The 70740-nt window shown below is 42.3% G+C and overlaps 4 protein-coding genes across 4 annotated transcripts; 2 read left to right on the top strand and 2 right to left on the bottom strand.

The window, feature by feature from the left end:
* Positions 1-450: 450 nt before the first annotated feature.
* lmo4la (LIM domain only 4-like a) lies at positions 451-18017 on the bottom strand. The gene is made up of 5 exons (XM_085359605.1): positions 17809-18017; positions 8051-8297; positions 2652-2748; positions 2393-2551; positions 451-1945 (listed from the first exon to the last, which is right to left on the bottom strand). The coding sequence occupies exons 2-5, from the start codon at positions 8290-8292 to the stop codon at positions 1937-1939; spliced, it is 507 nt and encodes a 168-aa protein (XP_085215731.1). The 5' UTR covers positions 8293-8297; positions 17809-18017; the 3' UTR covers positions 451-1936.
* Positions 18018-20184: 2167 nt separating this feature from the next.
* Positions 20185-34638, top strand: lrsam1 (leucine rich repeat and sterile alpha motif containing 1). Its single transcript, XM_085357913.1, has 25 exons — positions 20185-20441; positions 22324-22502; positions 22583-22639; positions 23336-23380; positions 23606-23683; positions 23910-23978; positions 24063-24147; positions 24228-24349; positions 24432-24522; positions 26388-26497; positions 26618-26647; positions 27385-27507; positions 27651-27790; positions 27884-27928; positions 28468-28538; positions 28819-28918; positions 29009-29096; positions 29191-29265; positions 29585-29665; positions 30557-30652; positions 31573-31671; positions 31751-31882; positions 32501-32567; positions 32709-32923; positions 33758-34638. Exons 2-25 carry the CDS (start codon positions 22431-22433, stop codon positions 33878-33880), a joined length of 2214 nt encoding a protein of 737 aa, XP_085214039.1. The 5' UTR covers positions 20185-20441; positions 22324-22430; the 3' UTR covers positions 33881-34638.
* Positions 34639-35730: 1092 nt separating this feature from the next.
* Positions 35731-43102, top strand: ndor1 (NADPH dependent diflavin oxidoreductase 1). Its single transcript, XM_085357914.1, has 15 exons — positions 35731-35800; positions 38104-38240; positions 38430-38507; positions 39091-39188; positions 39283-39381; positions 39459-39560; positions 39640-39843; positions 40020-40147; positions 40360-40571; positions 40702-40809; positions 40895-41009; positions 41331-41477; positions 41568-41686; positions 41818-41912; positions 42098-43102. Exons 2-15 carry the CDS (start codon positions 38106-38108, stop codon positions 42240-42242), a joined length of 1785 nt encoding a protein of 594 aa, XP_085214040.1. The 5' UTR covers positions 35731-35800; positions 38104-38105; the 3' UTR covers positions 42243-43102.
* An 873-nt stretch (positions 43103-43975) lies between these two features.
* Positions 43976-47663, bottom strand: ntmt1 (N-terminal Xaa-Pro-Lys N-methyltransferase 1). The gene is made up of 4 exons (XM_085357915.1): positions 47566-47663; positions 45923-46082; positions 45266-45518; positions 43976-44899 (listed from the first exon to the last, which is right to left on the bottom strand). The coding sequence occupies exons 2-4, from the start codon at positions 46079-46081 to the stop codon at positions 44643-44645; spliced, it is 669 nt and encodes a 222-aa protein (XP_085214041.1). The 5' UTR covers position 46082; positions 47566-47663; the 3' UTR covers positions 43976-44642.
* Between the last annotated feature and the right edge of the window lie 23077 nt (positions 47664-70740).

Genomic DNA, 70740 nt, shown 5'->3' on the forward strand with positions numbered 1-70740 from the left:
TTATTTTGGTCCATAGTGCAGCATCGCTCAAACAAGTCCACCCTTTCAACTTTTTTCTGATTGGCTGGACCATGTAAAGAGAAGTGGGCAGGGCTCATTCCATCATCATGACATCACACAGAGCCAGAAATAGAAAAACAAAACAGTGAAACACTGTATTTTTACCCCCCCTTCCCATTTCCTTTTGATTGGCTGAGCCACATAACGAAAATTAGGCAGGGTTCATCTACTCTGTATGACATGAACATCGAGGGCAAACATGATAGGAGATAAATATCAAAGCCTGCTTTAATATTTCTTTAAATACAGTTTCCTAAATCAATAAAGAATGTTAGCATTTTTACTTTGTTGTTATCATGTTTACTGGAGATGAGGCAACAAAATTAAAAAATGAAACTGTGGCACAGATTGTGGTTAACTCAGACTGTCAGATGAGTCTTTATTCAAATAATCAGTCTTAGCTGTTTTATTAATCGCCATCAGCACACGGAGACAGGTGGAATCAACTTTAGCGCACTATAACTTTATCCTACAATGGTTCACATGGTAAAGCTTCCACAGCACTAATGCCATCAGTACAACAACAACAACATAAACATTGTTTTGCTAAAAGAGTATTACCTTCACACTCTTAATTCTTCTTAGTAGAAGGAAAAGTTGGACTTGGCCACTGCCATGTCACCCACTGTTGTAACTTTAACTTTATCATTCTTTGGCCTCCGCCATGTTGGTTTTCTGGAGCTGGAAGTGACCATATTTGGAGGAGAAGGTGCTGTGCCACGTTGTCAGCTAAAAGTGAGCAAGCCAGTTATTTTAAGCCTCAATAAAATCCAAACAGCTATAAACAAATGAACCCCACCGTACACCTGTTATTTAGGAGAAAACTGCTTCAAAGTTGGACATTATAACATGGGAGTGTATAGGGACTGACTCACCTTGGGAGCCAGGAACTGCACATATGCATAAGCTGATGTTTTATTCCACAACAGAAACTCAGTGATAGTAGCTTCTTCCTGAGAACAGGAAGAATTAAAAATCAAAGCCAGTCTTTAATAAAGTAAGTTAAATAAAGGGTCCGTCCTTGTTTTTGACACTACAGTCAAAAGACGACTGTTCTTGGTTTCCATTTGTAGTCATTTATATATATATGGCAGTACATCTCCCTTCACATATAGAACAGAGCAGGTATCAATGTCAGCAGATATGACACTGAAAAAGTCAGAAACGGCATTAAAAAGAGAAGCTCAGGTGGAGGTGGGTTGCAAAGCAGCTTGCACAGACTAAAACAGGTCATACAGAGTCACTGATATGAGACATGTGGAGGAGAACGAGCTGATTTAACTGGGAAAAGACAGTCTTAAAATTCATGGAGAAATCAATCCCATTGTCTGTGACATTCACACTGCCACTAGGGAGCAATTTCTCTTCACTAACTCGCTAAAATGTGAATATTTCACAGAGAAGTACACGTCTTTAAGTCAGTACAGATGTTATGGTGTCCAGGTGTCTCTCAGCGTGTCGAAGGAAACGTCGAGTAGCTAAAATGACGACACAACAGACCCAAACGAGTTTTACTCAAATATGTGGTCAAATATAGTTCACCTCCTGCAGGAGTCACATTGCTTTCATTGTCTTCTCCTCATTCAATGTCCACAGTAACTGGCTGGCTGGGAAAATTAAAATCACACAAATGGGACAGTTCCACTTTTCCTCTTTCAGCCAGGCCACAGCTAATCAGTGAAATCCCAACAGACCTCTTTCAGATTTTACTCCTCGTCATCTTCAGAGTCTGTTGGGAAGTTAAAATCTGAACCAGCGGCAAGGGTCCACGAGATCAGAGGGAGGTTGACCAGCGGTGGGATTTACAGCGAGGGGGAGAAGGTGAAGAGGAAAAAGGTGGGGGAGAAGGCACACATTTGGTTTTCCATCCTCTTCCTCAGCAGACCTGTAGATGGTAAAGAGAAGAGGTTATAAACCAAACCAATCACCAGCTTGGATAAACATCCATGAGTCTGCATTAAAGTTAAACTGACTGGAAAACAACAAAACAAAATTCCAATCCACTGGATTGGTCTGTTTCATTTTCATTAAGAACTCTTTTTTTATCTGCATGCTGTTAGTCCACATAAACTACTTCCAGGTGCAAACACCACATTTTGAATCTTCTCCAGATCTTCTCCCCAACACGGAGAAAATTACTCTCAGCTGCTGATGAAGCAACTTTTGACTGAACTATCAACCTCTATTTAAGCCTCTGAAAAAAGGGGGATGGAGCAAAAAATACTCGCCAATTCATCAGCAGTTAAGCTCACATTTTTGCTTCATGAAAATCTTCCTGAATGAAAATGATGTCACTGTTCAAAAAAGTCTTAGTCCAGAAACTGCCTCTCACCTTCTGGTCAGACATGATGTTGTTGCCCTGCAGTGGAGTTGAGTGTCCGCCGAGCAGGCCTCCTCCCGGCCGGTCGTGCTCACAGAAGATTGTCCCGTTGACATAGTGGAAGCGATCGCCGGGAACCAGGCGGTTCCTGCATGTTGCACACGTGAAACACTAAAGAAAAACAAATAAATTGGATTAAAAGTTTCACCGGTCTGAAAAGATGAAAACATGTAAGGTTGACAACGCTGGACTGGTAGAAGATCACGCTCACCTTCAGGTGGTAAACGCTGCCTTGTGCTCGCATCACCATCTCGCTGGCAGGTATAGACTGTCCACAAGCGCTGCAGGCTCCACTGTGTCCAAACAGCCTGCACATGAAACCAAACAGTCATGCATCAACACAACAGCCATAAAGCAGATGTCGTGGGTTCTCAAATCCCATCTCTACTATTTCAGGTACCTGTGAAATGTTGAAATGTTAAGACATAAGTTCAATGCCACCAAATACGTCAAGATATCTTAATGCCAGAAAAAAAGTTGCCATCACAGCAGTAAATGTCAGTTTTTCTACATGTTGATGTAGTAAAGGAAAGAAATCTGTCAGATGAGTCTTTGGGCTTCAAGTGTAAGAAATAATGTATAAAATTACAGAAAAGACTCCTATAGTTATTATAAAACTGAAGGTTTTACTGTAGAATAACCTATGACCTCCTTCATATTTTCAAAAGCAGTCCAGCAGGCCGGATTAGAGTCTTTGTGAGGCAGATTCTGGCTTCCAGCCCTTATGTTTGACACCCCTGCCTTATATAAACACAGCATGTTGGCACCACTGAAGCTTGGGCAGAAGGGTAATAACAAAAGTTTGTGATTAAAGCTGTAAATGGTTTTAAGTCTTCATGCATCAGTTATATATAGTCTGTATTTAGCACCCATAAAAGGTCCAATGAGAGGGTATCGGCTCCGGGTCGTTTCAGTGTGGCGGCACACAGCAGCCGGTCCTCATCAGTCTGAACCTGGAGGAAGGTCAGTGCCTGTGTTGAACCTTTAAAGGAAGCTGCTGTCATCATTAAAGCTACACGTGAAACCCCGCGATACTCACTTGACCACTTTGGCGTCTCTCTCTTTCTCCCTCTTTCTTTGTCTTCCCCTTTCAATGACTCCACAGAGTAATGAATTTTTTATCTTAATCCAAACAGTCATTTAATGAGTGTGCCTGAGAGGATCCCTGTCCTCCTTAATTAACCCTCAGACACACACACACACACTCCTCCCGAGTCTCAGTTAAGGCTCATCTTTCTTTAGCAGCATGACGAATCTAAGGACTCGACCCCAAACCAGACCTTAGGTAAGTCCACCTCAGCTCAAGGTTTGGATAATTTAGCCATGGCTTTCCTGTCTGTTGGTCAGTGTCTGTAGCTTTGAGTTCATGGGATGGATGGCGGTTGGAGGTCCTCCCCACTCAAACACAAATTAGCCGAATTCCACTGTAGGACTATTTATACATATTTTGAGCTCTTTATTTGCACTCCTGCCACAGAACGGAACAAACAGCTGCCAAGCGAGAAATCTGAGGCGGCTGTAATTCTGGAGTGGCACTGGAAGTCCAGAGTGGATTTAAATCAGATGTTTCTTCAGCTCGTTTGCGGCTGGAAACACACGCAGGGTTTTTTTTGTTTGTTTTTTTGTGAAAATTAGGTCTGGTGTCAGGTGCCAAAAAGCTAGCACTTGAACATCAGTACAAAACGGCCACATGATGCTGTGAACATTTGGCTTTCAAGCCAATCAAAATGTACGCTGGTTCTCAAAAGCCATCAAAGCAGGAGAGCTTTCACACTGACTGGACTGCTTCTCAAGTGCTCCATCACTGCTGATTGGGCCAAAAATAAGAGGTATTGGTGGAGTTAAAAGCACACATGACTTCAATTTCCACAAGAGTAACAAAAGCCATGAGCTGAATTTAAAAAAAAAAAAAATCTATTCAAAAGCATTCAGCCAATCAAAAAAGGCAAAATAGGAAGTGACTAGACCAGGGCGATATGACAAAAAATATTTATCACGACATACATTTGAAAATTTGCAATAACGATATAACTGACGTAGAGCTGGGCGATATAAGATTTTTTCATATCACGATATGTTTTTTCATTTCAGGCGATAACGATATCTATCACGATATAAGCCAAATAACTATATTTGTAAGATTTAAATGTGCCGTTGCTCACAAGTTAAATGTGAAATAATCAGCAGCTTGTTTTGATTTAAATATTTATTTCCCATAATAAGTTCAACAGGGTAGATGTACTTAAGAAACATGAGACTTTTTCAGATAAATAAAGGCAAATATTTCAAACTACACAAAAGGCAGCCGCTAAAGCGTTTAAGTTTCAAAATAGAACAAATGAAACAGACTAAATTGTCAATTCAACTTAGAAACAAAATATTAATTCTAAAAATAAATCTTAGTTTGTTTTACAGAATAACAGACAAAATTGACTAACTTTTGTCAATATCAAATAAACTGAGAACTAAAAGGAAATTCTCAATCTCTCCTTGTTGTATAGCTGAGCTTTTCAAACAGTTTTAACAGTTACTTTAGTCTGACAAAAGCCGAATGACGAATTAGCGCTTCCAGTCAGAGACTGAGGCTACGTCCACACGTCCACGGGTATTTTTGAAAACGGAGATTTTCCGTGTTCGTTTTAAAAAATAATCCCGTCCACACATAAAGGCAGAAATGAAGGAAAACGCTGCTATGAACATGCCAAAGCAGCAGGTGGCGCTAGATTCCTAACCGTGCAGAAATGTTGGCCAATCAGAAGTCTAGAAGCCTCGGTGGGAAAAAGTAAACAAAGCTGGGGCATAGAAGCAGAACCGAGTCGTATGTGTGGAGGGACAGTAACTGTGTGTATATGTAAGCATTTAAACACTGCAGAGAGTAGAATTAACAGTAACAGTATTGTAGAAATTCATTTCACCGAAACAATAACGTGGTGCACAGTGTGACGTCAAAAAATGCGCACACCTTTGACGCTGCGTTTTCTCCGTTTTTCTAGTCCACACGTAAATGCAAAAACTGAGTTTTCGAAAATATCCACCCTGGCCGGAGTTTTTAAAAATCTTCGCTTTCAGTGACCAAAAACGCCGTTTACGTGTGGACGAAAGGTGCAAACGCATAGAAAAATCTGCGTTTTCAAAAATACCCGGGTACGTGTGGACGTAGCGCATGCACCAGTTTATTGTATGTCCAGACTTGCTTTCGGCACAATTTACAGTGAACGCTACTGTTTTTTGTCAGACTTGAAATAGCCGAAATACCTTCACACTACGGAACTTCTATGGCTCTTCCGTTCGACAATCTCTCCGGCATTGGAACCATCATCTGTTTTCTCTTCGGTCACGCTCGGTTGATTTCTCTAGTCGGCACACTCATTTCCTCCATTACCCGGGCGGTACGGTGGCTGGCTGCTTCCCAAACAAATACACATGTGCGGCTTGGCACTTGTGCTGTACGTAACAAGTCACGTGACGTGACGCTGCGGCTGTGATTGGTTGATTGGTTCGGCTCTGCGCTACTTAATTTGGATTGGCTGACCTTTTTTTTTTTTTTTTTTTTTTTAAAAGAGGACAAGAGCGGCGAGGTCTATCGCGATAGTTTAATTTTTCTATCGAGAAAAAGTTATATCGCGATACATATCGTTATTGTTCTATCGCCCAGCTCTAAACTGACGATATAATTGACACTAGACAAAATGCTTTACAACTCCACAACTTTATTAGTGCAAAAAACCCCAAAAACATCAATGTATTTTCACTTAAACAAGCAGCTGTTTTTTATGTGCATTAAAGTTATATAAAAAATTAACAGTGCAAATGCAAAATCCTTGCTGACAGTTTAACCAAAAGGCATTTCCAGTGGAAACTGGCTGACAGATCCTCAGCATAACCATGTATAATATCCACAAAACTTAAAAAGTGGTTATACACACACAATACGGTAATATTATGTTGAAGCACAGTACGTATCACTCTGCGAGGCTCCTGCCTACGATAGCCGCAATGCTCCGACAGTCCATCAAGCGGTGCGGGTTCATAGCTTAGCAAAGTCGTACTGAAACATTTGACAGATTTTCGAGTGCCGTGTACGACATAAAATCGTTTCGAGGTCAGTAAACACAACCAGAATTCATACATAAGGCACACAGGATTATAAGGGGCACTGTCGATTTTCAGAAAAATCAAAGGATTGATTTTAAGTGTGCCGTCTTTTCCAAACAACACATAATAACGACGGCCCGCTAGCATGCTCTACCAAAAATAGTGCTTTGTTGTGTATCTGACGGGCGAAAGCTAAACCAGTTCCACACCACTGAAGTTGTAGCATTTTTACAAACCAATTTTGGTTCATCTGTTTCATTTAACGATCCGCTTTCGCCCTTCTCATTCTCTGTCGCCGTCATGCTTTTTCCGCCATGTGCATATGAAAACAAAGGCACTGCACATGTGTGTTTTACCCATATTATATCACAATATTTCATTTTCTTATCGTTTGCCCGACATTATACCGGTATTACTGTGAACAGTATGATATGGCCCAGCCCTAGAAGTGACATCACAAAGCAGCATTCATAAAACAAAACGTAGCTCATGGGATCACTAATCTTATTTTGGACGAACCACAGTAAAGTCTTGACCACTAGAGGGTGCTACAATGACCAGGAATCATAGACTGTATATAAAAAATGGACACTGCCAACATGCTAGCTTGCACTGCTTTGAGGTTTTGTATTTTGAAGCTTGAACGGGCACATTCCAAAAACATGTATAGTTACTAACAACGAGAGAATAGTGATAGAAACCAAAGGTATTTTTGTAGAAGGCTGTAAACATGTTTATTTCTGCTCTAAAGTTAGACACATTGACACAGGAGTCTATGGGGCTGATTCAGTGCCTGAGCCAGCCTCAAGTGGTCACTAGAGGAACTGCAGGTTCTAACATGAGAAGCCATCACATCTCAGCACCTGAGCTTCCTGAGACCAAACTGGTGTATCGACTTGGCACACGTTCCCAAAGCTGTCAAAAAAAAAAAAAAAAAAAAAAGCAGCATTCAACAACTGAAGAGCTCCCTGTTAGTTTAGAATCATAGTTTGATTGTGACTCGACTGACCAGTCTGTTTTATAAAAGGCAGATTTTTGCCTTCAGTGAAGCCTTTTTCAGTTTGGATGAGTTTAAATGAGCTTAATCATGAGCCAGTCATGAATGCATAGGAACCTGTGAGAGTCCAGCTTCTAATTTGGAGTCACACCAGTGCAAAAACCGCATGAATACTAATCAGGGACATTTATATGCACCTGCATAAACATCCCATTTTACGGCTGGATCGAATGTGGAATTTCCTCCAACACACTGCAGACCTCTCATGATTATTCAGTGTATCTTATTGCAGATTGTGGCGTAATCCGACCGTACAGTCAGAGCTTTATTTATTTCATGAGAGGCTGCTGTATTATTACTGGCCTGATGCACAAAGTCTGCTGTGTCTCAGGGTCCTCCTCAGCAGCTTTCCAGATCCAGCCCTCAGTTTTTCCTAGAGATGCCCACAAAACCCCTGCCTGCACCTCCCTCACACACACTAACACACACACACGTTTCACGTTTCTGAAAAGCCTCACCTGATGTAGTCGTTCTTGCAGAGGATCATGCCGCCTTTGCTGTAGCAGGTACTACTGTACTCGCCCAGCTGAGCGTGGCAGCAGGAGCACTTGAGGCAGCGCGTGTGCCAGTACCGCTCCATCGAGAAGAGCAGGAAGCGGTCCGCGATACGACCCCCACATCCTGCACACGACCTGCCCGCTGTCCCGCCGCCGCTGCCCATCACCGCTACTGTGGGTGCCTCCACCCTGCTGTTCACCATCGCCACTGGAGGGTAAAAGGAAAGAGGAACCATTGGAGGTTAGATATAAAAAAGGTGTCAAAGATGAGACCAAATAAAAGCGTGTCAGTGATGTTAACTCCAAACCTGAGGCTGCGACTCACTTTCTAATATTAATAATTACTTTCAGATTTTGAAGTTGTTGCCACCTAACTGATGATCAGTGTGGGACAGCATGGCAGGGTGAGAAAACCAGGATTGGACTGGACCATGATATTTTTCTAAACTAGCTGTAAATGCTTCTTTTCTACTCGAGCACTTAGAGCACATTATACAACATGTCTCATTCACCCACACACGCAAGCACTTTTCTCTACACACAAGTGCTTTCCATCCAGCATTCACACGCATTCACACTCCAATGAGCGAATCAGGACCAACTCTGGGTTTGGTTTCTTTCCCAAGGATACTTGATCGAAATACCGACCTTCTGATTGGTAGATGACCTGCTCTACCTCCTGTGCCACAGCTGCCTCTTGTTGTATAACCATCAGAAGCCCTCTGACACACCAACTGTCAACTAATGACATATTTCTTCTCCTCCAAACAACGCTAAGTTGAATATTTTTCTGTAGCCACAGTTTTTAGTGTTTGTACTTAGTTTGGAGACTAAGTTGGGTATCTGGTATCTATCTATTGGATATCTATTAGAGAGGAGGGTGGGAGCTCAGAGTACAGACGCTGCTCCTCAAGACCAAAAAGAAATGCATGGAAGGAGATGCTGGGGTAGACCCAGGGTCTACCCTCAGTTTGAGAGGAGCTTGACAGGTTGAAGGGAGGTCTGGGCCCACTTATGGAGTGAGACTTTTACCTGAATAATTAAAGGCTCATAAAACAGTGCATGAGGCAGGAGCATATCCTTGAATATGAATGTAATACACAAACATAAGAACGATCCCCAAACAAGCTCAAAGATGGTAAAACAAAACCACACACACTCTTCTGAACCTGATAAACGAGCCCCGTGAGCAGGGAATCTGTGCAGGATCTGGGCCTTGATTTAATTCTTTCCTTCATCATCTCTTTTTAAACATTACGGAAACACATGTACTGTCGGGCAGCATTCAGCATATTCCTCCTCACTCTCGTTTTTCCATTACAGAACTGAGCTGATTTCATGCACAGCTGGGAATAATATTGCTTTTGAGTACAACCACAGCAGTGTGTGTGCCGCTCAGCAATGAGTCAGCAACACTGCCTCTTCAGCCGCTTCCATGATTTATAATTAGGGCCAACAACAACATAAAATAATTGCAGGGCTAGATTTCATTTTCCAAATGAGCAACAGCAGCACAATTTGTCCTCCAGAGCGTCTAATTTCAGCAAGGGCATGTTTAGCTTTACGACTAGCCTTCCCACAAGATCATTTGAGATTGCAGCAAGCAGCAGCTGGTCCTCTGCGGCGAGGCGGGCTGCCCTCAATACCCTCATTTTCTAGAGTAGACACCTGGCTCTAATCAACCACAGGAACACCATGTTAAGAAGCCCAAGGCTACGTTCAAACCACAAACAGCCACACGCGCTGGGACCAAACCTTCTTATTAGTGACGGCTCAGTCATGAATGAGTCAATCCTCTGAATGAGAAGTGAGGCCATTTATTTAATCCACAAATGAAACCTTTACATTTGAAATGGGTGAAAACTCGAGCTCATCGTTTTAGCCTTAAATTCTCCTCGAGGTGTTTAAACAGCTTGTAGTGCACAGCAGGACAAACCACAGACACAAAGCGTGACTAAATCCGACAACTTTCTCTACCAGAAAGACATAAAACTAAACAGTGCACAGTCGGGGGTTTGCATTCAAATCTGTGGACCTGGGCTCTGTGCTTCCCTCTCTACTTCCTGCCATGAATCTCCTGTTCCAAAGCTGGATTTTCACATTAAACACGTCCAAAATTTCAAATAATGAGCTCAGTGTTTCTACAAGTAATCCCTGTGAGCGGAACACTAATTTGTCACTGTTTTTTCTACTCTTGGCTCTGTTTGATGTCAGACCTTACACATATGGGTTTATGAGGGGCAGCCAATCAGAAGAAAGCTTGCTTAAAGGGGGAGGATGCAGAATAGCTTGTTTTAGACAAGATGAACTGAAGGCCCAGTATAAGATAGGGTTATTTTGAACTGTGAATCATGCAAAGCTGCTTTATTAGAGTCCAAAAATAGAATTAAAGAAGCTGGAAATGAACCGACGGGTCCTTCTTCATGTGTCTGCTGACAATGAAAGACAAGAATGATTACATAAACCTGCATCACTGGTATACTTTAAATTCACTTTGTATATAATCAGTACATTGCCCTGATATTTGGGGCTACATGGGCTGCAGTTCTTCAAATGCCCACTTGAGGTTCCTGTGAGTCAATCCCCATAGACTCCCATGTTCAAATTCAACAGCAGAAATAAACTGCTTTGGTCTCCATCCATCCATTCGCTTCCGCTTATCCTTTTCAGGGTTGCGGGGGGCGCTGGAGCCTATCCCAGCTGTCGTAGGGCGAGAGGCGGGGTACACCCTGGACAGGTCGCCAGTCTGTCGCAGGGCCAACACACAGGGACAGACAACCATTCGCGCTCACATTCACTCCTAGTGGCAATTTGGATTATCCAATTAACCTATCCCCACAAGCTGCATGTCTTTGGACGGTGGGAGGAAGCCGGAGTACCCGGAGGGAACCCACGCAAACACGGGGAGAACATGCAAACTCCACACAGAAAGACCCCGGCCTGATGATGGAATTGAACTCAGGACCTTCTTGCTGTGCGGCAACAGTGCTAACCACCGCGCCACCGTGCTGCCCTGCTTTGGTCTCGATAGCTATTTTTCTCCTTCTTAGCCAGTTATCAGGGGTGTAAAAGCAAAAGACAGGGACGTGCCTGATGTGGTCATCTCAGAGAGACAGAAGCTACACCCACATGTGTTTACAAGTGGCACCCAATCAGAAGAAAGTAAAAGTAATCTCAACTTGGAGGCAATTAAAGTGACGTCCAATAAGTGTGAAGTATACTGATCATTGTCATAATGTAGCGCCAACTGTTATTAGCTACAAACTGATGGAAACTGAGCCATTTCCGCCTCAGTGGGCTTTTTCATCCAACCAGGATCAAAAGCATTTATAGCTGACCAACTCATTACTAAACCTATCCTGAAGTTCAACCTCTGACCTCACTCTCCCGTTAGCATAAATCCAAAAGGTCATCACAAGGTCAATAATTCTGGATCTGTTCCCACTTGGTGTTTTTAATGTGACCGTGTGCCTAAACATCTCTTTCTCCTCCTTCTGTCTCCTGTCTTTGGTGCCAGATTCCTCTGGGTGGCACATCACCAGCCGTGAAATCAATTAGCGGCCCGAGTCTGCAAAGCATAACAGCTCCCCTCCCACCCCTGTGAAATAAAGTGAAAACCTGTACATCGTCACGAGTTTGTCTCTACAGTGGCATCCAAAACACAACCCTGTCCTCTGGATATCATTCAGGTGGTGAATCAGACCTGACCGGCTCATATGCAGACTAAAAAGGATAAGAAACCTCAGTTAATGAGTCTGAAACCTTTAAAAGAACACACACACACACACACACACACACACACACACACACACCTGAAAAATGTCCAAACGTTCCCAAAACAAAACTGTGGAGCAGCGGCCAATGCAATCATCACACTAACACCTGTGTTAATTCGAGAAGATTCGAGACAGCTGCCAAAAACCTCTATGATACAATTCTTATCCAATTAAAATGCAAATCCTGCTTTTAATCATCTCCTGCAGCACACAAAGCCTCAGCGTGTCTCACTGCTGAGACGGGGACGTTTCAGGCTACAGATACTCAGATTTATACCCAGCAGGTCGTACGATATATTTGCAGAAAGTAAATATCTTTGTCTAAACAAAAGCTGCTTCTGTGTAAAAGTGTAATTATGTTGCCATATTTACCAGGACGTTTGTCACATTTTGGGTTCAGTCATTGTGTTTTCATGAATGTTTTATCATCTTCTGGAATGTTACCAGAAGCTTTATTTTATAATTTCTGGATGCTTTATGGAAAATCTGCTTTGTTGTGTAATCTGGGCGTGATGTTTTTTTGTTTGCAAGTTATCTGAAAGGTTTTCTGGAAACATTGCAGTTCTGAAACATTTGTCATGCTTTGCTGTTGTGTTTTTGTATTCTCATAAAAGTTCTGGAATGTCGTGTTTCCTGAACAATTCTCTCGTTAGGTTTCTGTGTTGTTGTTATTTTCATATTTTCCTAATATTAATTACTTTTTTTAATGTTCCTTTTTGCAGAAATGTGATTTCTGAAACATATTTCTGGTTTTGCTGCTGTGTAACATGTACAGGACATGTGGTTTCCTGAATGTGTTTCCTGAAGTGGAACTTCTTCTGGAATGGCATTGTGATTTCGTAAAGAAGAAGGAGTGTTTTACAGATTTTTGCCTTGGTGCAGTCAGGTGGTTTTTATTTTCCCATTTTGTTTGCCGGAAATGTCATTTTGTCGTTTCCTGCTGAAAGCTTTCCCGTCTACTTCTTAGTTTCCTCTAAAGCCTGATAAAACGCTGCACAGACTTCCGATTCTTCCTTCCTGCACACGCAGGTCTGACCATGTCATTTCCAGCTCCACACTCACCTGTGTGGGCTTTACTTTCTGAGCTTCCCCTCGGGGTGTCAGCAGCAAACACTACGTGCTTTCAAACCGCTGCCGGTGAGCTCTGCTGCATGGCTGCTGAACCATCACAACACTCGCTGAAGCTTGGCTCTTCGAGTCTTCATCTTCGAGTCTTTTTGGTCGGATGTTTGGCTCTGGTGTCAGACTGTAGTTAGTGGAATCTGACTGAAAGCTGGCCAGAACATTCAGGCTGTGAGTATCTGTGTGACTTCTCGGTGAAGCTGAGCGTCACACAAACATTATGATCACATCCAGCAAACTGAACTGTTCCCACCTTTGCTTTTTCTTTCTTTATTAGCAGCTCTTTAATCCTAAAGAATCGCCGGTAAAGGAATAGCTGCGTGTGATGGAGCAGTGAATAAACACAGGGGCTAATGAAGAGACACAAACTGGTGAATCAGATCCAGTTTCAGGCTGATTGGGTTGACAACAGCTCTTTTTTTTTTTCCTGGCAGTTGACGGATGTTCCTCATATTAAGAAAAATCTTCGTTCTGTGCAGATTGGAGGACCTCAATTAGTCTAAAAGGAAAGGGTTTAAGAGTATAATGTGTCACAGGGCGTATCAGGTTATGGCTGATATGTCATCTAGTAATTCATCACAGTCCACAGGACTCCCAGTTTGAGTGGCTTATATTCCCTTTTAATCAATCTTTTTAATCATTTCTTTCACTCAGTGTTTCTTATTCCATTTAAATTGTGTTTGCCTGATTTTTGATTTTTTATTTAAGCACTTAATAGTTATTTGCCATTTAAGCTTGTGACCATCAGGACTGTATTTCAGCTTTTTACTGGTTCCAGCATCACCCCAGTCCTGACATCTCACCACTGGCTTCTTATTTGGTTTAGAGAAGACAGTGGTGAGATGTAAGGAAAGATTTGGGGGGGAGAAAGGAGCAAAGAAAGGAAATTCCAGTAGAAGAAAGGAGAGAACCTAAAGAAAGAAGAAAGGGGAAAACAAGGACACAAGCTAAGAAAAAAGGATAGATAACAAGGATAGAGGCAAGTAAGTAAGACAATAAGGGCAAAGTGAGGAAGGGATAGGTAAGGAAGAAAGGTAAAAATGCAGGATGGGGAAAAATAAGGACAGGGAAGCAAGGAACAAAGAAACAAATGAATGAAGAGAAAGGAAGGAAAATGGGGTATTCAAAAAGAAAGGAAAACAAGGAAGGAAGGATAGAAGAAAGAAAGGGGAAATAAAGGCGAGAATGAAGGCTTGATAAATGGAAGAAAAGCAAAACAACTAAGCAAAGAGGGAGGAGTGAATGGAAATGCAAGGAAGATAGGTAAGGAAGCACAATAGAGAAGAAAATAATGATTGACAGAAAGGACAAAAAAGGAATGAAGTGAAAGAGAAGAAAGTAAAGAAAGAAGAAAACAGGAAGGTAAAGTAAAGAAAGTAAGAAGAAAAGCTAGGGGAATAAGAGTAGAAGATGAAAAGGAAGGAAGAAAGAAGGAGGGTAAAAGGAAGGGTAAGAGTAAAAGACAGGATAGGAGGAAGAAATGAAAGAAAGAAACGGAACGAAGGACGGATGCCCTGAATGGTTTGCAGCCATTTTAGCGGCTGCTGGATGCTGACAGGACGAACTGTGCACGAGTTGTTTTATTCTGAAATTATGAAGTGCTTCCTTCCTTCTTTTTTCAAAGCAGCTCAGTGAAGCCTCCTCCACACTCTTCAGAGGTGTAATTAACAAATAAGCTGCTTTCAGTCTGAGGGGGTAAAAGTGACTAAACGAGCCCGAGCGAGGGCGCGCCGGTCACACAGATCCAGTTTCTTCTCCTGAGACTCTCACAGAGAGACGTGCCGTTTCATTAAAACAGGCCTCTTTTTAATTAACACCGAGGGCACGGGTTCGTGTGGCAGCAGCGATCCTGCTCACAGTTTCAGTCAAATTAAAAAGACGCAGCTCTGCCGCAGAAGCAAGAGCTGATAGAAATATCCTTTTTAATAAAAATTTGGTCAAATTTATTCAGTCAGTCGCTCGTTTAGGAAAACAGTTTCAGAGACAACCTGCAGATTCTCCCACAGAGACTTTCCTGTGGTGCTGAGAGCTGAACGAGTACAGCTCAGATCACTTAAACACACCGACACACACACGCCTGTAACGACGTGATGAAAGTTCACTGCATGCAGCAGGTTTACTGTATATGAAAGAGGGACATGGCCACTGTGATGTCCCTCGTTAGTGAAGTCCTGTTCTGAGTATTTTCCCGCCTTTTTTGGCTCTTAATGGGACCTATAATTAACAACACGGTTTTTAATATGACCTAAAACCAAGATCATAAGTTCATCATGAGGATCTTGAGAGACACTGCGTCATTTTCGCACAGACTGTTTAATCAGAGCAGTCGCCCCCTGCTGGTCATTAGAAAAAACAGGTTTAAGCGGCTTCACTTTTCAATAATGTCTTTTTTATAAAGAGCATCGTTGACACCAACAGTGATGGATGAAGCATACATGCCAATAGTTTTTTACATTTATTGCAACTCTTGATTTTTAGTTATTTATTTTTAGGAGCTTTTCTGATCATTTGATTTTGATTCTTATTCATAAGCTTGTGTTTGTTATTTTTGTGAAGTCAGAATAAAAATATTTAGCTATAATAACTGAATTAAAGCATAAGTTTGAATGAACAAGTCAGCGGATATTTTACTTGAGCGTAATTTTCCTCTCTGAATGATTCATTACACAGAATTAAAAGTCATTCACTTACAGCAGAGGTCGTGAAACAGCTTTTTGAAAATGTGCTTTTGGGTATTCTCTGTTTAAACTCATTTATAAAACAGTATAATCATCAGGCAGTTAGCGCTGTTGGATATAACGATATATATCAGATGACGATATAAAAACGTCTGTCGTTTCATTTTACGCTATCGTTTGTTTCGTGGTGTCGCAAAATAAACTGTTTACGGAAATATTTTTCATTATTTTGATGGTCACTGTAGTGGCTATATTAATTTCTTAAAGTTCTCTCTTTCTCTTATATTTTATATAACCACACTACGGACGGACAAGCGCCTGTTTTTATGCGTTGTCGTTAGCAACAACGATGGTAACACCATCGCGTGTCCGCTTGTTTATGTTCCACATAAACCTTTCACAATTAAGCTCAAGATCCTGTTGAGACTTTTCAAAATAAACTGAATCACGTGAAAGAGCAGATTATTTACAGATGAGAAGTAAAAAAGAGCCGCCGGGTGCTAAAAAATAAACCTTAGACTCAAACGTTAGAACAGCCTTTTCCCCGCAGCACGCCGTGTAATAAATACTCACAAAGAAAACGGCGGCCGTTACAACTTATGTCTAAAAATGTATCGCTTCATGCGTCGGTTAAAACACTCGACTCCAGCTACATGACGTGGAAACGCTGGAAACACTTCCCACAAGTCGAGCTGCCCGAGATTCACAGAATTTACAGAAAATGTTACATTTTTGTGATTTAAGAGCTCTAAATAGAGTGTGTGTAGTGCTGAGTTAGAGTACACTCGCCCACATCTGCTAACACATTTTTCTACAAGTTTTCCAATTTCTTTTGAAAAAAACAACAACAAACAAAAAACAAAACAAAACACAAAACATTTTTTAAACTACATTTACAAAACTGAGTGTTTGCTCAAAGTCACAAAATGTTTCATACCAGACACATAAACAAAGCCAGCCAAAATATTACCAGTGCCGAGCATTTATTACACGCTGCGGCATGAAAATGAAAAACACAGACTTCAGGACATGACGCCCAAGTCGTTCCAACCTACTCGGGCTGTTTTGTTCCATAAAAGTCACAATGTGAAGCAGAAACTCCAGAAACAAACCACAGGCCGGGTAAAACATCTGAAACCTGAAGTTATGAACCTTAAACCTGCACTCTTTATAATGACCAGCAGGGGGCGACCTGCTTCTCCTGCGATCTCCGACCCAACAACACTTTGTCCAAATTATTAAATCAATCAATAAATAAATTTACCAAAAATGATAAATAAATGATTTTTAATAAATTATGATGCAATTAAAGAAAAAAGGACGATAAAACAGAGGATGCTCATAGGCTAACGACTTGATTTCACCAAAATGATTATAGCAACTAACCCATGAGTGATGTCACAGTGGCTACTGCCATCTTTTATATACAGTCTATCATATCAACTATCTCTTGGCCTCTCAGGATGAACATTTTTTATTTGTTTTTAGTTTGAATCTGCAGTTGTGTTTAACAAAAAAGGTTAAATGAGATCTGAGATTGGTTTTAAAAGTGGGTGAATATATTAAGTTAGTGAGGACAGCAGTGTTATAGCATCTAAACTTAAATCCATGTGCACAGTCCTTTTTAAATAACCAAAAATGAACGTGTGTTCCTACAAGTCTGATGAGATATGATGTAAACACTTCTTATATCAAAGAGTAAGGTAGGACAAAGCAGATTCTCTGGTTCCACTTCATCACTTTGTGAACATAAATGAAGCAGCACATTCCTGTTTTCACTTCATATTTTTGTCATTTCATAGAATAAAAACGGGCGGATGAGCTTGGAAAGACTTTGGCTTCATGTCCTGGACCCTGCCTGTTGTAAATGTCATGCTGCAGTGTGAAATAAAGACTCGGTGTTGATGCTTTTCTGAGAATATCATGCGGTTTGGAGCAAAGATAAAACTGTGTTTGTGCGTTTGCTTGTTTCTGAAGAGTCAGAAGTTTTAAAAATGCTGTCTGAAAAGAAATGTGTCTGAGAAAGTGTAAATATTAAAGACAAAAACATCAAATCTGAGGCTTAAATCGCGGTAAATATTTCAGTCTGGTTTAATTTCATTCCGCTGACAGTAAAATAGTCCTTTCAGGTTCGTGAACTCACCTCCGCGCTTTGAACTTGAATCTCTCTGTTCGTCCACCTAATGTTTGTGCCAAAGGTCAAACAGCTGGGAACTTTTCGGCTCAGTATTCCTGTGAAGGAGCTCCTCTCCGCTCTTCTTCCATGCAGTCTTCTGCTTTTTTCTTGCAGATGTTTGAGCGCTCTCTCGCTCTCTCTTTCTTTTTCTCTCTCCTGCACCTACTGCGCTTTGTTCGCGCACTGAGCTGTTCACGGAGGAGCGCTCCTCCCCAATTTAAACCAGCCAGGCCACGCCTCCTCTGCGTCACGAAATGGGCGTAGTTCCTGCCTGTGGTCAGGAAGATGGATGACTGCTGATCTAAAATCTAAATATGCCATAATTATCTCCTGACTGTGACTGCAAACAGTCGTTTATTCACATGACGCTTTGCTTCAAGAGAGAAATTATTCTTCTTACAACAACAGGGATTTATTACTAAATAAAAACAGAATCAATAAATAACTCAAATCAGTTTAACTTAAAGAGTTAGGCTTTCTGCTCCAGATTTATTTATAATATTTATTTAAATCTAATTTTATTTATGTATTTATGTAGTTTAATGGGCGTGTTTCTAATTTATTGTTCGAATGTGAAGAGCCAATCCTGAAATAAAAGGAGTCCAAGAGGACCAAGAAACAAAGAAGGACGGAAAGTATAAGAAGGAATGGAGAAGGATGCTAAGGGGAAGAAAGGAAGGCATTTAGGAAGAAGGGATAAAAGGATGTTAAAAATTAAGGAAATTACAGTTCAAATGGAAAGGACCAGGGGAGGAAAAAATTAAAGAGCAACAGGTAATGAATGAATGAAGGAAGGAAATTAGGAACATGGAAAATAAGGAAGAAAGAGAAAAGAAGGAAGGAAGAAAGGGTGACAGACGGACTCAAAAAGTAAGGAATATGGAAGGAAGGAAGGAAGGAAGGAAGGAAGGAAGGAAGGAAGTTGGGAACAAGGTAAGAAAGGAAAGTTTGAAGGGGGAATGAGAAAAAGGAGAAAAAGTAGAAAAGTATGAAGGACGGTATAGGAGCAAGAGAAATAAGGATTTAAGGATGAAAGTGAAAAGAAGGAAGGTAGGAAGGAAAAGAAGAAGTGAAATAAATTAGTAAGGAAGTAAACTGCATGTCTATTATATTTATAATTATTATTATTATTTTAAGTTCGTTTCACCTGTCTTTTATATACAGTCTATGGATGAGGGTAATTATGAACCTTTGGAATTAATTTCTGACTTTAAGTTTATTAAAAGTCTCCCCTCCTTCACTGAAGATTCATTAGTATATGCACAATAAGACCATGACAAGCCTCACATGTAACACCTCCTCTGGTAATAAGCCCACACATGATCCTGTTCTGAGGACGCTGGTGTTGTTGGAGGGGGGGATCTGTAGTGTGTGTGAAGCTTTTTAAACTAAAGGGGGGCTCCGGGGAGAGCAGCTCTAACCACAGTGTCAGTTCCCTGTCAACACCTTTAATTATGTGGTTATTTATAGCTGCGCGGGCGCCTCTTGTGGGTTCAGAGTCATACATCACACCTGCAGAGGGCTGTGATAAACACTGCTCGGGTTCAGGTCTGCAGGTTATCTGGTTATGTTAATATTTTTATTAAACCGACCAGGTGTGTTTAGTCAGTGGAGTTATAAAGCATGCAGAGAGGGTGAGGCTTAAAACCACAATCAAAAACATCATGCTTTAAGAGCACACCTCTGAGATTATAATTACTGCCACATGCAAACAGCCGGGCTTCGTTCGGTGTGGCATAAACGTGCCTAGCGCGACCCCTGCTGGACAAAGTGCTCACGTGCGGGGTAAGTGCAAAGAAGCTGCACTACCTTAAAGGAGCGTGTTTTCTAAATTATCGGGCCAAAAAACAGAGGTAACAAATATTCAGACGCAGCATTTTCAGCCTTCGGGCTGTTTAAAAACGTTTTTAGATCTGAATGCCCTTTTGCCAAATTTAGCCTGAATCTTCGGCGCAGACTAATTTTTTTGTGGGAGCTTTAAATAGGAAAGGACCTGGGCTTGTTTAAGTTAGTAAAGATATTTCACATCTCCTCCAAGAGGAGTCTTCATTTTTAAGACAAAAGGTGGAGGGTCCCAGGTATGCAATTCATAGGAGTCATAAGACCGCCCTAAACTGGATGACTGAAAATCTACATAATCAAACACCATTTTCAGTTATTATAATTAAGTAAGTAAGATGGGAGCAAAGCAAAAATAAGAAGTCTACACCACTCTTTGAAATATCAGCGGCAGTGCGACCTGATATGACTTATGTGCACATGCGCAGTGTGAACTATAGGGGGCGACAGGCTCCTGCTATCACGCTGGAGCCGGTAACAGGGCGGAGAAGAAGAAAAATGCAGTTAACTGTTTGTTTTGATTGCATTAATCAGCTCGTGTAGGTTAGCAGCAGTCAGCCTCATTCGATCTGAGTGGAAATATTACCGTATGGCTTCATTTTTATGAGCTACGAGGGTAAAGTGGGGAGGAGTTCAGATTTAAATAGTTAAAATCGACTAACTGGACCAGCTACTTCACATGTTAGCGAACATCGGAGCTTCCTTTAAACATTTTTATCCTGAGAACAGCGAAGAATAGGAGAGACTGTAATAATCACACGGTGAGTTTGAAACCTGACATGACTCTGACTCCACTTCCTGCTGTTGACACACTCCAACAGGCTACAGTTTAATGTTATCTTTTAGCATGTTAGCTTATCCGTCAGCACAGTTTAGTGTAGCTGAACTTGTCGGCTGTCAAAAGGTGAGCACAGGTGGGTTAAAGGTGGTTGTCATCAGGTTTAAAGTCTACTGAGGTTTATTATCTTTTTCTAATTCTACTGATTAACGTCATGTCAGTTTACGGTAATCCTCCGTTCCCCTCCCCAAAGCCACACCCACAAGGGCCTTCAGCTGTGGGAAAATCCATACACCAAGCTCCCCGTGACTGCGATCATACAGATCACATATGTCATTGTGAAACATCTAGGAATGAACTGAGCAACCAAGTCTTTAAAGTCTATTCATAAACAAATAAGTCAATAAATAAACCAAATAATGCCATTATATACAATGTAAATCAGTGTAGCTGTTTATGAATTTAAAAAGTAAAACATAATTTTGTAATTTTAGTTTGAATTTGTATTCATTTGCTTCAATGTGTAAGTGTAAGCCCAAGGGGCCGTGCTGTTTACTGCAGCTGCATTCGCATTCACATTGAACTGTCTGTGAAAACACTGAGGCATTTTACTTTTCATAGAATCTATATATATATGGTGGTCTCAGAATCTCATCTCTGCTTTTTGCGGATGATGTGGTTCTGTTGGCTTCATCGGGCAGGGACCTCCAGCTCGCACTGGAACGGTTCGCAGCCGAGTGTGAAGCAGCGGGAATGAGGATCAGCACCTCCAAATCTGAGGGATGAGTTCCTGCCCCAAGTGGAGGAGTTCAAGTATCTCGGGGTCTTGTTCGCGAGTGATGGGAGAAGGGAGCCGGAGATCGACAGACGGATTGGGGCTGCGGCTGCAGTGATGCGGCCGCTGCACTGGTCCGTCATGGTGAAGAGGGAGCTGAGTGTAAAAGCGAAGCTCTCAATTTACCGGTCGATCCCTACCCTCACCTATGGCCATGAGCTGTGGGTAGTGACCGAAAGAACGAGATCGCGGATACAAGCGGCGGAAATGAGCTTCCTCTGAAGGGTGGCTGGCCTCTCCCTTAGAGATAGGGTGAGAAGTTCGGCCATCCGGGAGGGGCCCAGAGTAGAGCCGCTGCTGCTCCACATCGAAAGGAGCCAGCTGAGGTGGTTTGGGCATCTGACAAGGATGCCCCCTGGGTGGGGTGTTCCAGGCATGTCCCACCGGGAGGAGGCCCCGGGGCAGACCCATGACACGCTGGAGAGATTATATCTTTTGGCTGGCCTGGGAACGCCTTGGTGTCCCCCCCAGCTGGGTGTCCCCCCCCCCCAGCCACCTCCTTCACTAGCTGAAGGAGGTGGCTGGGGAGAGGGAGGTCTGGGCTTCTCTGCTTAGGCTGCTGCCCCCGCGACCCGGCCTCGGATAAAGCGGATGAAGATCGATGGATGGATGGATGGATGGATGGGTGATTTAAGTGTTCTAATTTCTCTGAGCATTGTAATAGACATATTAATAACGTTACTTGTGTGAATACATTGGAAATCTGCGATTGTTCACCTCTGAACACTGGTGGGATGAGGAGGAGTGTAATCCATAGTTACAGAAACACCTTTAACACCTACACAGAGCTTTGTGAAGGCTTTAGGGGTAAAACAGCTTGTCTCAGACAGAGAGTGAGCTGAAAGGCTTCATATACCTCCTAAACTAAACCATAAATAGTATAGTCCCGGGATAAAAATGTAGTGCTGTAAATGAGCGGAATCGTTCCCTTTAAATCATTCAGTAATCACACTACAGCTTATTGTGTTTCTGTGATACAAGTTAAATTCATATTTATCTGATTAGTCTTTCATGTCTCTGCTTCTCCTAGAGTGCAGGTGGTGTGGTCAGGGTTGTCCAACCTGTCCGTCAGACCTCCGTGTGACTCTTGTTTGAGTGGAGGGGGAGGGAACAGGAAGGAAAACACCCGGGGTCAGGATGCCTCTATTCTTCAGGAAGAGGAAGCCCAGCGAGGACTGCCAGAAGAGACTCGAGTATCAGCTGTGCCGGGTAAGAAGAAGAAGCTGCTGGTGCTAGTGTTAACGTATCTATCACAAATCCACCCGCTTACTCTTAGTTATCCTCCTCAGTCTAAGGAAGCTGGTGCTGATGACATCCTGGACATCTCAGCCTGTGGGCTGTCAGAGGTGAGAGGAAAGCTGCACTGATCCCTGACAGCCATCGTGTTGTGGTTTACACATTAACCTGATGAGTAACAGTAGCCTTTATTTCTCTTTTTCTGTTATGTTAGCAAACTACTAATACTTCTAAACTACTAGTATTTTTGCTCTCTGTATAGCTATATGAACATCTGTTTACTTAACCTATTTGTGGATAATCTGTTCATCAATATTCCCACCTTTTATACTACCCATATCTGTATATAATCTGCTCTTATTGCACTTACTGCTCTTGCACTTCTGATTAGAAGCAAATTGTATTTCGTTACCCTGCATATATATTTTATATATTTATACATGTGTTATGACAAAAAAGTCCTAATCTATCCTAAACAAAGGAAAAACTCTGCAAACAGAAGAGAAATGGAAGAGAGCAGGGAGTCATTAGTGGGAGCACTAATGAGTCACAATGTGAATCGATTAGTTAGCAGTTTTCGACTTCTATTAAAAAAATAAAAAAAAAGCCAAGTTGGAGCTAAACTGTGTTTTTATTATTGCTATTTTTGCTGAGAGATTACTTCCAGCTGTGCCACCATCAACAGAACAGCATTTTTCTTTCATTCTTTTCTTTGAGTCTTTTATCCCATTTTTTTTCCTGAGATTGACTAAGATGTGATTAAATTGTGCTGGCTACAGCTAATGTTTTCGTGTGTTACATCACAGGCCCCCTCGAGTGCCTTTTCCATCAGCAAAGTGCTTCATAAGAAGGTGAGACAGAGTTGCAGAGCTTTTAAGTGGTTTGATATTTATTTACTCAGTGAAGAGTTTCTGCAAAAAATCTCACACACAATATTCCTCAGACTCCAGAACTTAGAGCTTCAACTAGTGCTTTAGCTCCTCCTCTTTTTAGCTATCTCTCTTCTGACTGGCCAACCCTCACAGACTAACAGCAGATAGAGCAATGAAAATGTTACCTCTGTTTCTTTCATTCAGGTACTTATCCTCCACAACAACGAGCTGCGGCATCTGTTGCCCAAAGGCATTGACATCAGCACCCTCATTACATTAAAGGTAAGCCCTGGGACCCTGTGACATCATCATATCCTCTTCATAGGTGATGGTGTTTCTCTCGTTTTTTGTTTTTAAACGTACTGCATTTCGAATGTGTACCTCAGCTTGAGGCTCATAGCTCATCATCGTTTTTAACTCTGTGTTACCTTAGAGTTTGTTAGAGTTAGCATGCAGATGTTAGTGCTGGATTTATTTTCTGAGAAAACCCTCCTGTGACCCTCCGAAGGTTTTAGACCTGCATGAGAACAAACTCACCTCTCTGCCAGAGGACATCGGGAAACTGACGGCGCTGCAGGTAAAGCCTGCTCTCCAGTTATACGGGAAGTAAGTGTGAATAAATGTCGTCAGCATCCACCTGCGGTCTTTCTTCTTCTGTCAGATCCTGAATGTGGAGAAGAACCGTTTGAAGGCCCTGCCAGATTCCATCGGGAACCTGTGCCTCCTGCAGACTCTTAATTTAAAGGGTACGATGCTTCCTGCTTGCTTGCTCTGAAGCGAGATGAGTCACAAGAAGCTAGTTGTGTATTTTCTTTTTCTCTAACAGGAAACTGCCTCACTGAGCTGCCGTCCTCTGCTGGTTCTCTGAGCAGCCTGCGGACACTCGATGTGAGTGACAACAACATTGTGACGCTTCCCAAAGCGCTGGCCTACATCCGCACCTTAGAGGTGAGGTGTCCACTGATTCAGACCTACAGGAAGGCTGAAAACAAACTGGTGTTTTATAAGTGTGTGTGTGTTTCTGTGACAGAGTTTTAGCCTTGATGCTGCCATGATGTCCTTCCCACCTTCGTCTGTGTGCACAGAGGGAACAGAGAGCATCCAACGCTTCCTGTGCACGGGTAGGATTTGCCGCTCGTGGTCACTCATTTATTTGTTGATTAACGGCAGAAAAACGTAAACCTACAGGGTTCCTGTCTGAGATCACAGTCAAGAAAATTAATCTTAAAATGTCTTATTTCCTCAAACTGTAGGTGAGAATTCTGTTGATTGCTGCCTTTCCTACTGGCTCACTGAGATTTAGTAGCTCCTTAGATTTACCACATAGGGCGCAGATGCTGATGCTTCTTTGCTGTGTTGGAAATAATGAGCCTGTGGCGATGACGCAGACTAAATTGTAATCGATTGATGGTTTCTTGTAACAACAGTGAAGTTTTTATCAGAAGTTTAATCTTTTCTAAACATGCTTCAAGTGAGTATTTATCTATTTGCATCAGTGATACAATAATAATAAAAAAGGCACAGTCTGTTCAGAATTCATAGAAAATAAATAATGATAAATAAATAAATCTGTTTTTACACATTAATCTTGAAATTTTAAATTTGAGGAAACAAGAAATGAAAATGTTGGTCTTTCTGTGTTTTCCCGTGCCGCGTCACAGATGAGGTAAGCAGATGATGATGCTGATTTGTTGTTCGGTTCAAAATGCAGAAGTGCACAGAAAAAAAGGAAAGATAGCAGGGAGTTTGTTTCTAATTTCCAGTATAAAGAAAAAAACTGGTTTAAAAAAGATTTAAAAAAGGGTTAAAAATACAACATTTTTTTCCACACGACTCTGTGTTAGTTCTTATTTACTACGTCTTAAAAAAGGTCTTAAAAGGAAAAACTTTGATATTTTTAAATAGTGCAGGAACTGTGCAGCCTTTGGTGTAACAGCACGTTCATGTAAACGTGATATGAGCCGAGTGTGGCTAATGTTAGCAGCTCTGGCAGCAGTAGACTTCTTCCTTCGCTAGTTAGCGTCAGCACGTCTGTGTGAATGTGGTTTACACCTCGATCATATCGGTTGGCTTTGGGTGCCCGGTCTGCATGTTTTTAACTTCCTGTCACAGAAAAAGAGACAAAGCTATGACTTTGTCTTTGAACTGATGGTGTTGTACATGAATGGAACGTGAATAATTAGTTTAAAGATTTCAGATGCTTACAATATATTGCATATAAAAGAAATGTTGTAGAAAAACATCAGATGAGCTTAAGGTCCGGGACACCGGTTTAGCTCAGTGCGTTGAGCGGGCGGTCACATGCCATACGAGAGATATGGCTGAGAGTGGCCGGCCCAGGTTCGAAACCAACCCGTGGCTCTTAGCCGCATGTCATCCCCTCTCTTTCTCCTTCCGCTTTCCTGTCAATAAAGCTGAAAAAGGCAAAAAAAGAAAAAAAAAAAAAAAAAAAAAAGCTTCAGGTCTTCCACAACAGAGTTACTCTAAACAAACGGCAATAAATTCTACAAAGAGTTCAGTAAAATTCACAGATTTGACACGAACACAGACACTGAATCTGAAATCAGAACATGCATGTGTATTTTTACTGTTTCACTTCTCCCTCTCTCGTATGTGTGCGGTTACTTCTGCTGAGGCAGCGACTTTCATCTTGGCATTACCTCATGTTGTTTTAATCAGGCCGTGAGAATTCCTGGTCCAGCCTGCAGCTCCACCACTTTAACAGCATTGTACACTTTGCTGACCGTAGCATCAGGAGGCTTATGAACTCAAAAGACCTGCATATGCCCTCCTGGTTAATGAACAGCAGTTATTAAGGTGGAACCCATCTATAGAGACCAAAACTGTTGTTTTGGCACAAGTTAGAAGTTTTAATATCTAGGCTTCTCTGTGTCACATCACGGTGTAAACTAAAAATGTGCTGTATGATTGTTGTGGTTTGGGCAGCATGAAGGTGAATTGACTGGTTGGTTGGTTTGCTTTCCAGAGCTGGGAGAGGAGTACTGCCCACCCTCTCAGTACCTCCTGCCGGTGCTGGAGAGCGACGGCGGCAGGCAGAGCTCCGACTGCCTGGATGGGTTGGATGAGGCCTGGCAGGTACAGCTTTCTCTTGTGGAGTGTGTAGAGGACACGAACACCAGCTTCTTTGATACGTTTATGGATTTCTGTGTGAGATACTACAAGTGTCTTTCAGTGTTTCCTCTTTTTCTGTTGCAGAACAAATTTAGTGACTACGAGAAGAGAAAGGTTGGTGACAAGACATTCCTCATTTTTCTTCAACATCTTTTAATATCTTAGTTTTATCTAGTACCTTTTCTACTTCTTTCAGGCATACAAGTTTTCTTTAATTCCTGTGTCGTTTTTCTGCAACACCAGGGTGAAGAACAAAGTTATAGCACATCTTTCAACACAACTACTAGCTTTTACCGAACTTTTGAGTACATTACACAAAGAGAACAAAAGCCCTTCTCCTAGGAGAGAGCAGTTTTGATGTAATTTTTTTCGGTCAGTTTCAAACACGAGGTGCCATAAAGGACAGTACACGTATCTGATTTCCTGCTGTCTTCTGAAAATAACTTTTTTGACCACCAACTTCTCAACTGAAGCGTTACTGTGGTGCACCACAAGGTTCGATTTTAGGTCCCAGTTTAATTTCCATTTCTAGACTCTGATAAGTTTTGTAGTTCCTTTGCTGCTTTTTTGTGTTTTAATTGTTTCAGTGAAATTAAATATTCTTATTTTATTTGTTCTTATTACAATTTCTTGTTCTGTCCCCACAGAATTTTTTTTATTTTTTTTAGCTTATTATTGTGGAAACTGGCTGCAGACTGTAGCAGTAGTTATTATTTAGAGGGCTGAGAATCTGCAGATAAGGCTTTCTGTTCAGAGGTGTTGCATTATTTTTACATGAGCTGAATAAAGTGAAACCTGTGTTTGAGCAGCTGAAGTTTGAAAGTTTTCTGACTGGTTTGTATGTCCTGCAGGAGCAGAAGCAGCAGGAGAAGTTGGCCTTCGAGAAGCACCTGGAGGAGAAGCAAAGGGAGCATACCCAGCTTGTAATGATGAAAAACTCCAACAAGGAGAACATCCTCAACTCAGTCCGACAGGTAATAACAACCGCCCAGAAGTCTTCTTGATAGGTTTAATTGTCAGCTCCTTCTTTCTGTTAACACCGAATCATCCCTGATGATGATGATTCTGTGTGTAATTCCTAAAATTGCCTGTTTTATATGCTGTGTGTGCCTTTTAGGAGCAGGAGAGGGTGGAGCAGGGCGTCAGCAAGCAGCAGAGAGCTCAGGAGGCTGAGAGGCAACTGGTGCTGGAGAAAGTCAGACAAGCTGAAGACAACATCAGCAGTCGCATCAGCAGCCTGCTGATGGACAACAACAGGTCTGAAGGAGGGGTTTCTGCGGATACTTTAAATATGGCGTCTCCACTGATGAGTCTGTGCTAACTGCAGTGTGTTCATCTGCATCCTTGCAGGCAGAAAAAGAGTGCAGAGTTCCTCCAAGCCATGGAGGAGGATCGGTGAGTGTTCTGACCAATGATCCATAACACACAGGGAAGAGAAATAAGACTCTACAACACAGCAGCACTCATCCAATTGTTTCCCACTTAGCTGTCTATTTCTGGAGCACTTTGTGAAGGAGATGCATAAAGTGCTTTCAGGGATGGGAGGGTAAAAAAAAAAATAACAGCAGGACAAAAGAACACTTTACAAACCAGTTTGGAGGGCTTGATTTTCATATTCTGATATTAATGGAATACAGATCGTGAGTTGCTGCGTTGCTCCTGTCTGGAATCTGACTCCATCAAAGCCAGTGGCGATGCTGTATTGTGATGGAGGTGCTGGTAGTTGTGTGAGATATTTCATGAGGGTACAGCGTGGTCCTAGTTGGACTTCAGTTGATATCTTGTCAACACATTACAAAGATGTTTTGTTGATAAAGTCACAGTGATTGTTTCTTCACATCCTGTTTAGGACTTAGCCTTTTTAAACACAGGAAGTTATAGAAAGTTCCTGTAAGTCTGCAGTGAAATGCTGAAACAAAATGTTTTCCCCTCAGGATCCGTATGGAACATCTGACCACCATCACGCAGGAAGAAGCTAACTCACTGAGGAAGAAGGAGGTGGCAGGTATAGAGCTTGTCTCATTCAGGCATTAAAACACATAATTTTACTCAGTTTTTTCTACTCTGGCTCTGTATGATATCATAGAGAGGGGATCTCCCTAATATGGTCATCTCAGGTATGGAAAGTTGATACTTAAAGTGTGAGATAAAGAAGGATTATTTTGAAGTCTGAATCATGCAAAGCTACTCTAAGAATGAAAACATAGAGCTGGAAAAGACAAAAACGTAGCTAGCATGCTCCTCATGTGGTGTTTTCTTCCCCTCTCCTTGCTCTCTGTTTTTAGCGGCCATGCAGAAGATGCTGTCTGACAGCTGCGCCATGAGCCTCCTCCAGGAGGCCAGTGACTACCGCAGACAGAGCCTGGTCACTGAGGCCTGCAGGAGGTCAGAAACACACATATACACAAACCATAAACAGGGAGACCTGTGACAGCTTTTGGAAAGATGTTGTAATCTCTTCTCCTTATGTAACAGTTTAGAGAATTTAGACAGGAAGTTTGACAAGATGCTGTGCCTCCAAGTTCTGGACAAGTCCAAAGCTATCGCCCAGATCTTACAGGAGGTAGGATGAGTAGAAATCAAACCCCCACTCTGTTTAAAGCTGCTGGACTCGGTAACCCACCTCGGTGACCTGCCTTGAATGGTTGTCTTTGCAGGAGGAGATGCAGAAGGCAGCATTCCAGGCGCTGCAGCTCCAAAAAGACGCCGTTCATGGGTACATCCGTAACCAGGTCGGTGACGATGCATCATTGTTTTTTTATTTGTTTTTTTATTTTGCTTTGTTTTGTTTTTACAGCTCGTTTCTGCCAGAGGTCCAAAAAACTCAGTTAATTCAAGTCTAAGGAAAAAAAAATAGCTGAAAATGAAAAGACACTGGGCATTAACGTCATTTTACTTTTTCCCACAATCTGCTCATAATCAGATTCATCTTACTCATCCTAACAGTAATGAAGATGTCCAGTTTAAGTTGCTTCTCATAGATTATTATAGCCTCGGCAGCATGTCCCCTCTCCTTGCTTGCCTCATGTCTGCTTCTCCACTGTCCCTCAGATCCATCTCATAGAGGGTGAGTTAATGCAGCTGACTAAACTGGAGATTAAAAGACACAATCTGGATGCTGAGAACCTGCAGGTGGGTGTCACCGCCTTCTTTGTTTGCCCTCCCATGTTTATTTTCACTTCCATGTCATCGCTTCATGGCAGCAGCTTTAAATGTGCGACTTAAAACGAGTGACAGAGGCAACTACAGTAAACAAACTGTTAAGGTTTTAACTGGCTACCAGTGAGGTTTCAGGAAGAAAGCTTAAAAGCAAAACAGCAGCCAACATTAGACAGTCCTTTTAACTGATCGAGCTGCGATCAATAAAAATGCAAAGAACTGTCAATGCAGGGTTATCAAAAAACAAACAAACGCAAGACTAAAAAGGTGTTCCCCAAGGTTCAGTTCTGGGACCACTGCTATTTATTTTATATGTAAATAATTTCAGTCATATAAGACAAGTACAAACTTGGATTTTATGCTGATGACATGGTGATGAACTGCTCTGCACCTCCTCAGGACCACCTCTCTGTCAGCAGCAGACAGCTTTTAATACAGTACAGCTCAAACGGTGTGATTTATGCTGACAAAAGTAAACTGATGAAACTGTTTCATGTTGTGTATTTTTGCTGTGTATAGTCACGTGTGTGCTGCTACTTTATGCGACTGCTGTTGGTTGTACTGCTGTCTGCTTTGGTGCGGAGGAAAAGATTCATATTAACTCATTCATATTAGTTCTTTTTTATTTACTTATTTTTAACGATGGAGTCACACTGCATTTTTTCTATGGTATTTTATTATAACATTGCACTCGAGTCCTGCATGGCCTTTTGAATTTGATATCCAATTTTTTTTTGTGTAATATTTAAATTTAAGTTTTTGTAATGTTGAATAAATAAACCTTAGTACTAACAAACATTGACTGCCCACAGCTGATAATGATGTGTGTGTAACGTCACTCCATTTGTGTGTGTTTGTGTGCAGGAAGTTCTGGTGGAGCAGCGCACGGCGCTCAGCGACATGTTGCAGCAGCTGCTGAAGCAGAGAGACCAGCGAGAGCAGGAGCTGCTGCAGGTTCTGGTGAGGAATTATCTCGTGGCGGTTTTGTTCTTCTTCTCCTAATTTCCTGTCATGTTTCTCCACTTCCTGTGGTGGGTGTTCATATTAAACATTAAGGTTCAAATAATGAGGTCAGCTTCCATACAGCAAGGCTTTGGTCTACTCTTAGTACTCCGTTTCATATAGTGACCTGAAACAGAATGGGCTCAGCATAGTCAACTTGTACCCTCTGTTTGTGAGAGGCAGCCAGTCAGAAGAAAGTTGGCCTAAAGGGGGAGGAGCTCAAACAGGTTGTTTCAGAGAGATGATGAAGGCTGCAGGTCTTGCAAGTCCCAGTATAAGATGAAGAAGTTCCACAACTCTCGGTGCTGAATCCAATAGAATTTGCTTTGTACATCCTTCCTTTATGTGGTGTCATTCAGTCATTTTCTGACATTTTTTTAATCATTTCTATACTGATGACATTCTGCTGTGTGCGTCTTTTAAGCCTTAGCGGATGAACAGATAACCGTTTATCTCGCACTATCTCTCCATCAATGATCTTGATTGGGTATTGTGTGATTATTGATCCTCCTGAACTATATAAATGTCAGTCAAACTCTTTCTACCTTCTCACAAGTCCAGCGTTCGTGATCTTTTCATTATATTTGATTCTTCTTTGAGCTTCAACTCTCATGAAAAATCAGTTTCACAATCCTGTTTCTTTCAAATACATTTCTGGTTTCTTTTCTTTTATTCAGTTTTAACTTTTACATTTTGTATTGCAATTAAATGCATTTTAATTTTCTATTATATTTTAATGTTTTTATTCCTTTTGTTGTTATGATGGCTTTGTGACCAGATGTCTATGAAAACTACTTTATAAATAAACTTTATACCTGTTTGTAGAGTTTGTGTTTCCTGTTCTGAGGATAAACAAAAACCCATGTTGTGTTTTTCAGGCTGAGATGGAGCTGAAGTCTGAGTCCAACCAGCAGAACTACTGGATGATCCAGTACCAGAGGCTGCTGGACGCTAAGCCGCTGTCACTCCGCATGCAGGTTACATAGCACAGATGAACATCTGCAACATCTGGAAACAGAGTGTGGCATCCCACCTAAAGCTGTAATCTCTCTGCAGGAAGCGGGTGTGGAGAAGGAGCTGGTGAACTTGCTGTGCAAACTGTCCGCTCAGCACTACCTGCCCATCCTGGCTCATCATCGAGTGACGACCGAGGCGCTTCACCACATGAGCTCCTCCGACCTCAAGAAGGTGCGTCTGCAGCGCAAGTTTCTGTCTGGGCTGCTCGATTTGTTTTTTGTTTTTATTTTTTAAAATGTTTATCTTGATTATCTGTCATATTAACTGGAAGCCATTTGATTGGCCCAGGTCTAGTTTCTGCACCAGCATCTGTATGAACATCAACATCAAATAATCAATCTCCAGCGTAATGAAACAGAAAATTGGTTTATTTCACTCCATTATTTAGTTACTACTTCTGCCTTATTGAATATTAAAGATGAGATTGTTACCAGAGACAGGGCTCAGCCTGGCTCTGGATCCAGCAGTGTTTTGGACAGATTCTTACTTTTGACAGATCAGACTAAACTATACATTTGATGTTGTTATTTTCATAAATCGGGTAAAATTAGAAAAACAGGGAGGTGCTGTTTTGATGGTCTCTACTCTGAAGGTGAATGGTGTCTTGATTCACCTTCGTCACTGAGTAGCTGACATAGCCATCTGCAGGTTTCTATTCTCCAACTGGATCATGTTGCATTTAAAGATAATCTCAGTGTAACTTTTAAAGCTTTGTTTTTTTGGATCCATGGTGCCATGTCACATCCAGGTTTATGAAATCATCAGCTTTATGGAATTCTTTGTTTTCAGTTGGGCATCAGTGAAGCAGGAATCCAGAAAGCTCTTCTGAACTGGGCCCGGGAACGCCAGCCTCAAGGTACAGTCCACACATCACACCACAGCTGAGCGTTAGTCACATTGTAACACTGACACACTGCAACTGTTTAATGGGACAGAGATGTTAGATTTTCAGTGTTTAGCATGTGGAAAGTGACGTGATCCGTTTCCTCCTCTACAGGACCTTGTAAAGTCACCAAGCAGGAGGCGGAAGTGGAAGTCACCCCCTCTGCGCCATCTCCTTCCCCGCCTCCGTTCTTTCCCAGCACCTCAAACATCCAAATGCCCAGCCCACCACTCACCCCGGGGACCCCGGGGACCCCCGTCACCCCGTCAGCACCTACCCCTGTGGAAGGGCCGGGAAGCTCAGACTGTGTGGTCTGCATGGAGACCGGGGTAAGAAATGCTAAAATGGTCATGAGTTTAGTCTCAATGAGATTATAAGATCAGATGTCAGATTTGAGAGCAGAAAACACGTTTTTAGCATAAAAAACTGTTTGGGGTTTTAATAAAGGGGCAAAGTGACAAGTTTGACTGACAGGCATGATCTCAGTTATACAAACATGATTTACTGAGGTTTAGTACAAGTGTTGCTGCTGGGAGCATTAATGCATTAGAAATGAGGAGGAGGTGTTATCAGGATGAACGCTGAACCATTGTGCTCTGAAACCTGGATTTTCTGATTTTTTTTTTTCCCCTCATTTCTGATCTGATCTTAAATGGCAGTAAAACTTAACAAGTTTTATTCACCAAAACTGGAGCTCAGGCTTCTCGGTCAGTCTGTTGGTACAGCATCCTCACAGCAGCCCTATTATTGGCTAACTGCACTGAAAAGGCTCCAACAGCACAAACATGGTCCTGAGGTCCAGTTCAGGGACTCCAGTTAGCTGAGGTGAAGCCAAGCAGCTACACTGCCTGTGTGGCCATCCACCTGTCTGTCAAAGAGGCCACGCCCCTATTAATGCAAACTGTTCTTCAGATAAGATCCAATGGGACTGACACGCTTTTGGAGCCTTGTGTGGCCACTAGAGGAACTGCAGTTTTTGGCATGAGAGGTGTTAGTTTTTACGTTTTTTCCACTGTTAAGTATTTTGGTAATAACAGTCTCCACCTGCATGGGTGCAGAGGAAACAGGAAGTGCTGATGGCTCATTCAAGATGGTGAGAACCAGGACAGCCTGAAAGATGGCTTCAAAGTTCAGATTACTCACTGTCTCTCCTGTCTCTGCAGTCTCAGGTGATCTTCCTGCCGTGTGGTCATGTGTGCTGCTGTCAGGTGTGTAGCGATGCCCTGCAGAACTGCCCTCTGTGCCGGGCCAACATATCCCAGCGCATACGCCTCTACCACAACTAGACCCTCTTCCCTCACAACTGTCACTTTCAGCTATTTATGCATGACGATGAAGCTGCTGCTGTGTCGTGTCGAGAAGCTTTTAGTGGGTTTTTAAAGCGCTGAGCCACTTTTCCTGTAATCACCAAACTGTATTCTGTGAAGGACATTCTCAGATCTTTTTAACGTGTTTCCAGTCGTCTCTGGTGGATTTATTTGTGTCTGTTCTGTTTAAGTTGTGTAATTTTTATTTTATGTGATATATAAAGAGCCGAGTGGATGACACCACTCACTGACTGTTCACTGCCTTCATGACTGATGCGTGCCTTTTTCTATGACTTATTTTTTTATTTTTTTTTTAAATTCTAGTGTAGTAACCAAAGCTTAACGTTTAAATAACTCAGTATAATCTGGTGATCCTTAAAGATTTCTGTCCTCATTGCTCATCGTTTCCATCTCTAATTCGGCCTCTTACTGCTGCTTTTCCTTTCGTCCATCTGTTTCACCTGTACCATGTAACAAATGTCACCTGTCTGTGTGTAGCATCACTAATGCTGGTGTATTTTACCAAGTGCTCTTAACCTCTCGCATGCTTCAGTAAAGTCTCTCCTTTAAAAACTCCACATGAGTTTGTTCAGTGTCAGAGATTCCACCTCAGTGTCAATGTGATGATATCGTCAGACTGTATGAATATAAAATCCATACGTGTCATTTCCTGTGGTCAGAGTGGGTGTTTTTTTTATTGATTATAACTACACAGGCAGATATCTCAACACAGTGTATGTATATAAACATGAGCTATAAAACAACTACACACTCATTTCTGAGCTTTTTCTACCTTTACTGTGACCTTTAACGTCGATTTGAGGGTATAACATTTGGATTTGATTAAATCCTGAGTTCCATTTTATCGAGCTATTGATGAAGTTGGAAGGCTGGAGCAGTGTGATCAGAGATGTTACCTGGATCTAAGCCCAGCCTTGAAATATTCTGGATTTTCACTCAGTGACAGCACCTTTTCTAAACTTATTCACTATACTATACATTGAAATGATTATAATATGTTGGACATAGTGTGCTAGGCTCTTCCACAGAGTGACACTGAAATTAAAAATCTAAAGTTCTCACAGTTTGTTCAGTGTGAATCTTGTTTCCTGTAACTCGGCACAAAATCTGCTTCTCGGACTATGAAAGAGTATTTTGTATTTCTTCAGTGGTTTAGTGACCATCAGATCAATCACAAAAGTGCTCTTATTCCATAGATGACAGTCCCTGTGACAGCATATGAAGTGCTTTAACCAGTCCATTTATCATAATACCAGAGACTGTATCAAATGATTAATAATCTATAAAGAAATTTTTAAAAAAGAAAAAGAAAGTCTCTGACTTTTTCCAGAACATTCATCTGTTGTGGTTCAAGGTGAAGGAGTGAGGAGGTTTGCAGGAAATTTACTTGACCACGAGGTGGAGACAAACACAGAGCAGTCACTGTTTGATATTTGACATAAGACAACATTAAGCACTGTAGGCTAATATAATTTTTAAATGAGACATAATGAAGCTACATAGTGGATGAATCAGGAAATTAAATTAAAAAAATATGTTTTTTTAAGATGTTTTAGGCTCAAATTTAAGACAAATCAATAAAAATAAGTCACTTTGTAGCTGTTATTAATTAATACTTAAACGAAAATTATGTCTTCATCAAGTATAATGTTAACAAAAATGAAAGAATAAAGAATAAACAGCAGAAGTTGCTTGTGAAAGAATTTTTTACGTAAACTTTGTTATTTCTGATTTTCCTCCGGGGCTCTGAACGCAGCATCGGCCTGTGAGCTAATCACAGCGTGCCTGCCGTAAAGTGTGGCGTTGAGGGTCATCGTGACCAGTTAATTTTGTTCATTTGTATAAGTTTCTAGGTAATTGTCGACGAAGACAGCGACGGTGAGTGGATTTGTTTGCTTGTGGTTATAAATGTGAATTATAGACGAAAAAAAATAAATAAGTAAAATAGCGGATCGGATTTTTATCAGTCGGTTAGCTAGTATTCTAGCACGTTAGCATGCAGCTCAGTTATGTAGTCCTGAGTGAAGGTGAACATCTGCTAATTTAACTGTTTAACTGTTATATTTTATTCATTTCATTATATCTACTGTAAAAAGTAACCGAGATACCTGCTGGTCACGGAAAATGGTTTGTTGTGGCCCAAATAAAGAAATGCGGAACATATATTTCTGAGTGAAAAATGAAAGTATTGCTAATCAATGTGTTCAGAGCCAACGTTTCCTGTTTGACGAGTCAGCATGTATTTATCACACAGACATGTGTACATGTGCGAAGACAGTCTCATGCTTATAAGGATGAAAGTCGGATGATTAGAATTAAAGTCACGTTATGGTTTGTATTGTTTAATTGATTGTTTTTACTGAAAACTAACAGCAGTAGTGATGGGTCGTTCGCGAACGAAATGGCTCTTAGAGCCGGCTCTTGGACGTGAACGACGCGAGCCGGCTCCTTATCGCGAGCCGTCACGTGGGTTTTTTTTTTCTTTCTCTCACCCTCTCTCTCGCACTTTTTTTCCGCTTCACTCTGCACGCGAGCCTTGTGCTTTACGCTGGGCAGAGGGGGGAGGGGCGGTAGTTACACTCAGTAGCACAGGAACAGAGCCAGAGAGAGAGAAAGAGAGGCAGGGACAACAACATTAGAAAGGTATAGTAATCATCCACAACTATTTTCAGTTGCAGATGATAAAGGATTGAGAAAGTTTATTCATGCAGGTCCATATGACAGAGAATATGCATGTTCTTTTAGTTTTCATATTATAATTTATATTTAATTGTGTTGTGGTTTGCAGTGTTTTGTGTTCTTTTCACTTTAAATTTGTGAAAGGAAAAAGCTGAAAATTTAAATAGTTAAAAGTTGAAATGTGAATAGTTGATTTTTGTATTATATGATTTATTTATTACATTTTATGTGGAGTGAATAAATAAAAGTATATTTACGGTGGCCCCTAGAGACAAAGCACATACAAACTCCAAAACACGTAAAAACTCCAAAACACGTAAAAACTCCAAAACACGTAAAAACTCCAAAACACGTAAAAACTCCAAAACACGTAAAAACACGTACAAACTCCGAAGCACGTAAAAACTCAGAAGCATATAAAAACTCAGAAGCACATAAAAACTCAAAACACGTACAAAAGACAACAGAAGTGCTCCAGGATGCTGGGCGCAGTGTTGAGCCTTTGTTATCTTGTGGCTACACAAGCCAGCAAGTACCAACGACCGGATTTGGTGTGTGGTAATAACAGGTAAATGAACTTTTTTTTAAATTATTTGAATATATATATGAGTGCCTGTGTATAAATACACAAACAATACACACATGCTTTCAATTGTGTAATTTAAGTGATCTAGTAGCTCTGCTTTGGAAGTTCAGTTAATGCTAGAAATGTGTTTTGGAGTTTGTACGTGTTTTGTCTCTAGGGGCCACCGCATATATTTATATATAAACATATATAAATAAAACCACTTGTTTTTACGTTAGTAATTCCTTTTGTGCATAATTTTATATTATTGTTAATAATAAATTAATTAAAGCAACAAAACAACCTGAAGAGCCGGTTCGGAGCCGAAAGAGCCGGCTCTTTTTAGTGAGCCGAACCGAAAGAGCCGGATCTCTAAAAAGAGCCGGAAATCCCATCACTAAACAGCAGAGCTCTGCTTTACGTTTATTGGTTTCGAGTCTTCTGTTTATGGGCACTGTTTTCGTCTAGTATCTATTATAGAATAGATAAAACTTTATTCTGCGCCAGAGTCGAGCATCATCTTTGTTTCACCAAAACATTCATTCAGAACTTCATCTGTTTACATGTACACAGCAGGCAGCTGAACAAATGCAGCTTCCTGTCCAATAAACTCTGGGTTATTAACCATGACAGTGAAACTCTATCACTGTCACATCTGGGAACTTCGCCACTGCCTGGGTCACCCAAGGAAAACTGAACCTGAGTCCCCATCTGGGGCCAGTTAAGAGGAAAATAAGTGGCTGTGTCACATGAGCCAGGAGCGAGTTTACCAGGGTCTTAGCCTGAATGAGCCACACGTGTCCTAACTCCTGCTGTGGGACTGCATGCTGAGTGGCTCAGAGAGAATCAAACTCTTTGCTCCATGTTTAATTTAGTCCCTGAGGCTTTTTTGTATCCAAAACATGATGAGTTTCTGTTCTTGTGTTTCTGTCAGCAGTCATGTCAAATCCTGCCCTGCTCGTTCTGTACGGGACTCAGACCGGGACAGCTCAGGACACGGCACAGAGGCTTGCCCGGCAGGCACAGAGACGGCGGCTGCGGGTCCGAGTGATGCCACTGGACGACTACAATGTGGTGCGTAAGACCTTATTCAAAAATAAGGGGGGGGGTGTTAAAGTTTTCAGAGCTGTGACTCGATAAATGTGGAATAACTGTGGGGTCACAGTCGGTGTTTCACATGTTTATACCCAACTTTAGTCCCAGAGCTGCTCCTGAGTACTCCTCCTCAACCTCACAGCGTGCCTTTTTCCTCCCATCAAACAGGCCAACCTGATCACCGAGTCTCTGGTCGTCTTTGTTTGCTCCACTACTGGTCAGGGAGATCCTCCCGACAACATGAAGGTAAGAAAAATGAAAACTGGAAGAGTGAAAGGTGACCTTCCAAAAAGGAAATATTATTTTTAAGCACAATTACCTTTTTACTTCAAGTCTTTCCAGTTTGAAATTAACCAAGAGTTTTCCTTTTCAAAGTTTAGAGTGTTTCCCCTCTTCGTCCTGCTAAATGTAAGGATCTTTGAGGTCTGTCCATAAGGTTTTTGAGTCAGTCAGTCATGGTCAAAGCTTCAGAGTGAATTAGATTCGAATCCTCAGATTAAAATCAGATCAGATTCACGCGAAACACATGAAACACATTCTCGGCTGAGAGAGACATTAAAGCTTTTTTAAAACTGTTGTACACTATCAGTAGCGTCAGTAGCGTCGGACATAACAGGTGGATTTCTCCTGGACTTATCAATATGAAGGTAAAGTGTTGTATGGCTTCATTAAATGTAGTGAAGTTATATTAAAGAAAGAAGCTAATTCTGAGGGTCAGTGAGAACCTCTGTGGTTTTTCTGAAGAATGATAAAAGATTTCATGCACAGCCAATTATATTTTGAAAACCTTTACCTGTGTCTGAGACGTCCATGTGTTCTTTGTTTTAAGAATTTCTGGCGGTTCCTCTTTAAGAAGTCTTTACCTGCCGGCTCTCTGAGTCAGCTCGACTGCGCCATCCTGGGCCTGGGAGACTCCTCGTATCCAAAGTCAGTCCAGGATTTATGCTCGCTGTTCTCACCATTAGCCTACAGTGACTCGTCTGGTTTTTGTTAAAGCCTGTGCACGTTGTGTGCACCGCAGGTTCAACTTTGTGGCCAAGAAGCTTCATAAGCGCCTCCTGCAGCTCGGTGCCTGCGTGCTGCTGCCCGTGGGGCTGGCTGATGACCAGCATGACCTCGGGTAAGAGACAAGTGTAAACATGAACATGGCGGAGGGTTTGTTGCGCGTGTGCTGAGCTGACGGTGTGTTTGACGCAGAGCGGACGCTGTGATCGACCCCTGGTTTGCTTCGTTTTGGGGGAAAGTGTCGACTCTTTACCCGACTCTATCCGGCATGATGCCGCTGAGGGAAGACGAGCCGTGAGTATCTGCTCCATGTGTCCCTCTCTCAGAAAGCGTACGTTTAATTTATAGGTTTGTTCTGTCTTTTTTGCGACAGACTTCCTCCAACCTACACGTTCCACTTCCTGGACGACATGCAAGAGAAGGAGGAGGTCCAGCTGAGGATTCCCATGGATCAAACTGTCCCCTCCCAGTCTCACCCATTTCCTGCCAGAATGGTGTTCAACAGGAGGGTGACGGAGCCGTCGCACTTCCAGGACGTCAGGCACATTGAGTTAGACGTCACTGGGTCCAACATTGAGTACGTAACCTTGATCCCCTGAAGATTACTTTTCAGACCTGCATGGTTTTTTTGTCCTGAAACGCCTTGTTTGGAGCAGAATCTGCTCTGAATACGACCCTGAGTTTCAGTATTTAAGTAAAAGCAGTAAGCCTCGTTGGTCTGCCGCCATCTCCAGCTGTGTTGCTGTCCTCCAGGTTTGCTGCCGGTGACGTGGTGATGATGCGCCCATGTAACGCCCCTGAGGATGTGCAGCAGTTCTGCCAGCTGCTGAAATTGGACCCAGAGACCCGGTTCACTCTCAGCCCCACAGACAACACTGCAGGTCAGTCCCTGTTTCATAAATATCCCTTCCTATCAATGCACTTCCTTTCCTTTGAATAAATCTGACCTCTGAATGTTTTAATGACTCTTAGTCAGATCTATAATCTGTATATAAAAGATCGAGGTAGCTACAGTGACCTCACTGTTTTCATTTAAAAGCAGCTTGGAAATAATTTTAAGACAATCACTGATCAGTCTGAGTCTATCTTTCAGTCCCAGCCAGGCTTCCTCAGCCCTGCACGGTGCGCCACCTGGTGGAGAGTTACCTGGATATCGCCGCTGTGCCTCGCCGCTCCTTCTTCGAGCTGCTGTCCACCTTCGCCACCAACGAGCTGGAGCGGGAGAAGCTGGCCGAGTTCAGCTCAGCGGCGGGCCAGGATGAGCTGCATAACTACTGCAACCGACCCCGACGCACCATGCTGGAGGTAACGGTCGAAGAGGTGGAGCTTAGAAGCAATTTTGCAATTATTAAACCCAAACAGGATTCAGACCTGTGTAATAAATAAATCTGTCTTCATCTGCGTTTTACCTCCGATCTGCTCCTTGTTGCTGCAGGTCCTGGCAGATTTCCCTCACACCACAGCAGAACTCAAAGTGGACTATCTCCTGGACCTTTTCCCTGAGATCCAGCCTCGCTCCTTCTCCATCGCCTCCTCTCTGCGGGTAGATCATCCTTCTTTATTAGATTTAAAAAGTATTTATATTTTAGCGTTATAGCCGTCACTGTAAAGATGTGGTCTGCCTGCAGGCCCACCCAAACAGGATTCAGGTCCTGGTTGCTGTTGTTTGCTACAAAACCAAACTGTATAAACCTCGAAAAGGCCTCTGCTCCTCCTGGTTAGCCTCTCTGGATCCTGCACAAGGTACTCCACCTTATCTGTAGCATATGCTCACCGTAACTGTTAGCAGCCACCTACATACACTGATGATTAGATTAGGGCTGATTAATCAAATTCCAGCAGTGAACTGGCATCAAATGACGACTCTTTTTAAAATTCATTTTGGATATAAAGCTCTAATTTTGAACAAACCTCATGCAATGTAACCCTGAAACTACTTGTGGTATAGGATAGTCTTCATTAAATAAAGTTCAGCTGAAATCCTGAAGAACTTTAAATAATTAGATCGGATTAATAAGTCAGTCTAATTAAAGAATTTAAATGTTTTCCTAATCTGTGTCCCAGGCGATGTGTATGTGCCTTTGTGGGTGAAGAAGGGAAGTCTGAAGTTCCCCTCAGACAAGGAGACCCCGGTGATCATGGTGGGACCTGGAACAGGAGTGGCCCCCTTCAGATCGGTGTTACAGGAGAGGACCGCTGAGGGGAGAACTGGTGAGATATCTGATTACATTTCCCAATCGCTCCACAGTCTCTCAGAGCTCACGTGACGACACGCCTCTTCATCCTCTTCCTGCACGGCAGCTAACGTCCTCTTCTTCGGCTGCCGCTTCAAGTCCAAAGACTTCTACTTCAGGACAGAGTGGGAGGAGATGATGGAGGCTGGATTCCTCACCCTCTTCACGGCCTTCTCTCGAGACCAGGTCAGAAACACGCTCCTGTTAACCCTGTAAATAATCACCAATATGAACAACAGCAAATGGGAGATGATCAAACTTCCAGTGTCCAGGAGTTCGGTAGGTTTTGACCTTCAAGCATTATTGTGTTTGTTCAGGAGGCAAAGGTGTATGTGCAGCACCGTGTGAGGGACAATGGTGAGCTCCTGTGGGACCTGATCGCCAATAAAAACGCCTGTTTTTACATCGCTGGGTGAGTCTGAGGCCTCGAAGCTGCCGCTGATAACCTCCCCCACTGAAACTCAGGTTGTAGAGTTTAAAATACAATTCTGGGACAAAACAAAAACCCTGGTCTTTTATTGTCTAAGGATCACATCTGGAAGCTAGTTTTGATTCTTCTTTAACTAAACTTCAGGTCTTCTTTGTGTTTCCGTGCAGCAACGCTAAACAGATGCCAGCCAGTGTGTGCGACGCCCTCAAAGAGGCGTTCCAGCAGGCGGGAGGTGTGTCCGCTGAAGAAGCCGAGCAGATGCTGGCGACCATGGAGAAGACGGGTCGGTTTCAGAGCGAGACCTGGTCGTGATCGCTCGGCCCCAACAACCTTTTGACTACACTGGGATCCGTCCAGCTGTCAGAATCAACTTATTCCAACAAATGAAAGAATAACCAAAAGTCTCTGTTTGACGCTCTCTTCATAGAACGAGATCATTTCACCCCACAGAAAGTTCACACTTTGGCTCTGTTTGTGGGTTTGGATGCTTTTAGGGTTGGGCTTTAGCTTCATCTGCATATTTTCTACACACTACTTTAAAAACCTGAACAGGCTGCTTTGCTTTGAGCTAAGTCGACTGTTATTGTGACGCAGCCGCAGAGATGTGCTGCAGTAGATCATTGGACCAGTTTCCTTAATTCTTTCTACTGCGTTGGCCTGCTGTGGAAACCCAAACCAAATCTGGTGCTTCCTACACTTTCATTCATGAGAAGTCTCTGGAGGTCATGATGAAAAACCTCACTGATCCCCCAACATATGAATCATTTTAAAGTCAAGCAGTAGAAGATCTAAACCCTGATCCGTGAACGACGTACCCAATAGTTTTTAGCTTTTTCTGTGGAAGAGTACTGTAGTCACCACACAGTCTCTGGTGTACAGCATCACTGAATATTACCCAATAACAGGGACAGAGAGGATTGCATCTCACAACTGGAATCAAGTTACAGAAACAGTTTAAGGAACAAGTCGCTCTTCTCCTCCTTCCTGCCTCCATTTCTGATCGTCTGTGACATCAGGAGAATCTCAGCAGGTGGTGATCACAATATTTCATCACATCAGTTTGCCTGATTGCATCTAACCTGTATGAAATCATTTGGCGTGAACTTTTAGTCAGATAAACCCTTTGAGAACTGTATGCACTGCAGATAAAGGGCATGTTCATTCCTCCTGAACAGGAGTTATAATGGTAATCTGTGAAGTATTTATTGCCTTTCTTGAGCTTTATTAAGTGTGTTGACCAGAAAGTAAAACCAAGTAAACAGTGTTGCCTTAAAGTACGTCAGTGAGGTCCTAAACTCTTAAATGAAGCTATAAGCATTCAGTAAAATACGTCACAATAAACTGTCTGGATCTGAAAACTCCTCCAGAGTGTTTTTGTTTCTGGTTTCTTCCTGAAAATTAATAATTCATACAAGATACATCCACCATCAGGCTGCATCTGAAATTAGCCGACTATGAACACTCCAGTGACTAAGCTACTGATCATTACAGGAATGAGCCAATCAAATCATGCAAACGCCACAGCACTGCTGCTGACCACTCAATGTTATGAAAACAGCAGACGTTGATCATTGTGAGTAATCAGCCAAAGCAACGAGCGGCTAGCTCAACCTAAATTTTAAAGCTCCGGGGTTATTCGCTGTTACTATGCCGACATGCCAAGCAAAGACAAGTCTACGCTGTAGCCCCCACAGCTGGCTGACGGTGGGTTTGACATCTGTAACAAGAAACAATGGAACTGAACAGGCCAATCACAGTCATCATCAGCCGTGAAAACACGACATGCAGTTGTTTATAAGGAGGCGCACGGCAGATTAAGGTGAAGGCTTTCATTAGGGTTTGTGACTGGATCTAATGTATAAATCCCACATTAAGAGAATTCTTGTTCATGTAGTGCTTGAACACCTGATGTGGGCATTGCATCGGTTCATTTTGATGTGAAACTGCACAGCCAATTGTAACACAGCTCCACAGGTTTCTAAAAGTAAATAAAGATGCTTGGTTGTGTGCTGTGAACAGAGAGCAAAGAAACACGACACTGACTCCATTTCCTTATTTTTATCTTCCAGCTTCCCTGAGGTAAATGACTCTCAGCACTGACTCCGCCCCTTCATACAATCCCACTACACTACAACTCCCAGCATCCAATGCGGTGTCACCGTCCACCAGATGCATGTGGTGCTCTTTTCTCCCGTGCATCATTAGGCAGGCTTTCAGGAATTGTAGTACAAACCTGGTAACCCGGATACAACCACTCAGTTAGCTAACCGTTCACACGTATAAAAACACCTTAAGGAGAACGTCCAGCCTCACAGATCAAAAATCGACTGCTGCAATAAATACATCATTTTTATTGATCGTTAATCTGCAGTTTGGTGTATTTTTCCTATAAAATGTCCAGAAGTAACAAAAATCTCTGTCACATTTTCCTTAAAGTGAGCTTTTTAAAAATACTAGGCGATATAAAAGCAGCAAATCCTCACAGAGAAACCGTCCGTTAGATAACTGTTCAGGAGACAGCGACACAGCTGCATCTGGCGGACATCCTGAGAAAGTCCAGCACAGGAAGTGGCGTTTGTGGATGATGCAGAAACATTTTGATCATTACCCCACGCTGCAGTGACCCCAGAATAGACAAAGCCCACAGTTAGAGAGCGACCCATGATAGAAAACAGACTATTAAAAAGCCCCACCCCCTTCGCCGCTTGTCCTCTATCTGATGGCCAGCGTGTGGACCTGGTAGAGCTCCTTCGGGAAGTTCTTTTGTTGCTCCTGATGGACGATGCGGAGGCCGGCTTTGCTAACCAGGCTGCACACTATGTTCAGATCGCGGCACACGCTGCTGTCCTCCTCATCAGGGATCACGCCCTCGTATGACACGTTGTCCTTGATGACAATGAGACCGTTGGGCCGCAGCGCCTTCTGACAGCGGCGCAGGAAGTCTATTAGGTGGTCGTCTGTCAGGTGACCTAAGGGTGGAAAGAACAAAAAAATGAATTAGAATGAGGAAAGTTTAGGTCCCACTCCGGGTCAGGGATGAGTTCCTGCCCCAAGTGGAGGAGTTTAAGTATCTCGGGGTCTTGTTCGCGAGTGACGGGAGAAGGGAGCCGGAGATCGACAGACGGATCGGTGCAGCGGCTGCAGCGATGCGCACGCTGTGTTCCCCTGGACAAGCTGGTGGAGGTGGCTGGGGAGAGGGAGGTCTGGACTTCTCTGCTTGGGCGGCTGCCCCCGCGACCCGGCCCCGGATAAGCGGAAGAAAATGGATGGATGGATGGAAGTTTAGGTCATCTAATCGCGCACCATTTTTCATTTGCTTTCCGACTCAGACTCACCAATGACCCACTGGATCCAGATGACATCATAGCGCCCGCTCTCCGGCACAAAGTCCTGCAGGCCGCAGCAGAAATAGTTGCCCACCCTCTTGCTGTCGTCTCCCAGGTACGTCTTGGCTTTGTCCAGGAACTCCTGTGTCACGTCCACCAGGTCAACAGTCTTGAACAGCGGCAGCAGCAGGCGCTTTGTGATCCTACCGATGCCTGCGCCGCAGTCCAGAGCGCAGCCTGAGCCAGTCTTCCCCTCGCCATCCTGCAGAGGAAAGAGAAAAAAAGATGACTAGGGTTTACACAAAGACCCAAGTAAAGCACAATTCAACTGCATCACAAACAAGGAAACAGCAGCACTCGCTCCCTTTGAAGGTCATACAGCTGTTATCACCCATTTTTATCCACAGATTACAAAATAATAAGCTTTTCCTACATATAATCCAAAGCATAATGATAATAATTCACTGGAGAACCCTACAAGGGTCAGATCAGCATGTCGGATTAGTGGCTGCTTGGCACGTGAAAGGTCTTGTTCTCCGGTTTTTCATTTCATTATTAATTTTATATTTTAACAACCAATGTCTGAAAACAATGTTTGAAAACCATGAATTCCCTGTACACAGAGTGCTAACTCAAACATGCTACAATCTTTTTAGAGGTTCTTACGCCAAGGAATTTCTGCAGGAAGGCCTTGGACCCGTTAATGTCGATGCTGGAGATGCTGCCATAGCCTCCCAGCATGCCGTCCACCGTGGGTGGGATATCCTTCCAGTAGTCCTGAGCGTTGGAGTAGAAACTCACCTCGTCCTCGACTATGTCCCCCATCCTGAAAGGAAAATGCACAAAAATGTGAAAATCAATCAATGGCTGAATCATGAAAAAAAAAAAAAAGCTTCAGTCAACATCAAAAGAGATTCAATGATTTTTGAAGGAGGTTAAATTTGCAATATCACTGACCACTCTTATTTTGAAAGTTCAGTTGATGCTAACCAGCTGCTTCTTCCATATAGAGTATATCTGCTTGTTTACACTGAAAGACTGAATTATTAGCGGCGTGGTGCTCCATGGACAGGACTTCTGGACCACATCTGTGCTGTTGGTGTCTTTTTAGTGTTTATAATTCCATCATCTGACCAATGATGTGGCCGCTTTGCGGTTAATTGTATAACAGGCCATCCAAGAAGTCTGAGCTCCAGTTTTGGTGGGTGAAATAGTTGGATTTTTGATTGGAGGTGTCTGCACTTTAGTGGCTCTAAAAAGATCCAGAAAGATTTCTGCTGTGGCGTCCATGAGGTCACGCAACTGTTTCGAGCTTCAGCTCATGGTCAGACTGACTCACATTCCTGTGGGAAAAATTTAAATACCTGCCTAAAGGAGCCTGAGAGTTGTGCTGCTTTTATTGTTATGATGACAGCAAAATGCTTTTTATTGTCTCCATTCTGGACAGAAGACCGAGCCACACTAAAAATAAATAAAGACACCTGCGCAGAAATAAACAGGCTAGGTCCTGTTTCTGAGCAACAAACCTCACTCTCTGGCACCGGACAGTGGGACATGAGGTCTATCACCTGTTCATCATGAAAGGGGAACGCGCGCGCGCGTGCGTACACACACACACACACACACACACACACACACACACACACACACACACACACACCAAATGTGGCATCATGTGGCTGCAGTTCAGCTGTCAGCGCCTGTCTTGTGAGCAGGACAGAGTGGATGGTTTAAATGTGCAGAGTTTTGTGTGTTTCACACACGAACAGCCTGACTACAGAAAGAAGCAGCTACATGAAACCATAAAACTGCTATTTATTATTATTATCATTATTAATAATACTTCACACTGGGGCTGTGGACGTAATCACTGCCAGGCTTTAGGACAGTTTTCTGTTATATTTTCCTTCTTGTATCCGATTTACAGTTACAGAACGAAATACTCGCTTTTTACAGCCAATATTTTCCCCAAATCTGAGTAACTGTGTTATAAGTGGAAGTAAATGACTGTTTATGATTTCTGATTTAACCGAGCAGTTAATAAAGTTTACAAAGTCCTCTTAAAGTGACAGCTGCACCTATATCTGCCTCCCACACCTGCTCACTACAACAAATAACTGCCTGTTTCTGTCGTTTTTAATCAGAAACTTCCCACCTGTCGCTCTCTGTCACTTTTTACGTACTCTCCCTCTCCTTCGTCTGACGCTCTGCACGTGCTAACTTGCACCTAGCCGCCGTCGTTACGCTGTTTAATACCCGCCTCTGCCGGATATCAGCCCGATAGATTCACTCTCCGTGATCACACCGACCTGGTCTGGAGTCAACGCCTGGTCCCACTCCCTCCTCGGCCCCTGTTGAACCCACTCCCGGTGTCTGCTGTGCTTCACTTTTCTATTTGGGACCGTCACACACGGTACGTTACTTCCTCTTTTGGTTTCCTGGGAGAAGAAGCGGCCACAGCGCCCCCTGCTGCCCTTCGTAGACCCACTTCTTTCACCTGTGCTTTTGGACCAGGTCATTTCAGACCCAGGATGAAACATAAAAAACACAGCTCAGGATCATCTCTGCTTCCTGTCAGGGTTACTTATTATGACTTTCTATAAGAACTGTGGCAAGACAAGGAGAAAAAAAGCCGAGTATAAAACAAAAAGGTCCACACCCATCTGCCTCACCTTAAAAATCCCTGTTCACTTTTCAGTGGTTCCAGTCATCTCTGCATGTTAAAAATTAAATAATAAAGCTACTACTACTACTCATTATTATTATTATTATTATTATTATTATTATTATTATTATTATTATTATTATTATCTTGCATTTGCCTGAAGTCTGTATTCCAGATGTTCTTCACATCAACTATACTTTCCACTTCCTCCTTGGAATCCAAAGGTGTTCCCAGGCCAGACGAGATATGGAATTTATCCAGGGGGTTCTGGGTCTGCTTTAGGTGGCGTCCTAACCAGATATCTGAACAACCTCATCTTTTTTCAACACGCATGAGCAGCAGCTCTACTCCGCTGTAGTAGTAGTAGCAATAGATGTAGTAGTAGTAGTAGTAATAATAGTAGTATTACTGTATTAAGGTTGAAGAAATTTTTCTAGAGGGTGTCTGAGCTCAGCCTTAGAGATGGGGTGAGGCATTAATAAGGTGGTCATTAAAGCCTCCTCCACACTGAACAAAACCAGCTGAGGTGGTTCAGGCTTCTTCCTGGACACCTCCTAGATGAGTGGTCTGCAAACACCTTATTTTCTCTCTGGAACAGCTGGAAGAGGTGGGGATGGATGGATGGATAAATCCTCATTTTTCTTTTTTCGTTGTTTCATTTTTGTAACATAAAAACAGCACCACTGTCCTTCTAATTCTAAAGCTTAGGTGGAATTTTAACAGCAAAGGAATAAATCTCACAGTAAGCCGATGGAGTTAGAGTAAGAGTCCTATCATATAAAGTGAGATCTCTTTTTACAGACTGACCCGTGTACAAAAGGCATATATACACTTTCAAAGCATACAAACACAACACATCACATAATAGATGTGACAAATGAAACTGCAGAAATATAAATATAACCTTCCTTTAAATCAAAGACTGTAGTTCACATTTGTTGTTTGGGCAGCAGGTTACTTAAATCCCATTTCCCGAGTTCAGTTTGTATACGAAGTACAGCTCATGCTAGAAAGTGAACAGACAGTTTCAGCAATATAGTGTTTAAATTTCTTCAGAGCAGAGCTTGCTGGGCAATCTTTGCAGCAGAGCCAACGATCATTACAACAGTCCTTCACTACATGCACAGGACCATGCTTAACTATTTCACTTCTTCATACAAGATGTGTGAGAAAAGAAATCAGAAACAATAATCCACCCCAGCTGCTTACATTACAAAGAGGTGCAGTTTCATGGTGGAGCTGCAGTGTTTTCATTGAACCACAGGAGGGCAGTACAGTATAGAGCTAAATGGGAAAAAAGGAAAAGGTGGGGAGAACTTCACTGTGATGATTTGGAAAGTTCAGTCTGCAGAGCCAGTCTCCATCTGCATCCAGTCCTCAGCGCTTACACTGCGCAGATACAACCAGCCACATTCCTGCACATGTGCACTCATTAAAAATATAACTGATTATTTCTGTTTTATACCTCCAGAGAAAGGCTTCCTCTCTGAAATATTTAAAACCGTCGTGAAAATAATCCCGTGTTTCAGTCACATCCACTCCGCTGCTGCTTTCAAGCGACACACAGTCAGTTCCTGCGGTCACCAGTGAGAGGAGCTCCAGTGCAAAAGAAAACGAGAGAGAGAGAGAGAGAGAGAGAGAGAGAGAGAGAGAGAGAGCGAGAGCGAGAGTGAGAGTTCATTTTTGTCATCGTTTGAGGATTCAGTGCTGAAGAGCTGTTCATTCCTGCACTGAACACACAGCAAACCTCAGTAAACCTGCAGGGACAGCACATATCAAACAATCATGAGAAAACTGGGATGCTCTGTGAGGATATGACACATGTTTGTATGTACAACATACTGTTTGCTCAGGAAACACGTACTCTGCACACAAACAGCAGTTACTGATACTCTTACATGAAAAAGACAAAGAGAGGATTCATCACTGCTTTTTCTGAAAAGCAGTCCATTCCACTCTGAAGTTTACGTTTTTCCTTCTCTGCGTCGTTCACAGCTGACAATTTCCACTCATTGTTTTCCCTTTAGGAGCTTTAAAGTGGCCAAAAATCACCCTATTTCTCACTGCCTGATGGGTCCATCATATCCATATCAAGACTGAACCAAGAGGAATTGAACAAAGTCTGGATGCATGTCATAAATTTGAAAGAGACCCAGCAGTCAGACTCGGCTGAGCTGCCAGTTATGAGTTAAATTGCTTCTTTTTTCAGTGTGAAGCCATGTGCTCATGTTCTAAATCACCATCACTGATGTTACCCACCGGTTTTGGACTCATTTTGAAGCCTCAGCATCAATGTTTTGGTCAACACCATGTTGGTTTTCTTGGAGTCAGAAGTGACCAAATGAGGATGAGAGGAGTGATGAAGCTGCGTGCACAGACTGTATTAGTGCACCACACAGACAGAGATACCTGCCAAACAGTGCTAAGTAAGTAAGTAACGGGCTAATAAAAGTATATTTAGACCACTTGAAATCAATCATTCCACTTCATGTGAAATCATCTACAAGTGATGTAGCATGGTTACCAATTTATTTATTTATTTAAGACTGGCTGCTCCAGTAAATTCAGCACCTTGAGCAACAATAAATAGGAGACTGTGCCAGAAAAAAGAAATATTTGATGATGAGTGCTCGGGCAAAGACCAGGCCTTTGAGAAAGAGGAACAGAGAAATGGTAAATATCCTATATTTATATAGCGCTTTACTAGTCCCTACAGACCCCAAAGCACTTTACACATTCAGTTATCCACACATTCACACACTGGTGATGGCAGCTACATTGTAGCCACAGTCACCCTGGGGCGCACTGACAGAGGCGAGGCTGCCGGACACTGGTGCCACCGGGCCCTCTGACCACCACCAGTAGGCAATGGGTGAAGTATCTTGCCCAAGGACACAACGACCGAGACTGTCCAAGCCGGGGCTCGAACCAGCAACCTTCCGATTACAAGGCGAACTCCCAACTCTTGAGCCACAATCGCCCACAGAGAAGGTCAAACTAAGCCTGTAAATGTTCAGATTACTGAGGTCACCTGTAGTTTGCGTGGAGGGCGCCAACTTGTCACTTGCCGTTTACTCTTTTCAAGGGACTAAAAAAGGAGTAAAAGCTGCTCCTTACCACTGCAACCAACACGTTTCAAAAGGTGCCACTTTTATTTTGAAAGCAAACCGTCTTTGCTTCTGGTTTTCATTGTACTTTTTGATGTTTTACACAGTTTCACTGGCGACCATGGCATCCTGCTAGCGGTTATGGAATACACTGTTTTCCAAAGCGACCCTACTAGTCACCGCTGGTTATGAGAGGGTCACTGAGCCATGACTGACGCCTTAAACAGGTCAGCTAAAAAAAACAAACAAACAAACAAAAAAAACATTTTTTTATTAGGCTACGCACATGTTTATTTCTGCTGTAAAGTTGGACATTATGCCATGGAAGTCTTAGGGGATTGACTCATGTTTGGAGCGGGCCTCAAATGGACATTAAAAGAACTGACCTCATTTTTCAGCCCTGGAGGTCAAAACCGGGCCACTAAACCACTGAGGGGGGATTTGATTGGAAGAAAACCCTAAAACATCGTGTAACTGAAAGAATTCTCCAATGAAGAAAGGTCAATAATTACAACAAGCCTAATCCAGGATGGTTTGGTATCATGTAAAACGCCTACGACACTGAACTTATAAATAACCTTGGCATGAGTATGATAATGTGGGCTATATATCTATCTTTCATCGTCAAGTCAGGGAAATGTCATGTTGGATGTTGGAATGTGAAATGTTAAAGACCCACCAGAGATAAGTGCAGCTGATCTGCAAAGACATCTTCAGGGCAGCAGGGCCGCCGCTGAAGAGACCGAGGCCATGGCCTCTGTATTGTTTTGGTGAATTTGAGGGTTTTAATGACCCGAGGACGAGCAGAGTTTTGAAGATGTTATGTTATCGTTGAGAATGAATTCAAAGTCGGTTGTATGTGTTGCTGCTTATTACATTATGACTCAAGGGCTGCAGTTATAGTGGGCTGAATGAATATGAAAACGTGAGCTTACATTGGGTCTGATTTCATTCAAATAAATAAAACACTACAAGTTACGTTTACTTGAACCAGCGTATTTATCTGAAGTGGGGTGGATGTTTATAGGGACAAAGTGATGAATTAGCTTCCAAGTTAAAAATGACTTCAGGTGCACAATGGCCAAAAAAGCAAAAACAAATGTGAAGAAAGCAAGAGCCTAACAGCTGAGAGGCAACATCGCGGCTGTGGCTGCTGCAGAGTTGCACTGGTGCATTTTCTTATAAATATTTCAGGAAGGAAAACTCGCCTCTTCAAACTCCTCCATCCTGCACTCACTGCTGTGGTTTGGACTGCAGTGAAAGAGAAAAGAAATGACCAAAGCTTGGTGGTTCCATTGCATTGTTGAGGCTGTTCAACCCTGTAAATTACTCTGGATGATAAACTGTAAAATGAGCTTTTGAAACACTCATCAGAGCAAGATTTTCCTCAAATATGAAAGGCTGAGGTGAGGTAAATTCATTCAGCTGCCAACTGTCTTAAGAACATATTCATAAGAATACCTATAAAACACTTAATGATGGCTCCCTGAGAGGTTGATAAGAGGTTACTGGCACTTTAAATAAACCTTTGACTCAAACACAATAAGGCTAGGAAACTGTCAAGATGAGCATATTTCTTAGTCAGTAAACTTCCACCAGGTATCTGCTGACCCACGTCGGGTTAGGGTAAGGGTAGGCGGTTTGGTTATGTTTTAACAGCTGATTGAATAACAAATGGCACCTGTTACATCTTGGCCAGTTCTTCTGTCATAGGTGTTTCCATGTAGGTACACAAATTGGAAGAAAACACAATAAAAAGAGGAGGATTTTAATCCATACTGTACTCATAAAACTAAACTTACATCACTGATAACATCCATCCATCTATCCATAACTTATCCAGGGCAGCTAAGAGATGCAATCTGGTGTCTACCCAGTAGCCTCCTCCCAGTTGGAAATGCCCAGTACAACTCACTGAGGAGGTGCCCAGGAGGCCTCTTAATCAGATGCCCGAATCATGTCAGCTGGCTCCTTTGATGTGGAGCAGCAGCAGCTCTACCCTGAGTCCCTCCTGAATGACTGAACTTCTCACCCTATCTCAAAGGGAGAGACAAGCCACCCTTTGGAGAAAGCTCCTTGTATCCATGCACTCATTGCTTTGGTCGCCACACAGAGCTTGTGACCAAAGGTGAAGGTAATGAAATTATATTTGAAATTCATTTTATACAGCCTGCATAAAACCAGACAGTGGGAAAAACATGGGGCAACGTACCTGAGATGAACTTTCTAATTCATCCTTGGGAGGTTGTAATTTCTCTTGGTCCAGCAGACCAACACCAGTAGTAGCCATCACCAGCTACAGCCCAAAACGGATGAGTTGGAGTATTATTTTGGACTGGCCAGAATAAGAGCTGGGATACTGTCCTCTAGTAAAATGATTGTTGTGTTGTCTCAAATAGGTGAAAATAATACAAATAAGCCTCAAAATATACCCATGAGACCCAAGAAAATTCCACATGTGGGAAACTGCAAATATACAAGAATGTGTTCATAAGTAATACATATCTGCTGTGCTTTTAATCATTCAGTGAGGTAGTCTGGATTTATAGTTTGAGTTAGCTAAACAAGTAAAAGAATATGAGTTCATGTGGGTATTTTTGGTAATTTGTTTGGCTCGTTGCTGTTTGTGTCCATAAAAAAAGCTGGATGTTAACCTAATAGAAATCCCCTAATTCAGTGACCTGGAGGATGTTAAGATGTTAAAAGTAACTCTCTGAGCCTGTGTTACTCAGTCCACGCCACTCACATTGGACCTAAAGACAGATGGAGGTGTGGTCCACCCATGAGGCTGCAGATGGAGAGACGGACAGAAGGAAAAGACAAAGAGACAAACAGAGATGCACCAAGAGGCAGACAGAGATACACAGCTATTCAAACTTTGCTGTTCCATCCCAGCCTTATTGGAAAAGCCTCTACAGTGAGCCCAGCACTGAAATTAGATATTGATCCTGTGCCTCCTCCCCCTCCTCCTTTGGCTCTGCACACATTCCCTTCGCTTTCATTTAGTCCTTCTGACTCTTGAGATTCATTCGACTGGGAATCTTCTCATTTATGCATCCTTGATTCCACCCCTTGCATCCTCACACTTAGGACATAAGAGGAGGGACGTGAGGAGAGAATAACTGATGCACCTTCAGATTATTGAGATTAGTCAGTTATATGTGCTGTGAAAAGCTATTTCTTTATTAATTTGGAAGATATAGAAGAATATTATTGACCTTATTAGTAAGTCATTTTATACTTAGGTGTATATTTAATTAAGACTCAGTGGGAAAAGACAAAATTAATGAAATTAAAAGAGCATTTGCAAAAGATGCAATATCATTTCATCCAGCTAAGGTTAGGTTTAGAAAAAATATGACCTAGCAGACATGCTTGTCTGTCTGACACATGAAGTGTAACTCTTCTAGAAAAACATTAAAAAAAATCCCCATTAAAAATCACTATTTAGTGTAATCTTGTTTCTCAAAAGGCTTTTTGGCACACAGTTTAAGATTCAATCCTGCATTCTTCCTACTGGCCAGCAGGAGGACTACTTCTAAGCTCTGGAGCTTAAAGAAAGGAAGCCAGCGCTGGAATGCTAAAAACTGCAGTTCCTCTAATGTCCACTTAAGGCTGGCTCCCACAGGTGGATGGTGACACAGGCGGCTGTAGCTGACCTCCAAACCATGTTTGTGCTGCTGGTGCTTTATGGATGAAGCATGCTAACCAAGCTTGCTAACCTCTTATAAGCACATAATAAACCTGACAGACGTGAGTGTGCCTGATTTTTGTATCAAGTCTTGTAAAAGTCTCAAACTGAGCACTGCAAACACAGACTACAAACATGGAACATTTAGCTATTCAGCTTAAAGCACAGACTTCTCTGCACAGCCTCTATTTTCTAACACACAGATGATTTAATTCCCCTTAAAATGTGATCATGAACGCAGCACAGGAACATATGGACATAAAATGTTCGAGGCTGGTTTTTCTCCCTTCAGCTCTGCAGTTCTTCCTTCCTTTGCCATCGTGTACATATGAAACGCTGAAGCACACAGCAAATGTTCAGCAGGCGTGCGTCATTGTGGTGACTCATGGACGCTTGAGCACAGTGTGTGCGTTTGTGTATTGCTCACAGTTACACAAAACCCAAAGTTCCTGGAAGCAAGAGGCAGTCTGAGAGTAGACATGTTCTCTATATCAACAAATTAATCTCTACAACAAACCTTTTGTGTGAACTTCAGCAGTCGAGCCTCTCACTGTTGAATGGGAGTGTTGTTGTCAGCTCAGCTGGGATTCCTACTGTGTTACCTCTTTATTAAAACCATATTTAAGGTCTAAAAATGAGCCATGATCTGTTAATTAAAAGAGCTGAGCTTTGAAGCCTGAACTGAGTATTTCATTTATATTATATTCAACTTTTATGGCAACTGGGGGTCCAACTAAATCGGTAGAAACTTTGACTTTGAAATTTAGGCTGTAGTACAGTTGATAATTAAGCCTATTTAGCAAAATAACTGGTCAACTCGAGTCTCTGAACTGGACATCTGGACTGTGTTTGTGCTGTTGGTGCCATTTGGAAAATTTTTTAATGCAGTTATCTGAGAAACAATACAGCTTGCTGTGCAGTTAATTGTACTAACAGACCGTCCATCTGCGCTTTGGTTTCAGTGGGATTTTATTTGGATGTTATGGTCGTGTTTGTGAGTTTCTGTTTGGTTTGTTATCTCTGATGTTTCTTATTAGAAATGTTATTCTGTGTTGACTGTTCATGTTTTGGTATTAATCATTTTTATTTTGTCTCCTCTTGCTTAAATCACCATTTGTGTGTTGGCTTTTTCCATGTTTACTTGTTTACTGTTTAATTTTGACAATCATTTTGTCTCTTATTTCTTCCTCAGGTTTACTTCCCCGCTTCATTGTCCTTGATTAGTTTCAGCTGTGTTTTGTTTTCCAGGTGTTTCCTCTCTGTCTGATTAGCGCTCATTGTGTCTGAGAGTATTTACATCATTATAGTATTTTTTATTTTATTTTCCTCTGTTCTTTGTGTGAGTATCTATTTATCTGCCCTTCAGTGCGTTTTGAATATGTTTTGGATTTTGGATCAGGCAGTGTGTTTGTTCCCCATTATTTTGTTCTTTGGTAATGGACTTCTGCTTTCCACCTGGTAAGTAGTTTATTCACATCTGTCTTTGAGTCCTTATCACTTAATTATTACTCATCCCACTCATTCAAATATAACCACTGCTGGATTAACACCAAAACAGTATAGGCCGATATGCTAACATTAAGGCTCATGGTCACGGTCACTTTTACTATACATTCAATGGTAGTCCCACTGTGTACTGTGGTCTGAGAATTGTCCTTCTCAGACCACAGTACACAGTGCAAAGGTGAGGGAATGCACTTATGTTATTGTCTGCTCATGCTGTGCACATTATGCTCATTCAGAACAAAACAACCACACCAAGACCCCTTGGAGGAAGTAGTCTGGATCCAATTCCAAAAGAACTCCAGAGCAGTTTGTTGATGGTGAGAATGGGATGCGACTTCAGTGCAACTTGAAGTTTAAGCTAAACACCTTCACTTAGTCACGTATTCTTTGCATTTTGAGATGCAGCAGACGTGAAGAATACAGATTTGCCTGAAATGCAAATATTAGGAGTAAACTCTAGATGTACTAGTCCAGAACACAGCACTTTCTTCCTGTATTTACTTCGGTTGCTCCCACCCCAGACTCTTCTGGCCAATGAGAAGACTGAACGTTCTCACGTTTGCTCAGTATTTTTCTCTGCATGAAAGGAAACCAAACCAGAACAAAATCTACAAGTTTTCACAAATGAACAAATGAACTCCAAGTGTGATAGTTTTCATAGAGCAAAACAAAAACAGAAACCACCATCTACTTGGATTCCTTTAGCACTGTTCTGAACCAATGCACTTTGAGAGGGTCCTTTTATGTATATTACATGTATATTGCAGCCGTTCACTCACTCATCTCACTGAGGACCACTTATCATCTTACTGAGCTAAGAATCTCCCCTCACAAATATGAAACATTTCACGTTGTAATGGTCCAGCATGTCCAGCATGAGACCATTTGGTGACTAACTTAGTTATTGTTATTTAACAAATTTATTAAAAGAAACAATTTTCACAAAGAAATTGGAAGAGGAAGGACTTTATCAGGCACTGACAGGTATTTGAATCTCCACATATAGATATTTGTAGGTAGGTGTATACAGATAGACGTGTCTGTATATACATATATATATACATGCATGTGTAAAAGTATCCACATAAATATTATTATATAAATAATAATATTTATTTATTAAAACTATTAAATTACTAATAAATGAAAGATTATGTGTTGTAGGTAAGTGAGTATGGGTGTACATGTATATAATAATAATGGATTGCATTTATATAGCTTTTTTCGAGACCCTCAAAGCGCTTTACAATGCCACTATTCATCCACTCTCACATTTACACACTGGTGGAGGCAGCTACAGTTGTAGCCACAGGTACCCTGGGGCAGACTGACAGAAGTGAGGCTGCCATATCGGGCCATCGGCCCCTCTGGCCATCACCAGTAGGTGAAGTGTCTTGCCCAAAGACACAACGACCGAGACTGTCCAAGCCGGGGCTTGAACCAGCAACTTTCCGGTTACAAGACGAACTGCCAACTCTTGAGCCACGATCGCCCCCTATATATTACATTTGTGAATGCAAAGGCGAGGGAATGAGATGAATGTAGACAGAAAGGAGACAGATGTTTAGATTTTCCTTCTCTCTCTCTAAAGGACAAAATGTAATTTCTTTTTTAAAATATACAACTGATTAATATATTCGCTATTTTTGTTTTGCATTTTCAAACTATGAGTTACACTTTTTTTGTAATGTTCAAAATAAACATCTATCCATCACTTCCGCTTAGTGTTTTCAGGGTCGTGAGGGGTGCTGGAGCCTATCCCAGCTGTCATATGGCAAGAGGTACACCCTGGACAGGTCGCCAGTCTGTCGCAGGGCTAACACACAGAGACAGACAACAATTCGCACTCACATTCACTCCCGCATTCACACCTATGGGCAATTTAGATTTTTCAATTAACCTATCCCCTCAAAATAAACAGTAATCTGATTTCTTCATTTATATCAGACGGTCTGACGAGACCTTTATTCCATGTGGAAATAACATCAACATCCTCTTGTCTGTGTCTGTTTTTTCTTTGATTTTTACCCAGTAAATAAGGTTGAAGCAGAAACCTCGTCTCCAAGGTCAAAACTGGTTGTGGTATGATGGGGTTCATGGTGAACAAAATAATCATGGTGACGTTCAAGAACTACACTCGATGGTAAACCTACATTGAGGAAATACTGCCAGCAGATGGTTATTCAGCATCCACACGTTTGCTGGGTACTTTTACTCATTGTTTACGTCTAGATCCTAAAACCTACTTTGTTAGATTTAGAAAACAGTAACCCTGCACCTTAAAAATTACAAGCTGGGAGTGACTGACTCACGTCATCTTTACTATGTCCTGGCACAGGACAGCATGCAACGTGCCACTGGTTTGACAAGACAGTTTGAGTTCCCAGAAATGAGAACATGGTTTATTCAATGGAGGAAAATCAGACTGAACGCTCCTCTCGCTTTTAACAATGTGATGTGGGAGGTCTCTCTATAAATGTCACAAGTTCCAAGAGTTTCACTGGGAGGGACACATGGACTAACAGAAGTTCAGATTTTTCTGCACCACTGCTCCTCTGTAGCTCAAAGTAGTCAAGAAAAACAATAAAGTTTTAAAATGTTCAAAAATCTTAGAACATTTGCACAAACCGTGTCTTGAGGATGGTTAGGAGCGTGACAGAAGTGAGGATTTGGCTTACTTTTATGAAACTAAAGGAGCTGCCGACTTGACAGCCACCACCACAGACAAGCTCCATTGTCGTGCCAGCAGCTCCTGCTGTGACAAGTCTGCGAGGGCGACATCAGATCTGCAACCCCTCGACAAGCCTGCCATTCAAACACAGCTGTAAGTAGATGAAAACACAATCAATGAGAACACTAAAGAAACTCTTTCAAAATAAAACAGGAAAGACTAAACTTAACTCGGTAAACCTTCAACTAATACCCAAACACATTGGATTGAGATCAGTACAAAAAACTTGAAAGTCACATTTTATTCATCTTGGTTAGAAGGGTGGATGACTATGTGAAATGTTTATTGTGAACACAGATTGTATATCCTAAACCTGCATTCTTTTAACAGATAACAGTTTGTCTGGTATATCTCAGCATGGTGTGTACTTAAAAATTTTGAAGAAACTGGACAAGTGGACAATAAAGAAGTGTCAGGTCTAAAGAACTATCTACAGCAGATGAACATGATCTGAAAGTCATGTCCATATAAGAAATAGGAAAAAAAATCCAGGAAAGACCTAACAAAGGACTCGAGATCATTTAGTCCCTTAGCTGATCCATATGATGTTCACTGAAGCCTCATCAGAGATGGTCTCAGTGGAAGGACAGCTGTCAAGAAGCCATTTTCATGGAAGGGCAACATCTTACATTTTAGAATGATGAAACTGATGGCAATGATCCCAAACACACTGTCAGTGCAGAAAAAGCATATCTGGATAGAAAAGCACAGAGTGGAACACTGCCAGTCATGGATTGGCCTCCCCAGAGCCCCGACCTTTTTTAATGCTTGAATGATTAATAAGTCAGGTTATGACTTAAAATCGTCAGGTACAAAGACTGGACTGAAAATGTGTGAAAAAGCAGCCAATAACTAAAGAAAAACTCTGAAATACTTTTATAAATAAAGACCACTTAAAAAAAATATACAAGAATGTCTTTCTCCTTTTGAAGCAAACTATATGGAAATCAGCCCTGGCTCAAGATTTTTGCACAGCATGCAAACAAAACAAAAAACATATAAGGATGTTTTAAAATGCACATAAAAGCTGAAAGTCGCTTGTAAACAGTACACAGTATAGTGCAGGGAGGGTGCACAGCCATATTATAATAAAAGCAAACATATGCATGCTCCGGCAGTTATACACTGTAGTGTGTGCATTTGTACAATTGGATCGATTCATTTAAAGAGAATACATCTAAGGAACTACAGCTACACAAACAAGACATATTTATCATGCTAATAGTGGTTAGTAAAACCCTGCTTCACGCACTAAAATGTAATAAGAAAAAAAATCCACCTCCTGACATGTGTTAACCTTTGGTGTTATCTCATATTCAACAGCGGTTTGCTTCTGTTTTTTTTTTAAATTTTATTTTAGAGGAACGTTACAGAACAGAAACAGAGCAAGCCACGAGTGCTCGCCAAGAAGAAAATAACAACCAGCGCTTTACTCCCCCTCCCTTCCTATATCTTCTTTCTCTCTCCTCCTATCTCCCTTGGGCTCACCTTCACTCATCACCTCATCTATTTTTCCCCTTCTGTTGCCAGGCAACAGACAGGAAGAGCATCACTTGGAGACGTCAAAACCACAGGAAGAGCTCACAGAAAGACGCATCACGAAGATGTGCCATGAAACATCAAGGATTTAGCCGAATAAAACCGCCTCTCTCCGTGATGGGAAATGCCACGGGGTCCAAGAAAGATGTCAAGGAGGACGTTTGGGCCATAGCAAATGTAAATACAATGAGGAGGAACTCAGATTTGGTAATTTATTCAGCACAGCTCATCCTGTGTATGGGAGCAAATGCTTTGTTATTTATATCCAGCACAGCAGTGGGCTGAAAGAGTCCATAATGAATAAACTAGCAACAAAGGATCATGCACTGTGGCTTAAATGAAAACAAATTTAAAGATAAAGGAAACTGGCATGATCTTTAAAATGGTGTCAACATCAGTGTATCAGGTAGTATGAATGTGATTAAAAGGAACAATGAAAACCCCCAAATCCCTCAAAATATGCACGTTTGATCTGTTAAAGCTGATTTAATCGCACCATCGAGCTGACAAAACAAACTACAGCAGTTCCTCCCGTGGCCACTTGAGGCTGCCTCCAAATGTGAGTCAATCCCCATAGACTTCCATTTTAAAATCAGGGGGTTGTTTTTGTTATCCATTCATCGGGCTATTATCAAGGCTTCCAGTTTGCTCTGATGGTATTAGGGGTGTGGCCTCTTTGACTGGCAGGTGGATGGTGAAGCAGGCAGCTATAGCTGCTAGCTGTTTGCTAGGCTTCACATCAGCTAAACTGGAGTCCCTGAAGTGGACCTCTGGACCGTGTTTGTGCTATTGGAAGCTTTTTAAAGCAATTATGTGACATTCTGTCTGATATTCTATTTGGATGGTAGTCAAAGGAGCTTGCAAAGAAAAGCGTCTGGACTTCTTTAAGTTGCTTCAAGACGTTTCACCTCTCATCCGAGAAGCTTCTTCAGTTCTAAGGTCAAATGGTGGAGAGTCCCAGATATAAACCTAGTGGGAGTAACCCCCCACAGAGGGACAAAAGGACCCCCTGATGATCCTCTAATCGCCTGAGCCAAGGTGTGAAACTGGGTGTGGGTCCCAATCAGCCAGAGTTTCGGGCGAGCTCATTGTGAAACCTGGCCCCGTCTTATCATGCGAATTCCTGAGATCAGATGGCCCAGGATGTGAGTGGGCGTTAAGGCGTCTGGGAAGGGATCTCAAAACTGGATTATAGATGGCAGAGAGTTGGTGTCGTAAACCCCCGCCTCTGTTCAAAGATGGTTGCTCACAGTGGACATAGATGGCTTCTTTCACTCCTCTTTCAAACCATCTGTCCTCTCTGTCCAAAATGTGAACATTGGCATCCTCGAAAGAGTGTCCTTTATCCTTAAGATGCAGATGGACTGCTGAGTCTTGTCCTGTGGAGGTGGCTCTTCTGTGTTGTGCCATGCGCTTGTGAAGTGGCTGTTTGGTCTCTCCAATGTAGAGGTCTGGGCATTCCTCGCTGCACTGTACAGCATACACCACATTGTTAAGTCTGTGTTTTGGCATTTTGTCTTTCGGGTGAACCAGTTTCCGACTGAGCGTGTTGCTGGGTCTGAAATACACTGGGACGTCATGCTTGGAGAAAACTCTCCTGAGTTTCTCTGATACACCGGCTACATAGGGGATGACAATGTTGTTGCATCTGTCCTTATCCTCCCTCGCTGGTGTCTGGTCTTCTTTTCTGTGCCTCTTTGCTGACTTTAAGAACGCCCATTTAGGATAGCCGCACGTTTTGAGTGCTTCCTTTACATGTGTGTGTTCCTTCTTTTTCCCTTCAGGCTTAGAGGGAACATGTTCTGCCCGGTGGTGTAGGGTCCTAATTACTCCAAGTTTGTGTTCCAGAGGGTGATGGGAGTCAAAGAGGAGGTACTGGTCTGTGTGTGTGGGCTTCCGGTAAACTTCGATGTCGAGGTTGCCATTCTCTTCAATGTGCACAGCGCAGTCCAGGAAAGGCAAACAGTCGTCCTTTGTGTCTTCCCTGGTGAACTTGATGTTTTTATCCACATAGTTAATGTGCGCAGTGAAGGATTCCACTTCTTGTGTTTTGATTTTGACCCAGGTTTCGTCTACATATCTGTACCAGTGGCTGGGTACTCTTCCTTTGAAAGAGCCAAGAGCCTTCCTTTCCACTTTCTCCATGTAAAGGTTGGCTACAATAGGTGACACGGGGGAGCCCATGGCACAGCCATGTTTTTGTCTGTAGAAGCCTTCGTTGTATTTGAAGTATGTTGTGATGAGGCAGAGGTCTAACAGTGTGCAAATCTGATCGGGTGTCCTGTCCTCCAAGGAGCTGTCTTCTTGTAGTCGTTTTCTGACAGTCTCCACGGCCTCCGTGGTGGGTATGCAAGTGAAGAGAGAGACTACATCAAAGGACACCATGGTTTCATCTGGATCCAGGGTAAGTTTCTGGACCTTGTCGGTGAAGTCGGTGGAGTTCTTGATGTGGTGTGGGGTGTTCCCCACGAGAGGAGCAAGGATGGTAGCAAGGTGTTTTGCAATGTTATAAGTGGCTGAGTTTATGCTACTGACTATGGGTCTGAGTGGGACAGCTTCCTTGTGGATTTTAGGAAGTCCGTAAATGCAGGGTATGGCATCCCCTGGGTAAAGGCGGTGATATGTAAGGCGGTCAATGATTTTGTCCTTTTCAAAGTCTTGAAGGAAAGCTATAACTTTCTTTTTGTAGCTGCTTGTGGGGTCTCGCTTTAAGGCTTCGTAGGTATTGTTGTCACTGAGGAGAGTAGTGATCTTTGTATGGTAATCTGTAGTGTTTAGGACCACGGTGCATCTTCCCTTATCAGCTGGTAAAACAGTGATGTTGTGGTCTTTGCTCAGGGAAGCAACGGCCTTCTTTTCTTGTATTGTGAGGTTGGACGGAGGGACTTTGGCACTGGAGAGCGTGGCTGAGACTTTCATCCTGATTTGCTCTGCTTCTGTCTGTGATAATTTATTAATCCGTATGCCGGATTCTGTGGCTGTGATGAGGTCCACTATGGGCAACTGTTGTGGAGAAATGGCAAAATTGAGTCCTTGGCTAATACTCTCTTTTCAGGTTCAGTGAGAATCCTGTCTGAAAAGTTCTTTACCCATTTCTCCTGACTGTCTTCAGGTGTGTTTTCTTCTATGTCCACTGTGAGCGACCATCTTTGAACAGAGGCGGGGGTTTACGACACCAACTCTCTGCCATCTATAATCCAGTTTTGCGATCCCTTCCCAGACGCCTTAACGCCCACTCACATCCTGGGCCATCTGACCTCAGGAATTCGCATGATAAGGTGGGGCCAGGTTTCACAAGGAGCTCACCCGAAACTCTGGCTGATTGGGACCCACACCCAGTTTCACACTTTGGCTCAGGCGATTAGAGGATCATCAGGGGGTCCTTTTGTCCCTCTGTGGGGGGATACTCCCACTAGGTTTAAATCTGGGACTCTCCACCATTTGACCTTAGAACTGAAGAAGCTTCTCGGATGGGAGGTGAAACGTCTTGAAGCAACTTAAAGAAGTCCAGACGCTTTTCTTTGCAAGCTCCTTTGACTACGATGACCTGGATGACTGAGAACCTTCACAGACTATTTGGATGGTACTTAACACTAGCTAGCAGGTATCTGTATCACACACCGTCATGTCCAAATATGACGTAAGTGGGAAAGATGTGGAGTCCAGATGATGTCCCAAAAAGATGACATCTTTTTGTGTCGAGTCTCAGTTGTCTTCCTACATCCTACTTCAGTTCTGATGCCCTGCCTGTAGTATGTGTTACGTAAGGCCCAAAATGGCCTCCGTACAAGAAAGTAGTAGCTCTAATATTGACCAGTAACGAACCACCACACGCACACTGTAATGGGTTACACAAGATTTATTTGTTCTTTCTCCGGGTAACACTACTGGCTGAAGACACAACTCTGGCCAGGAATCCAAGGCCCAAAGCCACCGCGGTCAGGGTTGTTAGCCTGGTTACAAACAGGGGAAAGGTGGTCACTTGGAAGAACAAGCAGCCAAAACGTATCAATCCTGCATCTTCCTCAAAAAGGCTTGCCACCCACCTTTTCAGGCCTGACTTCGTTCGAGGTTGGGTCTCCACATCACATCCTGGGAGCTGGAACTTCCCCAAAACTGGTCCAGTTTCCTTGTCAGGGGCACAGAGAGTCTCCAGTCCAGTGTTTGTTTTCCTGCCTCCCAGCACATCCACTCACATCCCAATAAGAATGAGTCCTCCCTCCAACATCCTCAGATTATTTCAAAAGCAAAACCAGGCCAGGTTAAAAATCTTTTCAGTTAAAATGTGCACACTTCATCCTGGATCTTCGAGGCTTCCCTGCTACACCAGTGTCCTACTAAAAAAACAACGACAACCCCTACTTCCTGTTTCCTCTCCCCTTTATAGAGAAGGGCTCCAATCCTCCCCAATCAGCTGCTCCCTGTATTCAACTCCAAATAGCTGGCAGCTGGATTAGAGTAGAATCTCCACTCCCACATGGGTGTGGCCCACACCTCACATCAAACACAAAGAAACACCAAAGCATGCAATTAATACAAAACAAAATCTAAAGTAATGCCAACCCAAAAGCTTAGTGGGGGATTCTCCCCATCCTTTTCCACACAGCAAAATCTCCAGTGTTAAATTAACACTAGAGAGTGTCTATATGGGTCCAGACCTCTGAGTGTTAAATACAACACTGTTGAGTGTTAAATTATGAATTATAAATTATGTAATGGCTAACACTGAGCAGTGCTGATTTTCTAACACTGGAATATTTCTAACATTTTGAGTTATTTTCCAGTGTTAGAAAATCAGCACTGCTCAGTGTTAGACTTTGTTAATCTTCAAAACTGACTAGGTTACTTTTAAACATATAACACTGTCAAAAGTGTTAATTTAACACTCAACAGTGTTGTATTTAACACTCAGAGGTCTGGACCCATATAGACACTCTCTAGTGTTAATTTAATACTGGAGATTTTGCTGTGCACCATGCTATACTCTGTAACATATGTCCATATGTTTTTCGGTGCAATAAAGCATTATTACCTCATTCTTTGATTAGTTATGGCCACCTTGTTGTCTCCTTCTCAAGAACCTCACCCTCTACCTGGTGATTTGTATTTTATTAGTGTGTTATAGATAAGCTTTTAGCCATCTTTAGTTGGCCTCAGAGCATCCTCGAGCATGAGCAGCATGCCTGAAATACCTCATAGGTGAGGTTGAACGATGTCTCTAAGCTGACTTGGGAACTGAAAGAACTAGAGAAGGTGTTTGGGAAGAGGAGTTGATGAAAATGGATAGATGATTGAGAACTTTAGTTGAGGACTTTTAGTTGAAGGACCGAATGTTTGGGAAGCTTTTCACTCTAGTCTTGAGTCATGATGATTTCTAGCAGATTGATAGTGCCAAAATGCTAAAGTAAGGCTTTAAAATGAAGAGTCCTCAGACACAGGAAGACATCACAATGGCTAAAAATGACTATGGCTAAAAAATGGCTGTTGGTATGTATAAAATGGTAATTGCAGTATGTGGTGTAAAACTGGCAATCCTTTGGCCTTCTAGGGTAAGTTTTTCTAACCTGTGGGCTACACCTACTCTTACATCTTATCAATTTTACAAGTGGACCCTAATATAGCAGGCTAAAGCTGACCTCAGGTTTACTTTTTCAGGATAGGAAATAGTTTATTTTGCAGGCAAAGTTTTGCTTAAATAATATTAATCCAAAAAGCAGAGTGTCCTCATCAGTGACGCCTTACAAAATCCATAAGCTCCACACCTGTCAGACTGTCAGAGTGGTTACAAAACACTTTTCCCCACAGCAACTTCAGGAATTTGTGTTTTCTCATCTGTGACAGCCATAATTCTTGTTTTCAGTCATCATACATTTATTTCCTCTATGTCAGTAAACACTTTGCTATATTTTCGATTTTGAGTTTTGGTTTGCAGTAGAAGGAGGTTTTAGCTCCATGTTCCACATGAGGTGAGCAAATTGGAGCTGCCGATTTTCAAAAAATTAACAGTATAGAAAAAACTTTTAACATTCTGTTAACTTATGTTTATTATCCAAGGTGTTTTCACAGTATTTAAAACAGAAGAAATATACAAATGTATTCAATGTAATAGTAACTGAGATGAAAATATGACGAAAGTATAATTAAATTACCTTGGTCGTGAAGATTATTCTTTCTTAGTTTCCTTACATAAATCTTCACTTGGATGGCTAGTGAAGACTGCTTGTTTAAACCATGTGTTTTGTTATTGTTTTGATCTCAAGTCCAAACTAGCAGGCATATTTGGGCAGTTTTGGAAATGGGCCAACTATGGTTTAAAAGTCATAAGGTGGACTTCATTTGGGGTACAGCAAACATGGACTTTTCTACTCTACTTGAGCATGCAAAGTGCTTTATCCATGTCTCATTCATCCATTCACAAAAGCACTTTTTCTACATATAAGTGTTGCCATCTAACATTCACACTACAGTGAATACACTGGGAACAACTTGGGGTCGGTATATTTTCCAAGGATGCCACCAACCTTCTGATTAGTAGATAATTGTATTTGGAATCAGAATATAAACAGAAACAGCACATTCACATGGCCATCCTTACATTACCCTGTTAAACACTCCTTCATTCCTTCTCCACGCTGACAAGCTGTTCAGGCTAAGACAGGTAAGCAACCCCAAGTCATCATGGTATCTCCACTGTGCCTCAACATTGGTATGCAGAACATAATGCTTTACTACATGATTAAAGACACACTAGATGGCACTACATGAGAAAGTCAGGAATGGTGGAAAAGTTTGGGAGGCTTTTCCTGCTGGTGTAGGACTTGTATGAAGATAGTAAGATAGTGGTGAAGTGTGTGGTACGAGTCACAGATGGGTTCAAGGTAGGGTAGTATTACAAGTAGGGATGGGTATCGAAAACCGGTTCTTGTTGAGAACCGGTTCCCACTGTTTCAATTCCTTGGAATCGTTTGCCACTTTTAAAAACGATTCCCTAATCGATTCCAGTCGCCCCGAATGACGTCATCACGTTGAGTAGCGTCTTTTACCCAGTAGGAAACACGGCGCCTGAGCGGCACAAACGCTCAAAAGTTTGGTTACACTTTATGAGAAAGGATGACAACAGGGCAACGTGCAATACTTGCAAAGTAGAGATTTCATCAAAGGGAGGAAACACTACGAATATGCAAAAGCATTTGCTCAAAAAACACGCGATTGCTTTCAACGAATGTCGTGTTTTTGATCCGCTCCGGACTAGCGAAGCTCAACCCAGCAGCAGCGGTAGCGTTTCCACGTCCTCTCCCGTTAATACTGCAGGTAACTAATCAATTAGCATTGCATATTATGTTAGCGCGATTTACCTTATTACAAAACCTGCTATTACTGTGCGTTGCATTTAGATAACCATGATGAGAGAGACAGAGTCTGGCTGGCTCAGATGCTGGCAGTTCTCGCTGCAGTCTACCGGTAGCGTCTCCTTTCAGGCCAGGATAGACGAATGTCACCCAGCAGTGTCTAAGTTTGTGGTCAAAGGCTTGCACCCATTTGCCACAGCAGATGCCCCCGATTTCACTTTGGTAAGTGAATGTGTTTAATTGTAGGCAGGGACATTACTGGATATTCTTGTGTAATTGCTACAGAATAATTTATGTTAAACTTTGTTATTGCTACAGGAGAATATTTATTTTATTATTTTACATATACATTTTTTTTCCTGGGGACCCTGTGACACCCCATTGAAGAGCCGTAGGCTGTGAATCTCTTAAGATCTCACTGTTTGGTTTGTAAGGCCATGTTACTCCTAAATTTCTATCTTGTTCAAAGAGAAGATATAAAACACAGTTCTAAGCTAATCGACTTTAGTGTTCTCCTTTTTTTAAAAAAAAGAATCGATAAGAGAATCGATAAGAGAATCGATAAGGAATCGAATCGTTAAACAGAATCGAAAATGGAATCGGAATCGTTAAAATCTTATCAATACCCATCCCTAATTACAAGTGGGATCTTCTCTGACCTCCTTGTTTTCTAGTAGTGATCGAGCGGCTGACAGATTAGCTCAGGCAGGAGTCTCTGTGGACCATGATATTTGCAGATGATACTGTGGTCTGTAGGGAGTGGATAAAAGAGAGTCTAGAGAGGTGGCGGTATACACTGGAGAGAAGAGGAACATCAGGACAAGAAGGTTAATAAGGAAGAAGTGAATTCAATCAGACAGTAAGCTTCAAAACAAAACAGGAAGTAAAGAGGCAGACCCCTTTCAAACAACACAGGGTGCAAATACATGGAGGTGGAAATACGAACAATCTACAGATCTGACTGCAAATATGTTTATTTCTGCTGTGAAGTTGAAGGCTGGCTCCAAAAGTGAGTTGGTCCCTTTAGAATCCCATGTTAAAAAGACAAGTTTACTTTTTTGTCATCAGAAGTCTGCACTGCAGCTATGATGGATAAAAATCTAGTATTTTATTACTCTGTTGATAAATAGCTTTATCTTGTATCTGTGTCAGTGCAATGCACCCATAAAGTTGAGGAACCAGCCTAAATATGGCTCCAAAGGGTTCATTTACTTTCCCCTACCACACGAGTCTCGCTCTGCACACACGTGGCATGCAAAGCAGGATTCGTGTGTGTGCATGTTCATGTGTGAACCCAGCTCACTGAGAAAACGTCCACATATGATTTATCTTCACTCAGTAATGCCGCCCCTTGTCATGCATGTAAAATTCATCCTTATTTCTCTGCTGCCTGCTCTCTCTCTGCTCGCTCTGCTTTTCAGCCTTTTTTCTTCTTCGTGGCAAAGCACAGCAGCGGCGGCGGCAGCATTTCCTTCTCCTCTGTGTCACCTCCACTCCCTCCCTCCTCCCACTCTCTCTCCCCTCCATCTCCTGCTGCTTCCATCCTCCCCCTCCCTCTTCTCTCTTTTTTTTTGCTGTGTGTTTGCAGATGAAACGGGCAGCCTGCCAGTTTTTCATATTTCTTGGCAGCAAAGTGGCTAGCCAACTTCCTGGGGATGGGGAGCAGTGTGGTGCGGTGGGGTGTGGGTTAGGGTGGATGGGTAGGAGGGTTGGGGGCTTGCTAAAGGTTACATTTGCACAATGTGTCTGTGAAAAAAATAGCAGAGAAAAGAGAGAGAGGAAGGGAGGGAGAGCTAAAAAAGAAATAGAGAAAGAAAGAAAGAAAGTGAGGAAAAGCTGTGTTGGATCAGCTAAATGACACCCCCCCCCCCCCCCCCCCCCATTCTGGGGTAATGGAAAAAGCCCTCTGGGGGAATATTCAGTATGCAAGAGTATCGACTTGCATGCAGTCATTACAATGATATCTGTCCCTCTCTCTTTCCCTTTTTGTCTCCTTTCTCTGGAATTTTCCTCCGGCATAACACGCACACCTACAGCACCTTCCCTCCCTGTCTCTCTACCTGTGTGAAAGTCTTCTGTGAGGAAATAGCTTTGGAATTGGGGAGATGGTGGAATCACAGCAGTCTGACGGGGGTGTGTGTGTGTGTGTGTGTGTCTGTGTGTCTTAGGGTAAAGGGTGTTACTGCTGCTGATTATATACCAGCAAATAACCACGGCGAAACAACTGCAGGCTCTGTCTTGCTGCACTGACGGGATTGACTGTGAATAGATAGTGTGAGACTGAGAGAGAGTCAAACAGCCAAGTGGGAAGACGGGGAGGGAGAGAGTTCAGTTGTTTACTTCGCTGCTTCACTCCTCATCCGTCTCTGTCAGGGCAAAGATGATAAAACATACAGGGGTGGTACAGATGTGTCTGTAGCGAAGCTGGTGTCTTACGAAGTAAAGCTAATCAACATTCAAAGCCTTTTTTATGACCTGCATCCTGAAACTGCACATTTTCCTGTGCAAAGAGGCAAAAGAAGGAGACATCGCTGACGTACCAAAACTGCACATCCTCTAATGTCCACTTGAGGGTGGCTCCAAAAATGCGTCCCTCCCCCAGAGACCCCCATGTTAAATTAAGTCTATATAAAACATCAAAGTAGCAACTGTTGTTTTTGTACTTCACATTTTGAAAACTCAACATTAGAATTTAGACCTGCACTTTAATTTTTTAGAGGCAAACATCATATATTGAACATTTTAAAAAATATATACAACCTACACAGCAAAATCTCCAGTGTTAAATTAACACTAGAGAGTGTCTATATGGGTCCAGACCTCTGAGTGTTAAATACAACACTGTTGAGTGTTAAATTAACACTTTTGACAGTGTTATATGTTTAAAAGTAACCTA

The sequence above is a fragment of the Diplotaxodon limnothrissa genome, linkage group LG7 (assembly GCF_057381915.1).
Source record: "Diplotaxodon limnothrissa isolate DT_005_m linkage group LG7, D_limnothrissa_male_GT1.1, whole genome shotgun sequence".
Lineage (NCBI taxonomy): Eukaryota > Metazoa > Chordata > Actinopteri > Cichliformes > Cichlidae > Diplotaxodon > Diplotaxodon limnothrissa.

Bases quoted from the DNA above. Each gene is read 5' to 3' on its own strand.
- lrsam1 (XM_085357913.1), top strand. From the start codon at position 22,431: ATGCCTCTATTCTTCAGGAAGAGGAAGCCCAGCGAGGACTGCCAGAAG. The intron at 27,929-28,467 runs GTGAGTGTTCTG...TTTTCCCCTCAG, and splicing joins CAAGCCATGGAGGAGGATCG to GATCCGTATGGAACATCTGA. The intron at 31,883-32,500 runs GTGCGTCTGCAG...CTTTGTTTTCAG, and splicing joins GCTCCTCCGACCTCAAGAAG to TTGGGCATCAGTGAAGCAGG.
- lmo4la (XM_085359605.1), bottom strand. From the start codon at position 8,292: ATGGTGAACAGCAGGGTGGAGGCACCCACAGTAGCGGTGATGGGCAGC. The intron at 2,749-8,050 runs GTGAGGCTTTTC...TTTCATGTGCAG, and splicing joins TGCAAGAACGACTACATCAG to GCTGTTTGGACACAGTGGAG. The intron at 2,552-2,651 runs GTGAGCGTGATC...GTTTTTCTTTAG, and splicing joins GCAGCGTTTACCACCTGAAG to TGTTTCACGTGTGCAACATG.
- ntmt1 (XM_085357915.1), bottom strand. From the start codon at position 46,081: ATGGGGGACATAGTCGAGGACGAGGTGAGTTTCTACTCCAACGCTCAG. The intron at 45,519-45,922 runs GTAAGAACCTCT...TTTCCTCTGCAG, and splicing joins TCCTGCAGAAATTCCTTGGC to GATGGCGAGGGGAAGACTGG. The intron at 44,900-45,265 runs GTGAGTCTGAGT...TTCCACCCTTAG, and splicing joins CTGGATCCAGTGGGTCATTG to GTCACCTGACAGACGACCAC.
- ndor1 (XM_085357914.1), top strand. From the start codon at position 38,106: ATGTCAAATCCTGCCCTGCTCGTTCTGTACGGGACTCAGACCGGGACA. The intron at 38,241-38,429 runs GTGCGTAAGACC...CCCATCAAACAG, and splicing joins CACTGGACGACTACAATGTG to GCCAACCTGATCACCGAGTC. The intron at 38,508-39,090 runs GTAAGAAAAATG...CTTTGTTTTAAG, and splicing joins ATCCTCCCGACAACATGAAG to AATTTCTGGCGGTTCCTCTT.